Consider the following 72089-nt stretch of genomic DNA (forward strand, 5'->3'; position numbering starts at 1 on the left):
CCATGGCTACGGATGTGAGTGCTATGGGTCGGTAGTCATTTAAAGGAAAGGGAAATGGGGATACCTAGTCAGTCATCCAACTGAATATATTCAACTGAAATATGTCTTCTGCATAGGCAGATATCCTTTGTGTTCTTGGGCACAGGGACTATGGTGGTCTTCTTGAAACATGTTGGTATTACAGACTCAGTCAGGGACAGGTTGAAAATGTCAGTGACCACTTTCCAGTTGGTCAGCACATGCTCAGAGTACACGTCCTGGTAATCCGTCTGGCCCTACCGCCTTGTGAATGTTGACCTGTTTAAAGGTCTTACTCACATCGGCTACGGCGAGTGTGATCACACAGTCGTCCTGAAAAGTTGATGCTCTCTTGCATGTTTCAGTGTAACTTGCCTCGAAGCGAGCATAGAAGTAATTTAGCTTGTCTGGCAGGCTCGTGTCACTGGGCAGCTCGTGGCTGTGCTTCCCTTTGTAGTCTGTAATAGTTTGCAAGTCCTGCCACACCCGACGAGTGTCAGAGCCGGTGTACTATGATTCAGTCTTAGTCCTGTATTGATGCTTTGCCTGTTTGATGGTTCGTCGGAGGGCATAGCGGGATTTCTTATAAGCTTCCGGGTTAGAGTCCCGCTCCTTGAAAGTGTCAGCTCTATCCTTTAGCTCAGTGCGGATGTTGCCTGTAATCTATGGCCTCTGCTTGGGGTATGTACGTATGGTCACTGTGGGGATGACATCATCGACGTCTTTATTGATGAATTCAGTGACTGATGTGGTGTACTCCTCAATGCCATCGGAAGAATCGCTGAAAATATTCCAGTCTGTGCTAGCAAAACAGTCCTGCAGCTTAGCATCTGCTTCATCTGACCACTTTTTTATTGACAGAGTCACTGAGTACTTCCTGCTTTAGTTTTTGCTTGTAAGCAGGAATCAGGAGGATAGAATTATGGTTAGATTTGCCAAATGGAGGGCGAGGGAGAGCTTTGTGTGTGGAGTAAACATGGACAGTATATTCTTACTGTATACATTAATCATAATGGTAGATTGGCTTGCTATTTTGGTATGGTATTGTATCAGGGATCAAGGTGGGACCTAAGTGCAGACCGTGTGAAGTAACAATGTTTATTGTAAAAACAGGGTCAGGCAAACGACAGGTCAAGGCTGGTCAAGGTTGATAATCCAGTGTAGGAGCAAGGTACAGGACGGCAGGCAGGCTCAGGGTCAGGGACAGGCAAAGTGGTCAGGCGGGTACAGGGTCAGGAAAGGCAAGGGTCAAAAACCATGAGGATGAGAAAAAGAGAGTCTGGGAAAAGACAGGAGCTGACAGGACAATACTGGTAAGCTTGACAAACAAGACAAACTGGCACAGACAGACAGAAAACACAGGCATTAATACCCAGAGGATAAGTGGGGAAGATGGGCGACACCTGGAGGGCGTGACATATAGTGCCTATTCTCTTTGTCTGAATCATTTAAAAAATATATATAAATAAAGTAATATAACTACTTTTTCAGATTGCAAATGTGAAGAGGCTGTTGACCAGCAGTGGATATGTTACTGCGAGTGTAACAGTACAACTTTTAGACCGTCCCCTCGCCCATACCCGGGCGCGAACCAGGGACCCTCTGCACACATCAACAACAGTCACCCACGAAGAATCGTTACCCATCGCTCCACAAAAGCCACGGCCCTTGCAGAGCAAGGGGAACCACTACTTCAAGGTCTCAGAGCAAGTGACGTCACCGATTGAAACACTATTTAGCGCGCACCGCTAACTGAGCTAGCGTTTCACATCCGTTACACGAGCAATAGTGATACGTTCAAAGAGAGTTTGGATTCCAGGCTGAATTTCACATCTAGCTCTGTCTCCTTGACGATCCAGAGGTTGCAGCTGTCTGACTCTGCTGTGTACTACTGTGCTCTGAGGCCCAATGTGACAACAAGAGATTCAGACACTGTACAAAACCTCAGGTTAGAGTGTTCAGACAATTTCAAAAGCTGACGATACACAGAAAGAGGAGGAGACAAGGATTTCATCATCTCATTATTGTCTAGTTACATCAGAGGGGTATTACTCTTCTCCCATTGATCTCACAGTAACAGGCATGGAACCCTGACTGAGGAATGTACTGATTCTTGCTGCATTTTGTTATGGTATTATAATATTATTTTAATGATTTGTTCTCTGCCTTTGCTCTCATTCCGTTCTTTTATCAAACATATATTTCTCACTACAATACAACCAGTGTTAAGTTTATACTTTTTCTTCCCTCAATCATGATGCTTGATTATTTTCCACAAATGTGTATTACATTATTTTCCAGAATGCAGAGGAGAAGACTCAGTCATTCAGCCACCAGGAGATGTGATCGCTACTGAGGGAGAACAGGTCACACTGGGCTGTCAATTTGATGCAGATGATACTAGAAATCTCAACCTGTTCTGGTACAAGCATGAAGTAAATGGCTTCCCAAAGTAAATGCTGGGCCGTTTTCCTTTTGGAAGTAAAAATGCCACCGAGTTCAAGGATAGATTTGATGCCCATCTCGATGCAGACTCCAAGTCAGTCCCCTTGACGATCCAGAGGGTGCAGCTGTCTGACTCTGCTGTGTACTACTGTGCTCTGAAGCCCACTGTGACAACAGGATATACAGCCTCATTACCAAAACTATTTGTTTGTGTGATATAAGACTCTTAGAGAGCCTAGTGGAAGCTCCTCCTCAATGCTTCCTAAGGCAGAGTTAAAGAAGTGGTTTCAAAAGCTTTTGATACATACAAGTGTGTTTGCGCTCTCTCTACCTACCCATCTCACATTAGACATGGAATCTTGGCTGAAGAATATTCTGATTATTTCTGCATTTTGTTGGGGTATGATACATTTTCTGATTTGCTTACTGCCATTGCTTTAATTATCCCTTTATGTTGTGATAAATAGAGAATGTTGCTCACTCTATATTCTCCCAATGATTTAATGGGTATAAATCATCAAACACCCTTTCTTTTTCTACTTACATCATTTCTCTCCAGAATGCAGAGGAGACAGAGTGTTACAGCCAAAAGGAGTTGAGACTGCTACCGAAGGAGGACAAATAACACTTGTCTGTCATTATGAAACAGACGATTCAAGTCCATATCTATTCTGGTACAAACAGCAAGCAAACGACTACCTCAAGTATATGCTTATGCGGCACAAATTTGGAACCGGGGACAATGCTACTGAGTTCAAGGAGAGATTTCATGCTGATCTAGATGCCAACTCCAAATCAGTCCCCTTGATGATCCAGAGGTTACAGCTGTCTGACTCTGCTGTGTACTACTGTGCTCTGAGGCCCACTGTGACAACAGGATATACAACCCCTTTACAAAAACATACTGAGCTACACAATGACAATACACCTGTCTGTATAGTGTACAGCAGCACTTTGAAATTGGCACAGTAACTTTCACACTACCTCCTTGATACTACCAAGACTAGTGGTAAGCAGATGATGATAATCAGTGCAATGTTAATGATGATTGTAGAGTAAGTCATTTTTTTATGCCAATAAAGTTACCTCTTCCAATTCAGCTCTAAATATCATCTTAGTCTCATAGAGTAGAAGTAACATAGTACATGTAAATCCAGGACAATCAAATTAGCATGAAATGTTATGTTTGTTATGGTTACTTAAGACAGAAAGTTACTTAAGCCAAATCCTTAACCCTTTCAGATAATCACTCCCCTAATCCTAACCTTAACCCATTAACCTAACTCCTAACCCTAACCCCTAATCTAGCTAACACTAGCCAGCTAGCTAACGTTGGTGTTAGTCACCTAGTCACCTACTGTCGCTATCAGCCACAACACATTGGAATTCGTAACATATTGTTCAATTTGCAAATTAATAACATATTGTATGTTTTCAAATTGACATCCACAAATGAGTATATAGCATTTGAAATGTAACATATCATACTAAATGGACTGGTTCGGATTTACTTACAGGATAATACAAAATGCTCTGAGACCAGGTTGTTTTTGTAGACATAAGAGACATTAAAATGCCATTACAATATGTCATAGATTAGGAAATAGACTATTGTTTTATTTTTAGAGATGGCCTTGTAGTGTTACTTAGATGAATTTAGAAAAAGTAATATTCAGTATTGTGTACATAGTAATGGAAAAACCAGCATCAACCACAAGGGGGCCACAATACCAAGAAAGTGTTGCTTTCTACTTTAAAATGACTTGTTTACAGTATTTGAACATCCCCTCTGTGCTGTGCTGCATGGTCTAGGCCTGTGCTGCCACTAAGACAGGAATCAAGCGAGCACACCAGTTTCTATATTGTAACATCAGTGTGTCTTGCTCTTTGTATCCTGTGATAATTATGGGACATTGACTGTGATAGTTTGTTTAGGGTGTTGCAATTACAGATAGAACCTTACTCCTCTGAAATGTCAATCTTGGTTCTATCTGACACTTCTGAATTAGACATGTTCAGTTTTGAAGAAACCTGTTGCATTTGAATAAATAAATAATATGATACTATTTGACCAAGATAGAGTAGTAACACCTCATCAAATACATTAGGAAATGTATTATGATCATCAGGCAAATTACTATCATCACTGAACAACGATGTGACAACATCATTTACTTTAAGACTTCTGACAGTGTTGTTATTTTGCTTGCATGCCATTATTGCTGGCTAGATCACCTTAGATAGATCATACTTAGAGAGAGATGGCAAACATGTGTTCTGATTGGTCTGTCTTTCTTTGCTCAGACTTGTGATTGGATTGCAGATAGAACCTTATAGCACCAAGTTGAAATGGGTTAATGCAGATAGAACTTCCTAGGTTTAATTTTCTTTCACTTAAAATTAACTTATTCAAAAATCTGACTACACAGACCATGAAGAAAGATACATATTTAAATTATTGTGATGTGACTAACATATTTTCCACAAAAATGTTATATAGACCCTTAAAGTCCCAAGGCATTCTTCTCTGCATTCTTCCAGAATGCAGAGCAGCAGACAGTGTTACTCAGTCGAAGAGAGAAGTGACTGCTTATGCTCTCCTGCAACTATACAGTGAAGGCAGATCCTCTGCTGTGGTACAGACAGTACTCTGCATTAGGTCTCTAATTCCTTTATCTCGTAACAACTAACAATAATCCATGTAAGGTGAGAGGTGACCCACAAGACTTTAGACTGTCTGTTAATCTGAATGAAGAGATAACCCGTGTGGATCTGGGGATCTCCTCTGCTGAAGTGACAGAGTCTGCTCTGTACTATAGTACTACACCCTGATGGCCACAGTTACAGGAACCCCAGATTCACTGTACAAAATCCTTTCATATGGGATTCATACAATAAAATGGAGGGAATCTACCTCCTACACTACCCAGTGGAGGGAATGAGAAATGCAGTAGCACTGAAGAGAGGACAAATGAGAGGAGAGGGCAGGAGGGAAGTGGAGAGAAGAGGAGACATTGAGCATCTCTATATCAATTGTACTTTGGGGTGGAGCTTGTAGGTAAACTAAGCAGAAATTATCAACAATTAAACCTTGCAGATGAAGTTGCTTTGGAGTATTCAGCTTCCTTTGTACTATTAGTCAGTTTGACTTCCAACCCCAGCCATGTTGTTCATCTGGTCACTTATTATATTCTCAGTAATAGGTAAGTTATGGCTTTTAAAGTAGTGTAATGTTTTCTGTTTTGAAAATTACAACGATAAATTAAAAAATATATAAAAAAATGACTCAATTTTCATCTCTTCCCATTTGCAGGAGGCAGTTATGAGCAGACTATAGAGCCAAACCAACATGAAGTGTATGCAGAAGTGGGTAGTAATGTTCTTCTTTCCTGCAACTTCTCCTCAGCGTACAATCTACTATGGTATAAACAGTCTCCAGGATCAGCTCCCCAATACCTTCTGCTCATCCCACACTCCACTGGGACTGAATATAGAGCTGATTCTCTTGACTCTCGCTTTTCTGGTAAACTGAACAAAGAGAAGACCCGTGTGGATCTGAAGATCTCCTCTGCTGAAGTGACAGACTCTGCTATGTACTACTGTGCTCTGAGGCCCACAGTGACAGGAAACCCTGAAACACTGTACAAAAACCTAACATCGCCTGAGAGAGTATTTCAACTCTGTAGTTCTAGGTTTTGTTTGACAATAGTGACATCAAGTGGAGTCAACATGCACCCAATTTACTGTATCAAGAGGAGGAACATACTGTTACACATAACATGTAATGAGTGGAACTTATTCAACCAGAGTGTGAATGTTCCAAGAGAAGATAATTCTACAGAGAAGTCTCTGTCTCACATCCAGTAGCTACAATGCTGCTCTATTCATTCTTGTTCGGCTGGCATCATCTCTCCCACTGCAAGCATCTCCCAGAGTGTAAGCCATGGATGAGAGACTGGAGGGAGGGAGAGCAGAGCCCCAAGAACATCTGAAGGAGGAAGAAGGTTCGAGCCAATGGACAGAGGCTGGAAAAAAAGATGACAAAGAAGGCTCTAGCCAAATAAATTCTTACTCACACTCAGGTTTTATCATTAGGAATCAGAGACTGCACCAGTTCTGGTGGTTTGTTTTCCCCATCATCATTTCCATGTGTCTCCTTGTTGGCGCAGCCACAGGAGGAAGGAGGAAAACAACAAATGGATACAAATGGTGAGAAAAATTGGAAATCAGACTGAGAGGCCAGGAACCCAGATTTTAGTATTTAGAAAGCCTACATCAACAACTGAACAGTTCGGGAGTCAGGTTGAGCCTATGAGAAGGACAGAGTTTGAATGAGGGTTTTTATACTTCATGCAGAGAGGTAATGAGAAAGAACCTACTATGAGAAGGGAGACCACAGGACTGTTCTTTGGGGAAATAACTGAGAGGTTAGCCAGGGATCATGGGGCACACATATGTTGGGGTGGTCACAAGAAGGGAGCAAACTTACCTAATGTTGTAGAAGGAAGCAGACAGATCTCAGGAGACGTGAGTTAGTCTTCACGGTAAGAACTACCCACTCTCTGTGGTGTAATTATCCCAGCAGGCACCTGTGGAAAAAATTGTTAAGAAATGGACGCTTGAGCATCATTCCCATACTGACCGCCCTAATCCCGAAGTTAACCCCTGCCCTGTGTCTTTGTAGTAATGGAAAGGAAAAAAATGGGAGATACCAGAGCTTGTCGTGTATATATGGGTCAACTGAGAGAAGAGTATAGTGACAGGAGAAACTATGCTAAAGGGGATTTTAGTGTGATTATGATTTTTATGAATAATGACTAAATGATGTATACATTTAACATTGAACTATAACTAATAGAATTCTACCATGTCACTGTATGATTGTATGAAATTTATTAGAATCATAAATCTAAATCTGATGTGTGTAGTTTTAGTCAGAATTAGAACAATGACTTTTTGTTCCTTTTAGCTATGTAAGCAGGGTGCAAGTATGAAACAAATGATAAGAGGAGCTATCGACAGACAAGCTGTACTACGGTGTTCCTTACATACCTTAAAACCTCTTAGAGGTTAGGGTCATTTTTTTCAACTTTTTGATAAAAAGCGTGCAAAATTTCAACGCCCTGCTACTCATGCCAGGAATATAGTATATGCATATGATTAGTATGTGTGGATAGAAAATTTATAAAACTGGTTAAATCATGTCTGTGACTATAACAGAACGTGTGTAGCAGGCAAAACCCCAAGGAAAAACTGTTCACAAAAAATAAAAATATATATATCCCTCCGCCAGTTCCCTGTATTGTCTATGGCAAGGGAAATTAGATAGCGCCCAGTTTACAGTTCCGGTGGAAACACGGTGGAAAGTTATGAAAGAGAGAAAATCGTCCATGATTTCTTGACTTGCTGCTATTGAATACAGATCGCCCCGTCATCAATTTGATCGATTAAAAAACGTTTACAAATACCTAAAGTTGGATTACAAAAGTAGTTTGAAGTATTTTGGCAAAGTTTATAGGCAACTTTTTTCATTTAAAAAAATGACGTTGCGTTTTGGAAAGCTGTTTTTTTCTGGATCAGACGGGCTTTATAAATGGACATTTTGGGTATACATGGACGGAATTAATCGAAAAAAAGAACCAATTGTGATGTTTATGGGACATATTGGAGTGCCAACAAAGAAGCTCGTCAAAGGTAATGCATGTTTTATATCTTATTTCTGCGTTTTGTGTAGCGCCGGCTACTCTAATTCTTTTGTTTCCGTCTCGTTCAGGTATTTCGGGGGGGTGCATGCTATCAGATAATAGCTTCTCATGCTTTCGCCGAAAAGCATTTTAAAAATCTGACATGTTGGCTCGATTCACAACGAGTGTAGCTTTAATTGAGTACCCTGTATGTGTGATTTAATGAAAGTTTGAGTTTTATCTCGTACTATTTGAATTTGGCGCTACGCATTTCCGCAGGCTATTGGCCAGGAGAGACGCTAGCGTCTCTATAGCCGTAAGAGGTTAAGGGAACATTTTGACATTTGCCATATGGTTAGTGAGAAAGTCCACATTGCAAATGTACGGTCCCTTACTAGACGTTCGAAAATGTTTCTAAAATTCGAGGACGGCGTCGGGCCGTGCGGCAGGGCCGGATCTTCCAGGAAGTCATCAAACGAACTCTCTCGGACATCCGGTTTCCGTTTTATAAAATTTTCACATTTCGGTCATTTTTCCGAACTCCCGGTAAATCCCACAAGAGGGCGAATGGAATCATATTGCAAATGTACAAAACATCACCAATCACGACGTGGCCTTATCTCCTAAAACGGAAAAGATTTCGAAGACGAAACTTGGTGAGCATAGGTTTGGCATAATGGGCAGTTGGCCCCAAACAAGATGGTGTCTAGGCCTAAACATTTTTTGAGTTATGGCCATTTTTCTGGGATTAAAGGTTAAAAAAACTCTGCTTCACGTCAACGTAAATAAACCTACGGTGTCAATAAAAAAGAACCAGCCATTTATCTATCGTCATTTAAGAGAAATCGTACAATGTCAAATTGGTGATGTCAAAAATATATATTTTTTTTAAAGTTACAGATCCAGTTGCTGAGTGTTCATACGAATCTTTTTAAAGTGTGCTTCTAAGCTCTGCGAGATTTCTGTGATTTTCTGAAATAACACACACTTTCTAAACCCTCCTTAAATAAGTCAGTTCTTAACGTAAAGACTTAAAACTGAAAATTCTATAAGTGCCTACCCCAAGGAGGATATGTGTTCACGTTCAGCTTCCTGTGCCAACCGGAAGTGCCTTAAAATTGTGTCATAGGTGCTGTTTCGAAGGGTTAAAAAGGTCCGATCTTTTTAAAACTTTATATGTGTGATTAAGCAACCCTCATGAACACACACACACACACACACACACACACACACACACACACACACACACACACACACACACACACACACACACACACACACACACACACACACACACACACACACACACACACACACACACACACACACACACACACACACACACACACACACACACACACACACACACACACACACACACACACACACAGCAAGGATGGAGTGACAAAGTGCGGTGCTTAAAGACACACAGAGCCTGCAATGGCATTACCATAATCTCTAGGCTGTGCCGAGGTCAACGAGATGCCCCGCTTGACCGTAGCTTGCTAGGTCTAAGCACAGCGACCATGAGAAAAAGTAGGCCCAAAATGAAGCCTGGCCCTAAATGTCATTTGCTTTTGGGTGACAGTGAGAGAACCGTTAGGGTGAGAAGCACATTTTGACCTCAGGTACGTTCCTGAGGTCCTCCCGATCTGTGCAAGCCTAACCTTGACCATGTGGCATTAACCCTTAACAGTAAATCAGTGTTTTTTGATCTCACAGATTACAATGACTTCTCTCCCCATTGGAATACATTGCCTGCTCCTCTAAAGTCAACCTGAAGCCTATGTGGGTTATGAATGCCTTATGAATCTGTCTTCGATGACAGTCCATCAGGCCACTATGAGGTCTACCTGTGTCGATTCTAAGCTTCCTGAAGCAACCGGAAGTGGTTAAAATCACCCTAAAAGTGTTTTTCCATACCCAACTTGATGTTTGATAGAAATAGTGAATTCAAACCTGTGTAAATCAGTCAGTTCTTAACGTAAACACTTAAAACTCAGGATTCTGTAAAAGCATACCCCAATGAGGATATGTGTTTACTTTTAGCTTCCTGTGCCAACCGGAAGTGCCATAATTGGTGTCATTGGGGCTGTTTCGAAGGGTTAAAAAAGTCAGATTTTTCCAAAACTTCATATGTGTGATTAGGCAACCCCCATGAACAGTAAATCAGTCATGTCTCACATAAAATTTCCAAGAAAAACTCACACACACCCACACACACAGCTAGGACAGAGGGACACAGTGTGGTGCGTAGAGACAGACAGTGCCTGCAACAGTTACCTTTGTTTGAACTAAAAAATAACCGTCAGCCCTAGAGTTCTGAAACTTTAGAAACCTGTTCTAGACCTCAGGTCGATAGTGTGTGGTGAGTTATGTGGGTCTAGAAGGTTCTGATTGGATCCCTTTAAATGGAGCAGAGGGAGGCTATGGAACATGGAGTTTTCAAAATAGGAGCCACTTCCTGATTTTATTTTCCTCAGGGTTTCGCCGGCAATATCAGTGCTGTTATACTCACAGACAATATTTTGACAGTTTTGGAAACTTTAGAGTGTTTTCTATCCTAATCTGTCAATTATATGCATATTCTAGCATCTGGTCCTGAGAAATAGGCCGTTTACTTTGGGAACGTTATTTTTCCAAACATAGTGCCCCCTAGCTTCAAGAGGTTAACCTCTTTCATGATGTCAGTTCTGAATAGGAGGAGCTAAGAGGTGGAGTGATGATTCTCCTCTAACTGACTGGAACAGTGGCATGTCTTCAGTTCTGCCTCCTGATAACACACTGTTACACCCATTACCATATTTCCCCATCTCAGTGTTTCTCCTCTCTGCACTTGTTGGTGAGCATTAGTCGTACATTACATACTTTTAGTTTATTCAAGGTAACAGTCAAGTGTCATTTGAAAATAGCACTTTCTCAAAAAAATGTAAATGACTGATTATCTTTTCACTTGTAATGAACATGACACATAGTATGTAATAAATTCCCATGAACTGAAAATGTTTTTATAAACTTAACTTTATTACACTAGGCAGTTATGAAAATGACATAAAACCAATTTAAGAGACAGAACATGGCATGGAGGAAGCAGTGTTACACTGTCTTGTAACTACTCTGGCTCAGTAGACTATCTTCAATGGTATCGTCAATATCCCAGATCAGCACCGCAATTCGTCCTCTTCACTACAGTTACCTCAGACCCCTCTGTATTTAGAGCTAAACCTGAAGACCCTCGACTGTCTGTTAACCTGAATGAAGAGAGAACCCGTGTGGATCTGGGGATCTCTTCTGCTGAAGTGACAGACTCTGCTCTGTACTACAGTACTACGCCGTGACGGCCACAGTGACAGGGACCCCATATTCACTGTACAAAATCCTTTCATATGGGATTCATACAATAACATGCAAGGAATCTACCTCTTACACTACCCAGTGGAGGGAATCAGAGATGCAGTATCACTGAAGAGAGGACAAATGAGAGGAGAAGAGAGGGCAGGAGGGAAGTGGAGAGAAGAGGAGACACTGAGCATCTTTATAGCAACTGTACTTTGGGGAGGAGCTTGTATGTAAACTAAGCAGAAATTATCAACTGTAAACCTTGCAGATGAAGTTGGTTTGGAGTATTCAGCTTCTGTTGTGCTATTAGTTAGTTTGACTTCCAACCCCAGCCATGTTGTTCATCTGGTCAATTATTACATTCTCAGTAATAGGTAAGTTATGGCTTTCAAAGTAGTGTAATGTTTTCTGTTTTGAAAATTACAACGAAAAATAAAATAAAATATAAAAAATGATTAAAAATTATTCAATCTCTTCCCATTTACAGGTGGCAGTTATGAGCAGACTATCGAGCCAAACCAACATGAAGTGTATGCAGAAGTGGGTAGTAATGTTCTTCTTTCCTGCAACTTCTCCTCAGCAAACACTCTACTATGGTATAAACAGTCTCCAGGATCAGCTCCCCAATACCTTCTGCTCATCCTGCACTCCACTGGGAATGAATATAGAGATGATTATCTTGACTCTCGCTTCTCTGGTAAACTGAACAAAGAGAAGACCCGTGTTGATCTGGAGATCTCTTCTGTTGAAGTGACAGACTCTGCTATGTACTACTGTGCTCTGAATCCCACAGTGACAGGAAACCCAGAAACACTGTACAAAAACCTAACATCGTTTGAGAGAGTATCTCTGCTCTGTAGTTCCAGGTTTTATTTGACAGTAGTTCCATCAAGTGGAGTCAACATGCACCCATTCTATTGTTTCAAGATGAGAAACATACTGTTACACATAACATGTAATGAGTGTAACTGATTCACCCAGAGAGTGAATGTTCCAAGAGAAGATCATTTTACAGAGATGTCTCTGTCTAACACCCAGTCACTATGATGCTGCTCTATCCAGTCTTGTTTTTGTGCACTTATAGGTAAGAATTCACTCTCCAACTGAATGTGTACTAGTATTTATTACAATATGGTGTTATCAATATGAAGTGGTAAAACACTTTGAAACACCAAGTCTGGATATACTGTACGCTGTCTACATTGACTCAGTAATACATGTGTTTCTTTTTCACAGATACAAGTGTAGAAGACATAATTAGCCCAGACAGAGATGTAGTGGATTGGTACCTCCAGCACCCTTGATCCTCTCCACAGTTCCTCATACGGGACCACTCTGGGATCATAACTAACACTGATAGTACAAAATGGACCCTCACACATGAAAAAGAGGACAACCTTGTGGATCTGAAGATCTCCTCTGCTGAAGTGACAGACTCTGCTCTGCACTACGGTGCTCTGAAGCCCACAGTGACCGGAAACCTCAAACACTGTACAAAATCTGATCTTGACAATATGAACACAGAGAACCTGAGTCTGAGACCCCTAGAACCTGAGTCTGAATAGATCTGAGGAGGATGTGATGAGGAGGATTATTTAAGACACTGTTTGAAGAGGTAGGGTTTCAGATGTTTTCGGAAGATGGGCAGGGACTCTGCTGTCCTAGCTTTAGGGGGAAGCTGTTTCCACCATTGGTTTGCCAGTACAGAGAAGAGCTTGGACTGGGCTGAGCGGGAGCTTCCCTCCTGTATGGGTTGGATGGTCAAGAGACCTGAGGTTGTTTTGTTTGGGGTGTAGGGTTTTAGTATTACCTGAAGGTACACTGATAAACTGGACATGGTGGGCTGTCAGATTTATGAAAACATGTTTTGTTCCTCCTCTCAACACGATTTCATTACTTACAATCAATGCAACACGAAGCAAAATCAGATCTACTAGTTTGAATCATGTAGGGGGAGTGTGAACCAATAAAGTTAATTCATGACGAGTATTGAGGAACAATTCAAACCGGGTGAGAGACAAATCTTCCAGAATGAACGCTGGCGTGTTAGCAGAGAAGACAGTACCTATAATCATTTTGTGCTCGAGTCTGAAACATATTGGCATGGCAGCTAAAGGTCTAAGACGATGATGCTAGCTAGCTTCTATGAACAGTAAAACAGGACTAGGTCAAGATAAACATTTTGCAAGAAGTTAGTTGGCGAAACACCATGATATTTACCCATTGTTCAAGAACTTTGAATTTACCAAGCCAAGAACTAATTAACAGAGCAGTATGTTCACAGGTTTGCACCTATACTTGAAATAACTGGGGACATGGGCAGGGAAACCTGTTAGGTGAGATGGAAGGCGTGTATGGTGACACTTTGGAATTGACTGTTGGATATGCCAACTGCCAGAATAGCTAGTGAAGTTTTTCAATGGGATCTATCTATAGGGGGAGCCTGGGCAACTGAAATGTCTGACCTTTTTCAACAGTCTGACTGTGAACATCTGTACAAAAAACAAATTAACTGAGATAAAGATATACATTTTTTTTAAACTGTTGATGCAATATGAAAAACATGGGTGGAGATTAATCATAAACCCAAATTGAGAACATTTTGTTTAATTAAGTGTGAATTTATGTGTGAGCGATATATCATGTATAACCTATCTAAAAGCAAGAGATCACTATGTGCACAGACAGGTAAGATCAGGGATATTGTCTCTGCGTATTGAAACAAGTCAGCATTGTGGTGAAATGGAAGAGGAAAGACTATGTAACTATTGTGATCTTGAAGAAGTAGAGAATGAAACTCATTTTATCCTCTACTGCCCTTTCTACCACGAAATACGCTTGCGCTTATTTCAGAAAGCACCCCAGATATACCATGGCATTTCGTGGCTGAGTGATGAGGAGAAATGTAAATGTTTTTTTGTCCATTGTATTTATTTCTCTGTATATGGTATGTATGTATGGATGTATGTATGTACAGTTTGTATGTATATTATTTTACTGCTCTAGGTGTAACGGCTCTCTTCTATCTCCTCCTCTGACGAAGAGGTAGAACAAGGATCGGACCAAAATGTAGCGTGGTGATGATTCATGATATATTTTAATGAAGGAAAACCTATACATGCAGAAACTACAAAACTAACGAAATGAAATAATGAAAACGGAAACAGCCTATCTGGTGAAATACAAAACACTAAGACAGGAACAATCACCCACAAACACACAAACCCAGGCTACCTAAATATGGTTCCCAATCAGAGACAACGAGAATCACCTGACTCTGATTGAGAACCTCAAGCAGCCATAGACTATGCTAGACACCCCTACTCAGCCACAATCCCAATACCTACTAAAAAAAAACAATACCACAACACAACACAAAATAACCCCATGTCACACCCTGGCCTGACCAAATAATTATATAAACACAAAATACTAAGACCGGGGCGTGACACTAGGGATGTAATTATTGTTTGGATAACCTTATTTACTATTATGTATTGAATTACTTTGTATTTTTATTTATTATATGTATTTATTTATTATTATTATTATTATACAAAATAACAAAAATCACTCTTTATGTCATGCGCAATACAGAGAACACCGGAAGAAGAGTTATAATTTAATTGCCATAGTGAATTATTGTAATGTTTGTTTATGTGTCAATTAATCCCATAAGGGATGGGTTGCCAATTGGCGAATTGACACCAAAAAAAAAATCCTTAACTTGTTTGGGATAGGGGGCAGTATTTTGACGTCCGGATGAAAAGCGTGTCTAAAGTAAACTGCCTGTTACTCAGGCCCAATAGCTAGGATATGCATATAATTAGAGTTGAGTTGGATAGAAAACACTCTAAAGTTTCTAAAACTGTTAAAATTATGTCTGTGAGTATAACAGAACTGATATGGCAGGCGAAACCCTGAGGACAAAACATGAATTTGTCATCTGTAATGTTACTTAGGGATGCACAAAAACTGAGCCTGTGTATGTGTTTTCTAGTCTACATCTGTGTGATGTGATCAATCAGTATTTTCCAGTTCAGATTGCAAATGCTTTATTATATTTTACCAGCAACAGTTCCAACCTAGACAGTGCTTTTAATGGGGAAATATAAACATGAATAGCTATTTATGTTTAATTTCATTGTTATTCGTCTTTATTGCATTTGTTTTAGGCTGGCATAAGGGCAATGAAATGTACCGATTTTTACATATAGTTGCATGTATTTATAAGCTTCGGTCCCAGGAAAACACAGAATTTCTCATTTGGGTCGCAGGCTGAAAAAAGTTTAAGAATCCCTGATCTGGGTTCCTTGATCCTTTCACAGCATTATAAGGCTGCGTGGAGACAATGACTTATCAATGACCCAAGCCCTGCTCAGTTAATCCCTACCATTGTCTCGCTGAGTTATCATAATGATTCAGAAAATGCACATTATCCCAGGGGCATTGAAAGACACAATGTAAGTAATCTAACTGATGTCCCTCCAACTACCCTGAATGCCTTTGTTGATCCCATAGCTATTGTCTGCAGTAATCATGTGCCTATGAACTAGAGTTATACTGTTAGCACTGAGGCGGTGTGCCCTGGTAGGAAGCCCACTGTGTGCAGCTCAACCTACACTAACATAAATAACATGAGCATGTCTACTGCTGCTAAGCTTTCCAGTAAAGCAATGAAAACAATCAAGCAGAATAGAAAAGTGCTAAAAATAACCCACGTTATCATATGTAGCCAATAACTTATCACATGAAGTTAATAACTTGCTAGTAACAGATGATAATGTATGGTATATCAACAGAGAGGTATATTTTCTGGGTGATTTCAATATTGACTGGCTTTCATAAAGCTGCCCACTCAAGAAAAACTTCAAACTGTAACCAGTGCCTTCAACCTGGTCCAGGTTATCAGTCAACCTACCAGGGTAGTTACAAATAGCACAGGAATAAAATCATCAACATGTATTGATCACACCTTTACTAATGCTGTAGACATTTTCTTTAAAGCAGTATTCAAATCCATCGGATGTAGTGATCACAATATAGTAGCCATATCTAACCAAAGTTCCAAAGGCTGGCCCTAATATAGTGTATAAGAAGTCATACAAAAGGTTTTGTAGTGATTTGTATGTTGATTATGTAAATACAATTTGCTGGTCTGTGGTGTACAATGAGAAGCAACCAGATGCTGCACTTCATACATTTGTGAAATTACTTATACTAATAAGTATGCACATATTAAGAAAATGACTGTAAAAACTGTTCAATCCCCTTGTATTGATAAGGAATTGAAAAATTGTATGGTTGAGAGGAATGAGGCAAAAGGTATGGAAAATAAGTCTGGCGGCACAACCGATTTGCAAACATACTGCAAATTGAGAAATCATGTGACTAAACTGAATAAAAAGATGAAAATCTACTATGAAACTAAGATAAATGATGCAAAGAATGATAGCAAAAAGCTTTAGAGCACCTTATATTACATTTTGGGCAAAGAGACAAATTCAGCTCCATCATTCATTGAATCAGATGGCTCATTCATCACAAAACCCAGCTCATTTTGCCAACTATTTTACAGATAAAAAATTTAAAAAAGATTGTGGGGGCTGTTTTGTTCGACTTCAGTGCAGCTTTTGACATTATCGATTATAGTCTGCTGCTAGAAAAACAAATATGTTATGGCTTTACACACCCTGCTATATTGTAGATCAAGAATTACCTGTCTAACAGAGTAAATAGGGTGTTCTTTAACTTCTTAGGGCTAGGGGGCAGTATTCTGAAGTTTGGATGACTGAGGTGCCCAAAGTAAACTGCCTGTTACTCAGGCCCAGAAGCTAGGATATGCATATAATTGGTAATATTGCATAGAAAACACTCAAACATTTATCAAACTGTTAAAATACTGTTTGTGAGTACAACAGAACTGATATGACAGGCAAAACCCCAAGGATAATCCATACAGATATTTCTTTTGAGCTCACCACTCATTATAATGGCTGTCTATGGGAATATCAAAGGAATACCTCCCATATTGCAGTTCCTAGGGATTCCACTAGATGTCAACAGTCTTTCGAAAGAGTTTCGGGCTTGTGTTTTGAAAAATTAGCTAGAATTTGTAGTTTTTCTAGGTGGATCCCATTTTGGCTGTAGTGTTGTGGCGCGTGTCAGTGAGGGTGCGCACTTCGTTATTTTTCTCTGGTAATGAACATACTATTCTCTGTCTTAAATTTTATCGTTTATTTACAAATTAGGGTGCCTGAGGATTGATTAGAAATGTTGTTTGACTTGTTTGGACGAAGTTTATTGGTAACTTTTGGGATTCATTTGTATGCATTTTGAACGAGGGAAACCGATGGAGTACTGAATCAAGCGCGCCAACTAAACTGACTTTTTGGGGATATAAAGAAGGACTTTATCAAACAAATCGATCATTTGTGATGTAGCTGGGAACCTTGGAATTGCAAACAGAGGAAGATCTTCAAAGGTAAGTGATTTATTTTATTTCTGACTTTCTTGATGCCTCTGCTTGTTTGGAAAATGTTTGTAATGCTTTTGTATGCGGGGCGCTGTCCTCAGATAATCACATGGTATGCTTTTTGAAATCTGACAAAGGATTGGATTAACAAGAAATTAAGGACTGGACAATTAACAATTAACAATTAAGGACTGGATTAACAAGAAGTTAAGCTTTTATCTGATGCATAACACTTGTATTTTCATGAATGTTTAATATTACAAATTTTGTATTTTGAATTTCGCGCTCTCTTTCACCGGATGTTGGCTAGATTAGATGCTGGCCTCCCACCTACCCCAAAGAGGTTAATGGAAGCCTCTCCAACATCATCCAGGTAGAATAAGGAATTCCCCAGGGCAGCTGAATAGGCCCCTTACGTATTTAAATCTTTACTAACGACATGCCACTGGCTGAGTAAAGCTAGTGTGTCTATGTATGCGTATCACTCAACATTATGCATGTCAGCTACTGCAGCAACTGAAATGACTGCAACACTTAACAAAGTGCTGCAGTTAGTCTCAGAATGAGTGTTAAGGAATAAGTTAGGGCTAAATATTTCTAAAACTAAAAGCATTTTATTTGGGACAAATCATTCACTAAACCCTAAACCCTAAACCTCAAAAGGTTGCTGGATCAAATCCCCGAGCTGCCAAGGTAAAAATCTATCATTCTGCCCCTGAACAAGGCAGTTAACCCACTGTTCATAGGCTGCCATTGTAAATGAAATTGTTCTTAACTGACTTGCTTAGTTAAATATAAATGGTAAGAGACATTAAAATGCCATTACAATATCTCACGGATTAGAAAATAGATCATTGTTTAATTTTTAGAGTTGTTACTTAGATGAATTTAGAAGTGTTACTTAGATTCATTTAGAATTTATAGAAACAGTATTCAGTATTGTGTATAGGATAATGGAAAAGCCAGCACAAGGAGGCCACATTACCAAGTAAGTGTTGCTATCTACTCTAAAATGACTTGGTTACAGTATTTGAACATTCCGTCTATGCTGTGCTGCATGGTCACACCTGTTCTGCTACAAAGACAGAAACCAAGAGAGCACACCAGTTTCTATATTGTAATATCAGTTAGTCTTGCTCGTTGTATCCTATGATAAGTATAGGACATTGGCAGTGGGCCTCTGTTGTTCTTGCTGCACTTATCTGTGGTAGGATATGGCTCTCATTATCTTTTTCTCAACACCCTGATGTTACTGGAATCCTGACATTTTTCACAGAGTTATTCTTCTTTGTTTCCAGAGTGCAGAGGAGCAGACGGTGTAACTCAGTCAAAGAGAGAAGTGACTGCTTATGAAGGGGAAGACATGTCTCTCAACTGTGAATATAACACCAGTTTATCAGCTCCATCTCTATTCTGGTACATTCAATCCACAAATGATTACCCTGAATATGTTTTGTGGAAGGATGTCATTGGACCAGGGATAGGATAAAAACAAGGGTAGATTTGATACCCATCTAAATTCCATCACCAAATCAGTCCCCTTGACCATCCAGAAGGTACATTTGTCTGATGGCTGTGTACCACTGTGCTCTGAGGCCCACTGTGATAACAGGATACACAGCCCACCTACAAAAACTAGTGCATCTTTGGCATCAGGGGTGTAGAAAAAATGCAAGCCGTAGTTATGTGGTGGGTGTGATGTTAGCAGGGCTGTACACCTCACACAGTGACACACAGAAGAACATTTCAGATGAGAGTGAATGAATGCAAACATCAGTCTGAAGATGGAGGTATCAATCAGTGTATTGATCATTCTGATTATGACGACAGGTAAACAACACCTAAACATTTGAATTCCTTGCATCCTCATATTCAGATTATTACATTATGGTATTGGTATTAAAACAACTTTTGATGAAGTAAAGTCATTGTGAAAAAGTGAAATAAGCATGTGTTTTTAATCAGCTTTATTATGTATTTTCTCTCTGCAGGAATGGTATGTGGAGATAGTGTGACTCCTGAAAAGGAGGAGTACACCCCCACTGAGGGATCATCAGTGTCTCTGAGATGTACATATGAAACAAGCAGTGATCATGTTTACCTTTTCTGGTACAGGCATTATCCTAACCAGGCTCCTCAGTTTCTACTGTATAAAGGTGCCAGATCATTGAGCGGTGAACACATCCCTGATAAGAGATATACATCCACAACGTCCCGGGAATCAACTGAACTGGTGATAACAAGCCTAACTCTGGCAGACACAGCTATCTACTGCTGTGCTCTCTGGGATTATACCCAGAGATACAAAGTCTATAAGATGCTGTACAAAAACTTGCACACCAAAATTGCTTTGTTGCTGTGTGGAACATAATTAAACATCAAACACAATTTGATATCATAATGGTAGAGGTTTAGATCAGAGAAATGTGGTCACACCTGTGCTTCGTGCAGTCACCAGGTGGTCTAGTGATTCTCTGTCTTCATATTCAATGAACTGTGAGAAAGATGTATTCTTCACTCTTCAATCAGTTGTCTTCAATGCCACTTAGACAGGTATTTTGATATTGGTTGGAAAAGCACTTAGGCTGAGGTTGAGATCAGAGAATTGTGGTCACACCTGTGCAATATTATTATTTATTGTTGGCCCTCCTCACAATTCACACAGGCTTGGTGGTGTAGTATGCATCGATCCCAAAGAAGTTAAGATCACAGAATTGTGGTCACACCTGGTCTGTGTGCAATCTAGTGTTTCTCTGTCTTCCTATATAATGCACTATGAGAAAGATGTATTCCTAACTCTTCAATCAACAGTCTTCCATTCCACTTAGATAGTTTTATAGCGGTTGGAAAAGCACTTGGGAATATGACAGTGTAACAATGTTATTACTTATAGTTTCCACTCCTCACAATACACACTGCTTGGTTGTGTAGTATGAAAGTCAACCTGAAGGGGTCAACCTACAGTAAAAAAGTAACATGTCCCTGAAGTACAGGATGCCAAACAGACAGACACCTCCCCATGGTCTACTACCGCATGTAATACAGAACAACATGAAGCATCAACAGTAGGACAGAGGGTGTCAAAGCTCTGTGATAGATCAGCATTGTTCTGCTCCTTACCTTTTCCACTTCAAACTGACTGACTAGTCATGAGAAATTGGCTGATCCTTCATGTTCTGGCTGGATGCTGCTTTGGTAAAACATCACTCTGTTCATCTGTCTCTTTCTGTGCATTTGTTCATTTTATTTATATACATTATTAATATATGTTGTGAAGATATATTCATCTTTCTTTTCAGGGTGCAGAGCAGAAGAGAATGTAAGACAGCCAACAGAAGATGTAATGGTCATAGAAGGACAACCAACAACACTCACTTGTCTATTTTATACAACTAATTAATCACCATATCTCTTCTGGTACAAACAACTAGCAAATGGAAAGCCCATGTTTATGTTGAGAAAGGATAAGTTTGGAACTGGGGAAACTGTTACTGAGTTCAAGGACAGATTTGAAGCCCGTCTGAATGTTACAGCAAAGTCAGCCTCCTTGACGATCCAGAGGTTGCAGCTGTCTGACTCTGCTGTGTACTACTGTGCTCTGAGGCCCACTGTGACAACAGGATATTCAGTCCCCTTACAGAAACAATAGGTTTCACATGTTTCCATAGAAACATACAGTACCACTGAAAAGTTGGGGACAAAAGCACAATATGTATTTCAATATGCTTTGTGTACAGAAGTAGACCTGAATAAGATACTCTGTAGGCTACACAAGTGTTTTTACATTAATTATAATCAAATATGTGTATGTTTTCACAACAAACCAAGAAAATAAGTTGATCATACTCACTTCATGGAACATTCATGTAATTGAAAATTACTTTAGACTACTTTTAATTTTATGTGAGCTAGACATAAGCTTTTCACTTTGGCTAATGAACTGCAACGAGTGCTTATATCTAATACCGATGAGGTAATATTGATTCATACATTTCTTTACAATCTTACCTCTCTCTAAACAGGCTCCTCCTTCATGTCTGTCAGTTGATGGTGATATACAGGCTGAGATGGACATGGAAGAGAGAGAGAGGATACCTACCTCTTACTGTAACTCACAGTCTCTCTCAGTGTGATCTGTATAACCATGGTACTCTGTCTGATCATCTGTCTGGTTCTTGATGTATTCTGCTTCGGTATGATGGAACCTTTTCTCTCATTGGTTTATATAATTATCATCTATCTCATTTTCATTTTTAAATATTTTGTCGCGGTAGGGGATTTTGCTATAAGACCGTTAAGATACCTTCGTCGAGAGTGATACAAGTCTTCTCACTCAAGTTCTTATGTCACCCGGCTAACAGGTGACTCACAGGCCCGCCGGACTGGCCTGGTTATGTATCCTGCCATTTTATTCAGAGATTAGCCTTGTGTGATGCCGTTAGGCGTGTTTCGGGATCTTAGATAATATCAATCAGACTTAGAGTACCTCTGGGTTTTACTTCCGCTTTCCCCTTGTATGCTCTTATATCTAGACTCACGCAAGCTATACCTTAGTTACGATTTACAGTCTATGTCCGTCGACTAATACTACTTGAGTATCAATATAGAGGATACCTGTTGCAATAAAATGATTATTCTGTCCAAACCATCATATTGTCTTTAGTGTAGAAACTAGACTTGTTCCCCTAGAACGGGAGTGTCAGAGGCGTTCTCTCCCCTAGGGTTTTGGGTCTAGTTTCTACTTTTTATTCATTGTTTGCACGTCACACAGTTGTACCCGTTATTACAGTTTCCTCTTTGTCCTTAATCTATAACATCAACAATCATCAAAACACTTACTACTATTAATGCCTTATATATGTATTACAACAAGCGGTTACTTACCTTGGCGCTGGTTGACCTGGTTGGTCCCCAAAGAGTATGTTCTTCCACTCACAATTTCTCCAGAGGCTTATCCAATCACTTAGTATCTGTTTCTCCTACCTGATGTTTGTACTATGATTTACTGATTAGTGAAGAGAACGGTTCGAGACAAAACCCCCTTATAACACCACCGTTGCTACTCACCCACCTCGGTTAGGAGGTGGATTTATTCAGCATGAGGAGTGTGGAGGGTAGTTGTCTCAGGATGTCTTGTTCAGAAATCAGAAGTCAAGAGATACACTTGATTATGAAAGTCAGATATGTATCCATTTCTCCTTCTAGAAGTTGTACTATGATTTACTGATTAGTGAAGAGAACTGTTCGAGATCAAGCCCCTTACTAACACCACTGATGCTATTTATCCACTCCGGTTAGGAAGTGGATGTATTCAGCACAAGGAGCGTAGAGGGTATTTGTCTCAGTATGTCTCGTTCAGAAATCAGAAGTTAAGAGATACAATTGTTCTAGAGTATGAAAGTCAGATATTACCTTTTAGGTTGATGATAGTTGAAGTATCACACGCTGTCTGTCGGTGATAAGTCAAGTAGCACTATCATGCCCTCTCCTTATGGGACCAGGTCGGCTTTAGCGTTGAGTCATATTCTAACCTTGTGGCGAGCTATTTCTGTAAAGGGTTAGTTTGACATGTTACTATGAAACATTACTAATGACAGATGCATCCTCTATCCCCAACTCTTGCATCAGATTAACCTATTCAAATTCTACTGCTAGTCTAGTCTAGCTCTTCCTCGTTCTGTCGATGGCCCGCTCTCTCCCCCTTCTGGGGGCGGTGCCCGAATGCAAGGCATCTCCTCAGGCCAGCTATCCGGCCCCCACTCAAGAGGCGGAGCCGGTGATGACGGTGTGTGCTGATCCAGCGAAGGAGGTGTCCTCAGAGTACCTTTTTGTGTTACCCCATCACCTTCTCCAGGCCTTTGAGGACTCCTCCCCTTCATCCTTTTTCTTGCCTTTTTTTCATATTTACTTGTTTCATTAATGACAACTGACCTTAACATGAATCCATCCCAATTTAACATCACCCCTATTAACAATTTTAAATTAGCTTGATAAACATATCTCTGAAGCACATGCATACTATTCTTCATCACTGTTTTAGTCACTGAGCGTCCCATTTTTGCGAGCTCTATAAACTCTACATCTTGTCTCCATGGCTCCATGGGACTACACCAAAACATTTTCCCACTTGCTCTGTATCCAGGCAATTTACAAAAGCAAGTTGTACACAATGGTATCCTTCCTCGACCTCCCCCACCTGGGTTGCTAATTACTCCAGTGGTTAATCTCATACATTTACTACATGCGTCGAAGTGGTCTGGTTGGTCTATTCCCGTACTTCCACCCTGTATGATACATCTCTCTGGGTAATCCTGACAAAACCACTCCACCAGTTATAGGATCCCAAGGAACTAAGTCTCCATGATGGTGGAGGGTTAGTTCCATAGGTAACACTTCCTCTTCCATACTGTAACGGTTTTCTTGCGGTGAAGGAGAGGCGGACCAAAACGCAGCGTGGTTATTATTCATGGTTCTTTAATCAAGAAACTATGCATGAATAACAAAACAAGAAATGTGAAAAACCAAAACAGCCATATCTAGTGCAAACACAGATACAGGAACAATCACCCACAAACCCCAACACCAAACAGGCTACCTAAATATGGTTCCCAATCAGAGACAATGACTAACACCTGCCTCTGATTGAGAACCATATCAGGCCAAACACAGAAACAGACAAACTAGACACGCAACATAGAATGCCCACTCAGATCACACCCTGACCAAACAAAACATAGAAACATACTAAGCAAACTATGGTCAGTGGTCATCCATTTTTCTGTACTAACACATCTATCATAGGCCAGCTTCTGGCTTGTGTTAAACATGTCCAACAACATGATTCTGTTCTATTTCCTCTAAGACTTAATATCCCATGTAGTTGTCCCTCTAACGGGCCTCCACATGTTGCACAGTGATTCATGCCCTTCCCTGGGTTGGGCCAACACAACACTTGATTTGCATACATGTCTTCCCCACACCTGTCCCATCTATTACGACTGGGGTGGTTTTCTAAAAATATTGCCATATTAGTTCTCGTAAATCCTCCTCTCTTCTTCCCCTTCTTCCTCCTGTTTGGTGGGAGGAAATGGGTTAGTATTCTATTTTGCCTGTTTATCTGATACTTGCTCTGGCTTGCTCTGGTTTTATGCAGTTCAGGCATATCCAGGTGCTCTGGGATAAGACCACTCCATCCATCCCATAGTCTTTTAATGGCTGTGGTGCCAATGAACTTCAATTTCCACAGCTCACCAACAGCTTTCCCCCGGGATTGTCACATTCTTTCAAAATCGAACCCAGAAGCAGACCAGGACAAGGAGAGTAGGAAGAAGGTGAGTATTTATTTACAAGTGAATGTGAATGGGTAGATATATCCAGGTGGCGTAGCGGGCAGCGGTGGTGAGTTGATGGTAGTAAATAGGTGGATCCAATGGGGTAGCGGAATCCTCCGACGACCAGGCGGGAATGGGGTAAATGATCCGGGTGAGTAACTGAAGACAGAACAAACAGAGGTAAGTTTAAGGCAAGCAATACGTAAAAAAACAACAAAACAAATTCTATCCAACTTGAGGCTGATACTCTCGCACAACATACTGTTCATGGCTAACGATCCGGCAGGGAATGGATGTCAGGTCCGGGGTTATGAAGAGGAGAGATGATGATCAGGACCAGGGGCCTGTTGCACAAAAGTAGAATTAAGACATCCGGGATAAATGACTCAGCTGAGCTCAATGAAGCCAAAACATGTGCGTCCAGGCTTAATTGGTTGCACAAAGACCAAGCCAGGATGAGCAGACACGGATTCATTAAGCCAGGTGAAACCAATCCTGGATAGGTGCGCGCTCACGGCTCACTCAAATAGACCCGCCACAGATCACAGATTAACTGATTTACCATGGCAACTAGAGCCGCATACTTTTCCCCGTCGGAAGCACAAATCCTCATGGAGGCATACGAGGAGGTAAAAGATATAATTAAGAAGAAAGGCAACACCGCCACAGTGATAAAGCAAAGAGAAAAAGCGTGGCAAAGTATTGCAGACCGCCTGAATGCGTAAGTAGTGCACAATTACACACTCACCGCTCCGCTGAAACATCACAATTACAATTCAAATATTTAATTCACATCTCCAAAAATGCAGTTGTACTGTAATTATGAAACGGTTAAATTTTTTATTGAAATGCACTGCAGATATGAGTGAAATTGTGTAAAGTAACTCCATCACACTGTATAAAGCTATGATACATTTTTTGATATTTTTACTGAAAACAAGACAAAAATACCAAGTAATTTTTTGCAGTGTGACTCCATTAAATGTGTGTGTGTGTGTGTGTGTGTGTGTGTGTGTGTGTGTGTGTGTGTGTGTGTGTGTAGATTAAACATGAACGGGCCAAAACGGACATGGCAGCAGGTCAAAATCAAATACAAGAACATTCTGCAGAATGGTATGGTCCCTGACTAATATTTAACAAAGCACAAGCATATATTGTACCCAGAAGGTGCCTGCTCACACATTGTCTGTACTGTTTTAGCAGTGAAAAAGAATACCCACAGACAAGGCACGGGTGGTGGGTCACCAAAGGCTGACCTTACCCCAGCAGAGGACATGGCCTTGGAGCTAAATAAAGGCAGGCCCGTTTTAGAGGGGATCCCTGGGGGAAAGAGACGAGCATAGGTTCCTCCCAAGATGCCACCCGCTTCATTCAAGGTATGTCCTTCCATCTCTACATGGGATACAACCACATTCATATTGAATCAATTTGGACTGTCTGACTTTGGTTTACCTATTGCCTTGCAGTGTCTGGCAGCACTGTGTTCCTGTTAGAGCCACCAGCACAAGCACCAGACGATGCTGATCCAGTGAGTACTCCATCAAAGGCATACTGTAGGCCTGGCATGTCTTGTCTACTAGCTTCAATATGAATCCGATTAAATGTGATAGGGTGAAGGCCCCAGTGCAGCAGCAACAGCACATGATGGAGACGATGATGAGGAGGAGACCATCTCTCTGGATTCCAGAAGGCATGAGGTATCATGTTAAGACTGTGAAAGTACTATTTACTCTACAATGGTGAGGAGTCCTCATCAAAATCAAAAAATCTAATTTCTTTTACAGGACCCAGATGCTATACAGTGGGAAAACCAGCCTGGCAACATAGTGCGTATTAATAAAAGGACACCACATCCTGCCAAATTCCAGCTGCGCTAATTGTATTGTGTTCACAGAGCTCACAAGCTATCAGAAAGTTGTATGGCAACCACCTCCGGCGCCAAATAGAACTGGCAGACATAGACATTCAGTACAAGAAGAAAAAGATGGAAAATCTTGCACTGGAGTTCGAAATAAAAAAGAGGACAATTAGGAAACTGGACCTTGAAATAAAAAAACTTGAGAGGGAGGTGAGATATGCCTTCAATGTACACTGTATGCTAACTGTAACACAAATGTATTAATCATTATTTTTCTTTCCTCCCCCAGCTCCAAGAAGATGACACAGCTCAAAATAAAAATTAGGTATATTCTCGTAAAGTCAAGTGAGCCATGACATATGAGCTCTTATTGTGAGCACACAGGACGGTGGCATCTTTCTAAGGTTTTTTTTATTTTCCCAGCAATCAGTACAACCAAGTCATCGTTATAAGGCATCGCCCTCTTTGCCCACCCCCAGCACCAGGTGTGGCCACTAGCCTATATGAAGGCCCAAAATTGTGTGTTCCTTTCTGCTCTGACAATGGCATGCCCATTCGTGCGAGATGTGGTGGATGAAGAAGCACTTGTGCTGAGGAGAGCCTTCAGGCGAGAAAGGGTCTTCAGGGACCGGTTGGACCCACTGGCCTTCCCTGATGACCATCTATATGAAAGATACAGGTTTTCTGCAGATGGCATCAGGTATCTATGCAGACTACTGGGTCCCAGGATTAAGCACCGCACTGCACGGAGCCATGCACTGAGTGTGGAGCAAATGGTTTGTGTGGCCTTGCGCTTTTTTGCTAGTGGAGCCTTCCTGTACTCAGTGGGGGATGCAGAACAGCTGAACAAGGCCACAATTTGCTGCACAATAAGGAGTGTGTGTCTGGCTATCAAAGCATTAGCAGATGTCTTCATCTCCTTCCCTGGCCACAGAAGACTCTGTGACATCAAAGAGGAGTTCTATAGGATTGCAGGTAAGAGGATCTACAAATTACAGGACAACTGTTAACACATAGTAGGATACTCATTACTTTGTGTGACAGGTTTCCCCAATGTCATTGGTGCAGTGGACTGCACACACATAAGGATAAAAGCCCCCTCAGGTGCCCATGAGGCCGATTTTGTGAATAGGAAATCCTTTCACAGCATTAATGTTCAGGTGAACATAACTTTTTGATATTGTCCATTGACGAACACTCTGCATTGCCAGTGATGTGCATTGATTGGTGTAATATTCCTCATCTTATGATTTCAGATGGTCTGCAATGCTGACTGTGTGATCAGCAATGTTGTGGCAAAATGGCCTGGCTCAGTCCATGACTCCAGAATCTTTCGGGCCTCTGAAATCTATCAGTGCCTATCACAAGGTAAGCCACACAACCCCTATTTATAACCATCATGGCTGTGTCAAGAATATCACTGTGTTTATGAGGTAGTAATGATGAGATTTTGTGTTGACAGGTGAATTCTCTGGTGTGTTGCTGGGAGACAGGGGTATGGCTGCCAGCCTTTTCTCCTGACACCTTTCACAGACCCCCAGGAAGCACAGCAGGCCTACAACCATGCCCATGCCAGGACCAGGGCCAGAGTTGAAATGACCTTTGGCCTCCTGAAGGCACGCTTTCACTGCCTTCACAAATTAAGGGTCAGCCCTGTTAGGGCATGTGATATTACTGTGGCTTGTGCTGTCCTCCACAATGTGGCCTGCCTGAGGAAGGAGAGGGCCCCCAGAGTGCCACCAGCCATGGACTGGGACAATCCGGCAATCTTCCCTGATGACGACAGTGGTCGGCTGCTGAGGGACCAATATGTGTTGAATTATTTTAGTTAGTATGTGTGCTTTCAATTTTGGTTAAATATGTCCTGCGGTGGCAGAGGAATTTGGGTTTTTTTGGGTTTGTTTTTTGACGAATTTGGCCTCTTATGATGTTTGTGCGGTATACTGTGTGTAATACAAGGCTGCAGGGAGGCTACTGCATCCATTCATTTGTCTGTTCAGTTGATGTGTATGGATTTGTCCTGCATTTATTTTAGTGTGCAGACATGCAGGGTGTGTTATATACAGACCTTTGAATGTGTATGTATCATTTTGTATAATATGCTTGGATTCTGTGCTTTCCATCTTGTAGAGTCACTGTGACTTCAGTTTCGAAAGGAGCTGATGGTTTACCTGCTTTGTTTTGTCCTTATTCAATAAAGGAACATAATGTTACACATTGTGTTTTTATATTCATATGGAATGTGTATTTGTTTATATGACAGAGTACTAGGGCCACACTGAAGAAAAAGGATAAAGTCATAAATTTATGAGGCTGGTTCTTTCTGCAGAAAAGCTACATATTGTTTTTACAGTTTTGATACTTATGACAATGTGATACTTAATATTCTGGCACATCAGCATGTCTTTGTTTATGAAACCATACTGAAGTACAATTTCACGAAATGCCCCACATCTGTCATTTTAACAACTGTCCTCCTTTAAAACAACTGGTTACAATATTATGACTTGTGTTTTTTTCCCTCTGTGGCCCTAATATTCTATCATTTTATATATAGCCTTATAGTCTATGGGAAACTGTAAATTATCTAATGATAGCAACATCATCTAAAAATCATTTTTTATCCAAAATCATTGAAATTAATGATCACAAACGTTTAAATAATAACAGTGGGTCTAGTTATATGTGATAACAATGTATAGTGAGCAGTGAAATAACTATTGGTTTCCATTTGTGGTGACTGCTGACTGACATTAGGGATGAGATTAAATAGATCCTGGAATTTAGCCTGGTCTGGAGCAGGCTAGCTCCACAGAATAAATCTCCATGGTAATTTATACCATAACATATCCTCCTGCCCCCTATCCATCTTTAGTGCAACCGGATTACGGATCAATTGAGCCAGGATCACCAAGATATCCTGGCTTAATCCCTTATCCTAGTTTTGTGCAACAGGCCCCTGGTGTCCAGATAGCTGATGGGATACAGGTGCGGGTAATCAGAACTCCCAACTGGCTACATTGCCCGGCAACCAGACAGGGTGCGTTCCAGGACGCCGGAAAAAACACTCCAGGACAGAACACAGGCAAAAAACAGACTCAGGAAATGGGATTCGTGACAGGGATGGGTGGTGCACATTTTAGTCTCTCTAAGGTTAACTAAAATGATCCCATCTGACAGTTCTACATCCTCCAGGGGTTCTTGTTTAAGCCTTAACCTTTCCCAATTCATGCCATGGAGGGTAATTACTCTCCTCCCAAAAAGTGGCCTCCTATCATTAGTATGTCCCCTATACTTTTTAGGTTGGCTTACCCTGGAGGTGGTTGATCCCTTTTCCTCTGTTACCCTGTGATGCTCCCCCCTGGTCGTCGCCTGGTGGGTGGGTGAAGAAATATCGGTAACATTAACACAACTAGTTGACAGAATCCATTCAGGGCTGGCCATTTGTCTTTAAGGGCCCCTGCCACGATGGCTATGATTGCCCATATTATTGGTCCTCCTGACCCCTCAGCCAGCCTAAATCTCAGCCTAGAGTTTTTTAGTTGGTTCCAGGTCTTAATCAATTGCCAACCTACCACTACCGCCACCATCCCTTCTAGTACGTAACTCCCATACTGGAATCCCGTTATGGCAGTACAGAGAGGTCGCGTCACATTAATTTAGGGGGTTTTGTACAGGGTCATTTCCAATTTCCCCTATCAAGCCTGTTACTGCCGCTAAACTTTACTTCATTATTATTACTTCATAATGCTTCCCCAGCATAGCCTTCATTTGTTGCAACACTACAATGGGTACCATAGTTAGCATAATTTTCTTTCCTTTACTTAAAACCTGTTGCGACTCTAGGGGCAGTATTTTCATTTTTGGGAAAAAAACGTTCCCGTTTTAAACGGGATATTTTGTCAGGACAAGATGCTAGAATATGCATATAATTGACAGCTTTGAATAGAAAACACTCTCACGTTTCCAAAACTGTAAAGATATTGTCTGTGAGTATAACAGAACTGATGTTGCAGGCGAAAGCCTGAGAAAAATCCAATCAGGAAGTGCCCCAGGTTTTGAAAGCGCTGCGTTCCAATGAGTCCCTATTCAGCTGTGAATGTGCCATCAACGAGCTTATGCTTTCTACGTATTCCCCAAGGTGTCTACAGCATTGTGACGTAGTTTTACGCATTTCTGTTGAAGAACAGCCGTAGGCGGCCACATTGCGTAAGTGGTCACATGGTGGCTCCGAGAGAGATTCTCGCTAAAATACAGAGGTAGCCATTACTCCAATCGGTCCTACTGAAAAACTAATTGTCCCGACGGATATATTATCGAATAGATATCAGAAAAACACCTTGAGGATTGATTATAAACAACGTTTGCCATGTTTCTGTCAATATTATGGCGCTAATTTGGAATATTTTTCGGCAGTTGTGGTGACCGCAATTTCCAGGCGATTTCTCAGCCAAACGTGAAGAACAAACGGAGCTATTTCGCCTACAAAAATAATATTTTGGGAAAAAATGAACTTTGGGTATCTACCTGGGAGGCTCGTGAGTGAAAACATCCGAAGTTCATCAAAGGTAAACGATTTAATTTGATTGCTTTTCTGATTTCCGTGACAAGGTTGCCTGCTGCTAGCAAGGCATAATGCTATGCTAGGCTATCGATAAACTTACACAAATGCTTGTCTAGCTTTGGCTGTAAAGCATATTTTGAAAATCTGAGATGACAGGGTGATTAACAAAAGGCTAAGCTGTGTCTCAGTGTATTTCATTTGTGATTTTCATGAATAGGAATATTTTCTAGGGATATTTATGTCCGTTGCGTTAACCTAATTAGTGTCAGGCGATGATTACGCTCCAGTATGCGGGATGGGGAGTCAGTAGAGGTTTTAATCCAAATCTTATACAGGCACAGATTACTGTTAGTAACATAGCTAGGCCTGTAACTACCCCATGGCTCTGTCTATTCTTATAGGCCAATATACACCATATTATTACTTGTATAATTTCGCAAAGGCAGTTATTTACCATTAGGCCGGTTTCAGGGTTCAGCTGGTCATCAGTCTCGTTGTCACTCGTGGAGTAGTTTGAGGCCATTTTATTGAATTTAAATCGAGCTAGTCTGCTTAACTCTGTAGTGGTCGTCTAGCCGATGGTTCTAGTTGTCTTTAGTGGTCGAGTCTCAGCTATTCAGCCACAATGGCTTTTTATCAACCAAGGGTCTTTATTTATATCCCCCTTCTACTCCCTCATTTTCACAGTATCTCACTTTCAGCCAGACACCTTACTTGTTTGTAGTTTTTAATCATTCTATTTATATAGCATGTTCATCTCGGTTTTGCAGCGACCTCTGCTTCTGTCGCACCATTATAGTTTCCTGGCTGACAGGGTCATCTGTGGGTGATGGCACAGGTGGATGTCTATGGACACGCTCATACACCATACTCCAGATCACTAAGCCTTTTAACAATTTCCACATTCTTTTTATTATGGTTCTCATTACCCATAAGATGCACTTTAATATTTTAAGGACTGCCCAGGCTATTCCTTTCCAGAACTTATTCAGTACTTTATCTACTGGCAGTCCCATTTTCTTAGCCCATCCTATTGCTAACATCAGGGCCAGAAATATTAGGATGGCTATGGTTATCCATAGTCCCATCCAAAATATGGCTTTAACTGTATCCCACCACTTAGTTACTTTTGCTATTTCTTTTCCTATCACTTCCGTAACTGCTGTAACTGGGTTAAGTACTACTTCATTCCACATTGTCTCCACTAGTTTGGTCCAACTTGAGGTTTCCATCTAAATACCAGTAGACGTTGTCCGCAACACCCTTCTCTTCCAAGAGGTTACAGTAGTTGTTTTGACTAGCCTCAAAGAGTAATTTTAGCACCCTTGCAGTCAACTCACAACATTTTTGGCTGGATGAGTTACTTGGTATTCTACTGCAGTCCCAGTCTGAGGTTCTATACATCAACCAGGTGCTATTTACTTCCATTTTTTTTATCGGCTGGCCACATTAAGTGTATTACCCAGTCTTTAAATACTTATCCCATCCAGGTTCTGGCTGCTGGATTCAGCATGTATCTTGCCCAAGGGAGTAATTGATATGCTGTCCTGGGTAGTTGGTCTCTAGTTCCCCCTATGTCCCCTGGATTGTAATGGTACTTTAGGCCACCATAACAGGCCAACTGTACAAAGGAGTAGGATCTAAGGGTCTTTTTCCCCATCCCATTGCTTTGGGATCATAGGATTTTGAGATTCTTAACCCTGCATGATTTATACTCACCAGGGTCATGTTGGTGGTCGCTGTCTCGTTCAGTTCCAGTTCCCCATGTCGCATGGTGTCCTGACTAGTATTCCACTTTTGTAGCATAAGGCCATAGAACCAGAAAAGCGCATTTCTCCTGTAACAAATTGGGCTCAGGCTGTATCCAAAGTGATGCACGGGAGTTAGTTCATCTTCGGGCATTAGGCCTGGACATATGCTCTGCGTATTTCCTCCTAGGACAATTATTTCTTTCTCTAACTCCGGAATCTTGATATTGATATTTGCTATGCACCGCGAAAGTAGGAGCTACTCCTAGATTCCCGGGGGAGGGATAATGACCTCCAGACCACTTATGCATAAAGGGTACTTTTTCCTTTAAATATCCATGCGCACTTAGGCAATGATACCTAGCCCAGGCTTCTGTTTTATTACTGGGCGGCTTTGGCCAGATGGTGTTATAATCTTTAACTGTTTTTGGCCTTTTGCGGTGGAAGGCGTTATTTAGTTCTTGCCCCCAGTTCCATTCTGGTTTGGATCCACACATTCTTTGGGCCAGGCGCAAACTAGCTTGGTACATTTCATTCTCTTGAGTCAGGTTTGTCCCTAAGCTTCTAAGGTCTATGACTGTCCAGGGTGTATCCCTTGGTACGGTCATAGGAGTAGTTGTTCTGTTATGTATTGTGTAACAGGTCCAACCTGTGGCTGTGCAATACCAAGGCTTGCCATTTTCATCCTTGGCATGGGGTACTTGTTTCCCCTGTTCCCCGTATTCTAGTCTATGGAACCTATCCTGGGGTCCTGAGACATATCTATAGTACCTATATGTCCTATTCCTTTGGTGGGGTAACAATATACCATGGGTATAATTTCCAAATATCCTTCTATCCCATGCAGACGAATTTCCCGTGTGTAAGTATAGTACTATATCTTTCAGCCAGGTTTCTTCTTTATTACCCGTGGACTTCGTTCATTTAGATGTTTATCCTTTGAAGTGCTTCTACATACTTTAATTAAGCTTTGCTCTGCTATTTTTTTAGACACAGCACATCCTGTTCTCTCGGCTGGGTCATATTTTCAGACAAATTGTCACTTCGGAGGGTTGTGGTTATCTGAGTTGAACCTGTGACCGTGGTTAAGATATTTCTTTTTCGGGTCAAGTTCGGGGCTCTAGTGTTCTGTGGCCAGGTTGTGGTGTTGTGGCACACTATATCCTCCCATGTACTGGCCAACGTGTCTTGATCCAATATGAATTTTATCTCAGTTAGGTTACCACTTAGCATACCTTTCCACTTTTCTCCTTTATAAGAATTTGTGTATTGGCCATCCCTACATGTCTGATTTACTAATTGGGGCCCTCTGGTAAGGTTTACTGCCCATCCATACAGGGTCCCATTTTTTCTCATTTCCACAAAATAGCAACCGGTTCTGTCATATTTGCCTCCGCATTATTCCAATAGGTGTAGTTAAACCTTTGTCTCAATTTTTCCGTCGGGAACCCAGGGCATATAGTATTGCTTTGACCTGTGTCACAGCTTATTGGTTCCCCCTTATGTTTTATCAAAGCTCCAAATACCATTAAGGAGGATTCACATTCTTGTTGAAACACCTCTAAGAATTGTATATCTTCTTGTTCCTCTTGTAAGTGTCCTACATTTAGTACCAGTCCTAAAAATATAGCTAATGGTGCTAGTACTATAGAGGAAAGGGCACTTACCCACCAGCACCAGCCGATTTTACATTCTCGGTGCTTGGTCCTATATTCCCCCAGTCTCATGTTTCCTGTGGAAACAGGGGAGGCTGGGGGTTAGAACATATATTTATTCTTTCTTTCTTTTTATCAGGGTGTCTGTTTTCCATCTTGGTGACCTGCTCTGTCCTGTGCTCTGTTGTCTACTTGTGCCCTCTCCAGGGCCTGGTTTATTTCCCTGGGGGCCAGAGCGGGTTCTTCTAAAGATATTTCTGAATTTCTCCCTAAACCCTCCTGACTGAGTTACATCTCTTTTTTGCTCACCCTTACCCTCTCCAGGGGACGTGACTCTGTCTATCATATGGCAGGACCAGACACAATCCACTTTGGATAGGGCATCCTGAGCAATATCCAATTGCCATCCCATTTTTACCGGCCACCTTTTCCTACCATCCCCTAATTCTGGGGCCTTAGTCATGTCACCTTCCAAACAGGTAACTCCATGAAACATCTGTTCCTTTCTCATACAACGCCCATAGTGACACTCACGCAGTATGTTAGCTTTACTTTCCAAAGGAAATAATACAATTTCAAAGTAGTTATACACTTTGAATAGAGACTGGTGTTTCTTAATCATTTTATAATAAATTTCCACCTGTTCCAACAATTTCTAGTGAAGTTGATCAGTCTTCACGGGAAATTCTTAGGATTCAGGGCTATTTTCCTAATACCGTTATTGGAGGGGCCGTCCTATTGCACTTCCCCAACAGCTATCTCACCGGCATCACATCCCACTGTGTTAATGTACCTTTGTGGGCCCGGAGACTGCAGTGGTGTGTTTCCAGATCACTCCGCTTGTCCCGGAACTCCTTACTCCTTGTTTAGACAATTCCTCATGCCTGTTATGGATTGTGGTCCAGATCCCATGATCTCTTCTCCTCACCTGGAGCCCAGACCTAGTCCCAACTCATCTGAGCCAATCTGGTCTGGTGGGGGTGGACGCCATACCTTTTTAACTGGGCTAGGTCAACTGCCTTATTCCCTTCAACTAATACAGTATTGGCACTAATTATTTTAAGCACTTTCCTTTTTTTACCAAATTTCTTAGGAATTATCTGTCCCATATTTTTCCCATACTTAATCCTGATCCAGTCTCCCACCTGTAATACACAAGGTAGAGGGGGAGAACTGGGGCTAGCTATGTCTATGGTCGTTGCCACACCGGGCAGTCCCATTAGTTCTCTAGGGCTAGGGATAGTGTCTGTGGGAGTTTGGTTAAGCTCAATACAGGCTTGTGCCAGTTTCTCTCCCCAGTCTTTTCCATCTTTCCAAAGTCCTAAAGTGGATTTCAATTTTCCAATTGTCCTCTCCGCTGCACCATTGGCCTGCGGAGTATAAGGAGGGGAGAATATGTGCCTGACCCCTTTGGTCACACACCACTCATCCACCTTCTTATTCTTATATTGAGATCCATTGTCTGTCCTAATGGATTCAAAAGGTCCTAAGGCAAGGGGTAACATGTTAAGCAGTTGTAATACAGGCACAGTGTTTGAGGATTTTGATGTTAGGACAACTGAATAACCTGTGGCCACGCAAACAACGACTATCGCGTATCTATGCCCGACTGAGGTAGCAACCTTCATTGGGCCCATAGTGTCCAACGCAATTTGTTTCCATGGTATTGAATGTTTATTGTGTTGCCCTGCCTGCCTACCAATGTTACTTGCTTTTTGTTCCTGGCATGTAGTACATTGTTGACAAAGGTCAGTAACTTCCATTTTAACATAGGGAATACCTTCTTGTCTAAGCCTTTTCATAAAGATCCTAGGGCCTAAATGTCCCCAATCTATATGTAAAGCCTTAAGTTTATCTTTCTCGTGGTGAATCAGTACGACTCTTCGAACTTGGACTAATTCATCCACTTCCTGGTTGCCTAATTCGTTGAAGTTTCCCTGAGCTGTTTTACTGTCCTTGGTATGAGCTTTTTGGTGAGTTACTAAAACTTCGGCCTTGTCCATTAACTCATGGATTTTACGCCATTCTCCATCATAGAGGAGAGTTTTATTTTTTGCTCCTCTGTAGTCGTTATTTTGCCATATACTGTAGTTTTTCTGATGTCAGTGAAACAATAATAGCTATCCGCGACTTCCTCAATACTTTTAAGGTTAGAAGTGGTGCAGTGTAGCAAAGCTTCTAACACTGCCATCACCTCTGCCTTTTGTGCCGTTCCCTCCATTCGGCCTCTTTTTCTAATGAGGCTGTCTCCTGTTGCTTTATTTTTTACAATAAAACCCCAAACAGTGGAACCTGATTTCTCACTGCCATCGATAAAAACCACGATGTCTCTTGGTTTCTCTTTATTCTGCCCCTTCCTCTGTCTTTTGGCCGGAGGAGGTTCATCGATATTTTCCTGATTTGACACAAATTTAACCCCTTTTGTTGCTACTACGTTACGCCACTTATCCCATATTGTGGTGGTAACTTCCTGCATTTTCTTGGTTTGATTTTGTGCCCACATTTTGTTAAGTTGGTTATCTTTTATGGTAATGTTCTGACCTTGGGCCAGGGCCATTATTTTACTCCAATATGTTTCCAGGAGGGCCATTTTGGCTCCTTCCGTGTCGTATTTTTGTATGGGGCCTTTAAGGGGTTTGTTAAAACACTTAATAGTCCTTTCAGATCCTTCATTAGAGATTAGTAGGTTACTGTCTCTATCTAGTGCGTCCCCTGTAATTTTGAATACGATCCACAGACCCTTGGTGGGGTCTCTGGGTTAATTTTCTTTGGCTACATCAGCCATGGCTTTGAGCTGGTCCCATGCTGCTTTCATTTTTATGGTCCAGATGAATTGTTCTCTGCCGAATTGGCTATGGCTTAGAGCCTTTTGATCCTCTCTTCGGATTATTCCCTGATAGCAATGTTTTGCTATTCTGCTATATCCAGGGAGGTGATTTCTTATGTAACAGTTTCCCTAGTGCTTTTTGCATTTGGTTTACTGTTTGTGGTTTCACCATCTCTAATATTTTGGTTACATAGGGTTTGTTTGCTGAGATGTAGTCTCCTATGGTAAAATCTAGGAAGCTTACTTCCCGCTTCTCAAATTGGCTTTTGGTCATGTTTAGTTTCATTCCTGCCTTATCCAATTGGTGTAAGGCCCGTATAACAGTTTTAGTATTTTCTACTGTGTCATCATGAGTGATATGAACATCATCTATGTCAATTTCACAGTCTATTCCTTATAGGATCTTTCCCATGCATTCCTGGAAGACATTTGGGCTATTTAAATATCCATGTGGGATAGAGCAGAATTGGTAGGACTGAGTCTTGTCAGGTGTAAAGGCTGTCCTGGCTTTACTTTCTTCTGCCAAAGGTACAGCATAGAATCCATTCGCCAGATCTAGGCATGTCTTATACTTGCCAATTTTCATTTCTGTTAATGCCATGTTAAGGTCTATGTATGACCCCTTGTGACTGGTGATAAGTCTGTTTAAGGCCTTAAAATTAAACACCAGTCTTACTGTTTTATCTGGTTTGGGTACACATTGCATAGGTGTATTAGTAACTGGGTTGGTTATCTTTTCAATCTTTCCTTGTTGTTCCAGCTCTGCCAAGCTAATTAAGGCCTCTTTTAGCTCGTGTCTGGCTATTTTGTATTGCTTCACTGGCTCATGTACTCCTCCAATTACTTTGTGTGCGAACTCTGGTTCCAGGGTTCCACAATAATTTTTAAACTGATGTATTTTTATTTTACATAGCTTTTCCATTATTTGCTTCCATGTAATGTCCCATTCCCCTACTCCTGTGTCGGTGTCTAACTGACCTAATAAATTTGCACATGGATCACGGATGAGCCCACACTCTTTCACTGGTGCTCTTAGACTGACAATCCTTCAACTTCCTCTTTTAACAACTGCTGTCTTAATGGCTGATGGATCCGCATCTGCTTTTTTTGTCTAAATAACAAGACACAATCAGTCCCCTTGACTATCCAGGTTGCAGCTATCTGACTCTGCTTTGTCCTACTTTACTCTGAGTCCCACTGTGACAACAGGATTATACAGCCCACTTACAAAAACTCTGTATGTTCACGTGGGTGTGTGTGTACAGTACTGTGACGACCCTCCCACTGTGCCAAATTCTGTCTCTTTACTCTTGTTTACCTTAATAGGATTTCCGTGGGCAGAGCCGGGAGGGTCATCAGGGGAATGGGACACAACTGGCCCCGGGTGTGCCTGGGGGATAAATACACCTTTCCCCATTCATTGAGGAGACTCTCTCCATGCAAACACGCTGTTGGATTTTGGTTGCGGCATTTTTTGTGGCAGTTTTTTGTGGCAGTTTTTGTGGCAGTTTTGTTTGTTTGCTTTGGCACCTTTCAACACCCCTCATTATCACATGCATGCAACCACTCACTTACACTACTGACTACACACACCATTGTTACTTGTTTATAGTTAACTTTAGTTAATAAATATGTTATTGTTATTCCTTGATCTCCACGTTGTCTCCCTTTTTTGTTACGGGCTATGAGCCGGTTCGTGACAAGTACTTTGTGTTGTGTGCCTTTTGTTTAAGTCAAGGGGAGGTGTTACATAATTGAAGTAGAGGAAAGGAAATGGCTTTTAAAGCAGACAGTGAGAAACCAGGGGAGTCATTCTGTCATAACTATACTTGAGTTCACTGTTTTCATTGTGTTAAATAATACTTACCAGCATGTTACTGGGATCAATATTAAAATTAACACTAGTGGGTGAGTTTGATGCTATTTGTCATATCCAATCACTGTGAATGAAGACTGGAGTCATATTACTGTGAAGGCAATTTTGTCAATTTTGAATACACTTGACAGAATAATGATTTGAATTGTATCATAATTTCCTGATAATAATTCCTGTTTTCATGAATGTTTTACAGGTGGCAGTCATGGGAATGATATTACTCCAACATCAGATAAGGTGTTTGGGTTGGAGGGTGATGTCATGAATCTGTCCTGTAACCACTCCTCTGCTAGTACTCTCCAGTGATATCAACAGTACCCTGGATCATCTCCCATCTTCCTCCTCCTCACTGGAGTGTTCTCAAACCCCTCTGTAGTGAAAGCTAAACCTGAAGACCCTCGACTGTCTGTTAAACTGAACGATGAGAGAACCCGTGTGGATCTGGAGATCTCCTCTGCTAAAGAGAAAGACTGCTATTTACTACTGTGCACTGACGCCCACAGTGAAAGGAAACCAACAAACTCTTTATAGAAACCTAACCCGACACATTCTATACGTACTAGACATGATCTACAGGAGATGGTGCATCTCAAGGTTTTTCTTTTTGATAGAAAACCTGGTGGGTGTGTTTAAAAACCTATGTAAAGAGGAGGAGCAACAGTGTATATGCCTACTTATCAATTCAGAGTCATAGCAGTGTTTTGGCTTTGCTGTTTTCTAAATAACACATTCTTGTCTGATCTGTAATATAGAACATGATGCTCCAAATGGCCTTAGATAGCCCTTTTGTCCAACCCCCCACACATGCGGTGACCTCACCTGGCTTAACTGGTGCCTCTAGAGACAAAACCTCTCTCATTGTCACTCAATGCCTAGGTTTATCTCTGCTGTACTCACATCCTACCATACCCTTGTCTGTACATTTTTCCTTGAATATTTTCCTACAAAACCAGAAATCTGCTCCTTTTACTCTGTTCCGAACGCACTAGACGACCAGTTCTTATAGCCTTTAGCCGTACCCTTATCCTACTCCTCCTCTGTTCCTCTGGTTATGTAGAGGTTAACCCAGGCATTGCAGCCCCAAGCACCACTCCCATTCCCCAGGCGCTCTCATTTGTAGACTTCTGTAAACATAAAAACCTAGGTTTCATGCATGTTAACATCAGAAGCCTCCTCAAGTTTGTTTTAATCACTGCTTTAGCACACTCCGCCAACCTGGATGCCCTAGCCGTGTCTGAATCCTGGCTTAGGAAGACCACCAAAAATCCTGAATTTCCATCCCCAAATATAACATCTTTCGACAAGATAGAACTGCCAAGAGTTGCAATCTACTGAAGAGAGAGAACTCTGCAGGCTGTCATGCTTTCAGGTCTGTGCCCAAACAATTCAAGCTTTTACTTTTAAAAATCCACCATTCCAGAAACAAGTCTCTCACCGTTGCCGCTTGTTATAGACCCCCCTCAGCCCCCAGCTGTGCCCTGGACACCATATGTGAATTGATTGCCCCCGTTTTGGGACCAAAGCCCCATATACTACCCACTACTGTGACCTGTATGCTCTCGTTGGCTGGCCCTTGCTACATATTCGTCACCAAACCCACTGGCTCCAGGTCATCTATAAGTCTTTGCTAGGTAAAGCCCTGCCTTATCTCAGCTCACTGGTCACCATAGCAACACCCACCCATAGCACGCGCTCCAGCAGATATATTTCACTGGTCATCCCCAAAGCCAACACTTCCTTTGGCCGCCTTTCCTTCCAGTTCTCTGCTGCCAATGACTGGAACGAATTGCAAAAGTCACTAAAGCAGGAGACTTACATCTCCCCCTCTAACTTTAAGCATCAGCTGTCAGAGCAGCTTACCGATCACTGTACCCGTCCACAGCCGATATGTAAATAGCACACCCAACTACCTCATCCCCATACTGTTATTTATCTTCTTTCTCTTTTGCGCCCCAGTATGTGTACTTGCACATCATCATCTGCACGTCTATTTGCTTTATCTTGACCAGGTTGCAGTTGTAAATGAGAACTTGTTCTCAACTGGCCTACCTGGTTAAATAAAGGTAAAATTAAAAATAAAATTTTTTTTTAGGACAGGGCTGTGGCTTACTACTCACTGTAAGTAATAAAAAGAAGCTACACAACTATTTTACTTTGTGTACCGACAGGTTAGTAAATTACTGTATTCCTGTATTTTCTATTAAGCATTTTTTTTAGGCTAATGTATAGTTTATCAGTATTATTGGATTTTAGAATAAATACCAAGATCTTTCCTTAATTCAAATTAATCTACCTTATAATTTATCCATCACCTCATCACATTTGCAGGTGACAGTTTTGAGGAGATCATCAAGCCAACATGAAGTGTATGGAGAGGAGGGCAGTTATGTTCAGCTTTCCTGCAAAAACTCCTCAGCATACAGTGTACTGTGGTATAAACAGTATCCTGGTTCATCTCCCCAAGTCCTCTTCTTCATCTTCCATGTCTCTAGGACTGTAGTGAGAGCTAAACATCCATACTCTCACCTCACTGTTAAACTGAACAAAGAGAAAACCTGGGTGGATCTGGAGATCTCCTCTGTAGAAGTGAGAGACTCTGCTCTGAACTACTATACTATGACTTCCACAGTGACACATACTGTAACTCACTGACTCAGCACTGAACAGAATACAGACCTGTCAGTTAGTTATAGATTTGCATGCATTGGATGTATTTTGTTTGACCACAACACCACCAAGTGGAGCATTTAATACATACATTATTCGTCAATTGCAGTTTAATGTACACATAAAACGTCTTTGTTTCAACATTATGAACAGGAGGAGCTAGAGTATAAAACTCAGGATTAGATTATGAATGTCACTTTAATAATATTTACATATCCTCCATTACTCAACTCATATGTATATACTTTATTCTATAGTCTCTATTGTATCTTAGTCTATACCACTCTGACATTGCTCATCCATATATTTATATATTCTTAATTCCATTCCTTTATTTTGATTTGTGTGTATTAGGTATTTGTTGTGAAATTGTTGGACATTACTTGTTAGATATTGCTGCACTGTTGGAACTAGAAGTACAAGCACTTCGCCTCACCCGCAATAACGTCTGCTAAACATGCTTATGTGACCAATAAAATATTATTTGATTTGATTTGAATCCTCAAGATAAGACATGATACTACCATGAAGATCAAAGCCAGTTGAAGATTTGCTTTTCATCAGCAGCTGGTGCTTCTACACATCTCGCCATCTACAATGTTGTTCTGTTCACTGTTACTCTTCTTTGACTTTATAGGTAAGTAATTACATTTTCTATTAAACTGAGTGTGATTATGTTGAGAGGTATTTATTTTTCAAATCAAAGAATATAATGATAATGCATGAAATGAGGATGCATGTTTTTTTTAAAAATGTGAATAGTTTTTATCTTTATACTGCATTTGTAATTAATTCAATCTTCCATGTGTGTTTAAAGTATTAAATATAATATATGTTTTATGTTTTACAGGTCTCAGTTGTGAACAGGTATTAACACCCTACACTGATGTAGAAGTGTCTTCAGAAAGGGACAGAGTTACTCTCTCTTGTAACTACACCTCTGGTAACACTTCTATGGTATCGACAACATCCCAAATCAGCACCACAGTTACTCATTATGGAGTATGTGGATATTACACCAGGGTTAACTCTAAATTATGACTAAAGGCCAAACGTGAATCTGGAGATCTCCTCTGCTGAAGTAACATACTCTGCTCTCTACTACTGTGATCTGAGAACCAAAGTGACAGGAAACCCAGAGACATGTACAAAAACATAGAACATCAGATTACGGGGAGAAAGTTATCAGGCAGAAGAATGAATATGTCCTAAACACTAAACCACTCTTTTCTACCCATAACTCTAACCCTAAATTAATGTCAAGATCAGTTACTAATTTCAAGCTGTTTTCTTCATATTGAAGTATAACATGAATGGAGTAGCACTGCATCAAATACCCTAGTTTCATACTCCTAATTATCCTTACACCTCTGAACACTAGTCACTTCCAATGTCAGTCAGGAGAACTAGTATTTTATCTCTGAACACTCAAAGCAAATCTATTTCTAATAATGATACAATAGTTCCATCTAGTGTTCAACATTCTGCCCAACAAGGTGAAAACTTGACAATGACAATGCTTGTACTGGTGAGAGTCAATAGGTGTCAGTAAAGAATCATCAATTTGCTCCTGTTCTTTTCAATGATGCATGCAGCATGTCCACACTACAGGTGTCTGTGTTGTAGAATAATTTCCCCCATTAAACAGAATATACATTTATTGTGTTTTAACCCATTCTTGTCACAATTGCATGTTATTTTTTGTGCTTCTTGTATTCACAATGTGCAATGATTTTACACACTGAACAAAAACAGAAACACAAGCTTTTTCCAGTTCATATAAGGAAATAAGTCAGTTGAAATACATTCATAAGGCCCTCATCTATGGATTTCACATGACTGGGAATACAGATATGCATCTGTTGGTCACAGATACCTTAAAAAGAAAGTAGGATCAGAAAACCAGTCAGTATCTGGTGTGACAGGGATTATGATCATGGTTGCATTCAGGGTAAGTCATTGGTTTCAATCATAAATCCAATCATCAGTTGACTTGACTACTGTTTTACAAAAATATATATTTTTGATGTCGGTGCCCCCACGGAAATCTAATTAGCATAATAAAAAAATCCCCATAAAAATCTGTCAGTTTAAGCTAGTGATATCTGTTTTTTTGCATTTGATGCATCTGCGATGCATTGGATGTGTCTGCAGTGAAAGGTGACAGAGCTAGAACGATGTTTGTCAGACCATGAGACATCCCAATAATCGGTCATCTCACGAAATCATCTGTTGCGTCCGAACGGCCTACAAACTAGTATGACCCCTCTATGGAAAGATGAGACTCTGGAGAACACAATGGTGTTGCCCGTTGTAATCTTTGACCCACACAAGCGTCTTGGGACAGCCTATCTGCCGACTTCTGTCTGTAGCATCAGAACAGTTTGGGCTACACACTAATATAACCCCTCCGTAGAAAGGTGAGAACTCATAAATTAATGTGAGACTCACGAAAAACGTATATGTTAGTTGTTTTGGTCTAGGATGACCACAGGCCTCAAGACTTGTCTGAAGGTCCCACGGTACCAGTTGATAAAATAAATAAAAGCATATATGGAGACTTTTTAGTGCCAAAAAAAACAACAACAAAGTGTTTCCAGATCTTTCTTATTTCTCTCAGATATCGTACAGACAATTCAGAAAAAAACGTCCTTTTGGTTTATTTGACGGACTACTGTATATTTTGTTCCATGTAGTGAATCTGTTATTCAATACATTTGTATGGGCTAAATATTGCTTTCTATGACTTTCTATAAACAATCCCATGTCGCTAACGTCAACCCCACTCCCCAGATAATACAGGGCTTAGACTGTAGAGGGTATTAATGCATAGTAAGGATAACAATTTGTGGCATTGGGCAGCATAGCGAAGGTCTATGTTGAACTGATCCATAGGCTACTGTGGACTGTGCCTTTCTTTCTGATTTTGTTCCAAATCCTCAGTGGATATAAGACTGTATTATATTTGTCAGATGACCTCAATTTGGCCTGAACAGAAAATATATTTCTTCAAACCCCTTAACAACTGCCAAATTATTATTTTTATGTAAACAAGATATTTAATGGTTCCAAATATATAAAATTGAACTAGGAATCCCTCTTGCTGTTCAACTAAATAATTGAATATACAATAAGCTTCTCCCCTACTGCAAAGCCCCTACAGTGGATGGAACATAAAGTCTATAACAGTCTATAACAGTCTATTCTTACATGAAGCATAATGGCACATTGGCTTAGGAATACTTTACTTATCCTGGCTGCATGCTATTTTGGTACAGTATAGTGCTTCTCCTTTCTACACTCTCATTCTATGAACCTAAGCATATAATGTATTATAAAACCCCAAAATATATACTGTATTTTTCAGATTGCAAGGTGAGGCTGTTGACCAGCAGAGTGGACATGTTACTGCCCTTGAAGGAGGACTGGTAACACTCAGCTGTAACTACACTACCAGTAGTACATCTCCTGATCTCTTCGGGTACATCCAGTTAACTAGGAACTCTCCTCAGTATGTCCTGAGAAGAGATCGTTATTCAGAAGGTAGCAATAGTGATGAGTTCCAGGGGGGTTGATTCCAGGCTGAATTTCACATCTAGCTCTGTAGAGTGTTTGCCTCAGGATTCTCAATGTTTGACAATGCCCAAAAAGAGGAGGAGAGAAGGATTTTATGGTGTCATCATGGCCTAGCTACATCAGAGTGGATTTACTCTTCTCCTGTTGGTCTCACAGTAGCAGACATGGGACCCTGGCTGAGTAATTTACTGATTCTTGCTGCATGTTGTTATGGTATTATAATATTATTTTTCTAATTTGTTTACTGCCTTTACTCCAATCCCTTTCTTTTTTAAAACATATTTTACAGTACAATACTACCACTATTAGATTCATACATTTTTATTCACTCAATCATGTTGCTTGATTATTTTCCTCCTAATACAAATGTGTATTACATTATATTCCAGAATGCAGAGGAGAAGATTCAGTCATTCAGCCACCAGGAGATGTGATCGCTACTGAGGGAGAACAGGTCACACTGGGCTGTCAATTTGATGCAGTTAATATAAAGAATGTCAACCTGTTCTGGTACAAGCATGAATTAAATGGATTCCCAGAGTTCATGCTGGGACGTTTTCCTTTTGGAAGTAAAAATGCCACTGAGTTCAAGGATAGATTTGATGCCCATCTCGATGTAGACTCCAAGTCAGTCCCCTTGACGATCCAGAGGGTGCAGCTGTCTGACTCTGCTGTGTACTACTGTGCTCTGAGGCCCACTGTGATAACAGGATATACAGCCTCATTACAAAAACTATTTGATAGTGTGATGTAAGACTCTTAGAGAGCCTAGTGGAAGCCCCTCCTCAATGCTTCCTAAGGCAGAGTTAAAGAAGTAGTTTCAAAAGCTTTTGACACATACAAGTGTGTTTGCTCTCTCCTTACCTACACATCTCACAGTAGACATGGAATCTTGGTTGAAGAATATTCTGATTCTTTCTGCATTTTGTTGGGGTATGATGACATTTTTTTTTATTTGCTTACTGCCATTGCTTTAATTATCCCTTTATGTTGTGATAAATAGAGAAAGTTGCTCACTCTATATTCTCCCAATGATTTAATGGGTATAAATAATAAAATACCCTTTCTTTTTTCAACTTATATAATTTCTCTCCAGAATGCAGAGGAGACAGAGTGTTACAGCCAAAAGGAGTTGTGACGGCTACTGAAGGAGGACAAATAACACTTGCCTGTCATTATGAAACAGACGATTCAAGTCCATATCTATTCTGGTACAAACAGCGAGCAAACGACTTCCCCAAGTATATGCTTATGCGGTTCAAATTTGGAACTGGGGACAATGCTACTGAGTTCAAGGAGAGATTTCATGCCGATCTAGATGCCAACTCCAAATCAGTCCCCTTGACGATCCAGAGGGTGCAGCTGTCTGACTCTGCTGTGTACTACTGTGCTCTGAGGCCCACTGTGACAACAGGATATATAACCCCTTTACAAAAACATACTGAGCTACACAATGATAATAAACTTGTCTGTACAGTATACAACACCACTTTGAAATTGACACAGTAACCTTCTCACTATCTCCTTGATATTACCAAGACTAGTAGGAGCAGATGATGATAATTATAGGTTTTATGTCAATAAAGCTACCTCTTCCAATTCAGCTTTAAATGTCAGCCTAGTCTCATAGACTAGACTTAACATAGTAATTGTAAATCCGTGGCTTTCAAATTATAATGAAATATATGTTTGCTATGGTTACATAAGACAGAAAGTTACTTAATGCAAATCCTTACCCCTTTTTGCTAAACCTTTCCCTAATCCTCTTGGAACCACCCATCCCGGATCCGGGATAATTGTCATCAACTACACTAAATAGCATAGCGCAGCGGTCAAATAATCTTACTAGAAAATATTCATATTCATGAAATCACAAGTGAAATATAGCGAAACACAGCTTAGCCTTTTGTTAATCACCCTGTCGTCTCAGGGTGACAATACATGCGTTTGTGTAAGTTTATCGATATACTAACAAAACATTATGTACACCTAGCAGCAGGTAACTTGGTCACGAAAATCAGAAAAGCAATCAAATTAATCGTTTACCTTTGATGATCTTCGGATGTTTTCACTCACGAGACTCTCAGTTAGACAGCAAATGTTAATTTTGTTCCATAAAGATATTTTTTATATCCAAATACCTAGTAGTTAGTTTGATGCGTTATGCCCAGGAATCCACCGGAAATAGCGGTCACGACAACGCAGACAAAAATTCCAAATTATATCCATAATATCGACAGAAACATGGCAAACGTTTTTTTTATAATCAATCCTCAAGGTGTTTTTCAAATATCTTTTCGATGATATATCAACCGGGACAGTTGGCTTTTCACTTGGACTGGGAGGAAAAATGGCTACCTCTCTGTTTTGCGCAAAAATCACACTGAGAGCCAAAAACTGACCACTTACGCAATGTGGACGTTTACGTTCATTCTTCAAAATAAAGGCCTGAAACTACGTCTAAAGGCTGTAGACACCGTAGGGAAGCCACAGAAAAAGGAATCTGGTTGATATCCCTTTCAATGGGCAATAGGGATGCAAAGAAAGACAGGGGTTTCAAAATAAGAGTCACTTCCTGATTGGATTTTTCTCAGGCTTTCGCCTGCAATATCAGTTCTGTTATACTCACAGACAATATTTTTTACAGTTTTGGAAACTTTGTTGTGTGTTTTCTATCCTAAGCTGTCAATTATATGCATATTCTATTATCTGGTCCTGAGAAATAGGCAGTTTACTAGCTTCAAGAGGTTTTAACAATCTAACCTAACTCTTAACCCTAACCCCGAGCCGAGCTAATGTTTTCCAGCTAACTAACGTTAGTGTCAGCCACCTAGTCACTTAGCTAACATCAGCCACGACAAATTGGAATTTGTAACATATCATGCATTTTGCAAATTCATAACATATCGTATGTTTTGCAAATTCTTAACATATTATATGTTTTGAAAAAATAGTAGCATATCATACAAATTGTATTTATTAAAATGTTCTTCAAAATGTATGATAGACATCCACAAATTAGTACATAGCATTTTAAATGTAGCATATCATTCTAAATGGAGTCGTTTACTTACAGGACATTATGAAATGCTCTGAGACCTGGTGTAAAGGTAGATGTAAGAGACAATAAAATGCCATTACAATATCTCATGGATTAGAAAATAGACCATTGTTTAATTTATAGAGTTGGCCTAGTAGTGTTAGTTAGATGAATTTAGAAAAAGCTGCATCATATCCAGTATTAGGTACAGCGTAATGGAAAAGTCAGCATCAACCACAAGTTGGCCACATTACCAAGAAAATGTTGCTTTCTACTTTAAAATGACTTGTTTACAGTATTTGGACATCCACTCTATGCTGTGCTGCATGGTCTAGGTCTGTGCTGCTACAAAGACAGGAATCAAGAGAGCACACCAGTTTCTATATAGTAACATAATTTTGACTTGCTCTTTCTATCCTATGATAATTATGGGACATTGGCTTTGGAACTCTGTTCTTCTTGCTGGACTTATCTTTGATAGGATACCGATCTCATTACCTTTTTCTCAATACCTGATGTTACTGGAATCCTGACATGTTGTGACCATGTGACTTACAGATTCTATCAGAACTGTTTTATAATGAATTCTTCTTTCACAACCTATTAATGTTATCACCTTAAAGGTAACTAAAGTGCAGAGTATCAAAATCCTATTTGTAAGTCAGTTTCTTTAGTGTGTTGCAATTACAGATAAAACCTTACGTCTCTGAAATGTCAATCTTGGTTCTATCTGACACTTCTGAATTAAACAGTTTTTAAGAAAAGTGTAGCTATTTGAATACATAAATAATAGAAGAACACTACTTTACCAGGCAGCCTAGTGGTTAGAGCGTTGGTCTAGTAACCGAAAGGTTGAAATATGGATACCCCGAGCTGACAAGATTAAAATCTGTCGTTCTGCCCCTGTACAAGGCAGTTAACCCACTGTTCCTAGGCCCTCATTGAAAGTAAGAATTTGTTCTTAACTGACGTGCCTAGTTAAATAAAGGTTAAATAAAAAAATTCAAAAAATAAGAGTAGTAACACCTCATCATATATGTTAGGAAATATATTACCATCATCAGACAAATTACTATCATCTCTGAACAACGATGTGACAACAAGCAGACCACCATAGTCCCTGTGCACAAGGAAGCGAAGGTAACCTGCCTAAATGATTTCCGCCCCGTAGCACTCACATCGGTAGCCATGAAGTGCTTTGAAAGGCTGGTCATGGTTCACATCAACAGCATCCTCCCGGATACCATAGACCCACTCCAATTCGCATACCGCCCCAACAGATACAAAATGACCCAATCGCAATCCACACTTCCCTTTCCCACCTTGACAAAAGGAACACCTATGTGAGAATGTTGTTCATTGACTACAGCTCAGCATTCAACACCATAGTGCCCACAAAGCTCAGCACTAAGCTAAGGACCCTGGGACTATACACCTCATCTGGATCCTGGACTTCACCAACAATGATGAGACAGCCTATAGGAGGAGGTCAGAGACCGGGCAGTGTGGTGCCAGGACAACAACCTCTCCCTCAATGTGAGCAAGACAAAGGAGCTGATTGTGTTTTGTACACTGCTGCTGCTACTCGCTGTTTATTATCTATGCATAGTCACTTCACCCCTACCTACATGTACTAATTACCTCGACTAACCTGTTCCTCTGCACATTGACTCGGTACCGGTACCCCCTGTATATAGCCTCGTTATTGTTGTTTTATTGTTTTACTTTTTATTATTTTTACTTTAATTTATTTGGTAAAGACTTCTGACATTGTTGTTCTTTTACTTGCATGCCATTATTGCTGGCTAGATCAGCTTAGAGGCCATACCTAGAGAGAGATGGCAAAGGCGTGTTCTGATTGGTCCGTCTGTATTTGGTCCGTCTGTATTTGCTTGTGATTGGATTGCAGATAGAACCTTATACCGTCAAGTTGAAATGGGTTTATGCAGATAGAACTTCCCAGTTTATATGATTTTTCACTTAAAAATGTACTTTTCAAAAGTCTAACTACACAGACCATGAAGAACCATCCAAAGATCAATTAGACGTGATGTGACTAATATTCTATATAGATAGAACCTTAGATCTCCTCTGCTGAAGTGAGACTCTGCTGTACTCTGTACTACTGCGCCCTGCAGCCCAGAGTGACAGGAAACCCAGAAACACTGTATACAAACCTTTCATATGTGATTCATACAACATGCAAAGAGAGATGCAGTATCACAAAAGAGAGGACAAATGAGAGGAAAGGAGAGATTGAGATTCACAAAAGCAACTGTGCTTAGGGGTGGAGCTTGTAGGTAAACTAAGCAGAAATGATCAACTGAATACCTTGCAAGTGAAGTCAGGTTCTGTTGTGCTAAAAGTCAGTTTGACTTCCAACCCCAGCCATGTTGTTTATCTGGTCATTTATTATGTTCTCAGTAATAGGTAAGTTATGGCTTTCAAAGTAGTGTCATGTTTTCTGTTTAGAAAACTACAAAAATACATGTTTATTTCAATTTTAAAAATGACTTAATGTTCATCTCTTCCCATTTGCAGGAGACACCTATGAGCAGACTATAGAGCCAAACCAACATGAAGTGTATGCAGAAGTGGGTAGTAATGTTCTTCTTTCCTGCAACTACTCCTCAGCAAACACTCTACTATGGTATAAACAGTCTCCAGGATCAGCTCCCCAATACCTTCTGCTCATCCCACACTACAGTGGGATTGGACAGGGAGCTGATTCTCTTGACTCTCGCTTCTCTGGTAAACTGAACAAAGAGAAGACCCGTGTGGATCTGGAGATCTCCTCTGTTGAAGAGACAGACTCTGCTATGTACTACTGTGCTCTGAGGCCCACAGTGACAGGAAACCCAGAAACACTGTACAAAAACCTAACATCGCCTGAGAGAGCATTTCTGCTCTGTCCCAAATTTCAGTTGACAATAGTACCATCAAGAATGAGTCAACATGCACCCATTCTATTGTGTCAAGAGGAGGAGCTTAGTGTTACACATAACATGTAATGAGTGTAACTGATTCAACCAGAGAGTGAATGTTCCAAGAGAAGATCATTAGAGAAGTCTCTGACTAAAACCCAGTGACTATGATGCTGCTCTATTCAGTCTTGTTTTTGTGCACTTGTAGGTAAGAATACATTCTCCATTAACTGAATGTGTACTAGCAGAATATACACTGTCCAGTATTCATTACAATATGGTATTATCATAATCAAGTGTTAATACACTTTGAAACACCAAGTGTGGATATACTGTACGCTGTCTACATTGACTCAGTAATCCATGTTTTTCTTTTTTACAGGTACAAGTGTTGAAGACATAATTGCTCTAGACAGAGATGTAGTGGATGTTATGGAGGCTAGTAGTGTTAAACTCTCCTGTAGATACATCAGCTCATTAACCAACAGTCTGTTATGGTACCTCCAGCACCCTGGATCCTCTCCACAGTTCCTCATACTGGACAACTCTGGGATCATAACCAACACTGAAAGTACAAAATGGACCCTCATACATGAAGAAGAGGACAACCGTGTGGATCTGGAGATCTCCTCTGCTGAAGTGACAGACTCTACTCTGTACTACTCTGCTCGGAAGCCCACAGTGAAATAAAACCCAGACACACTGTACAAAACTCTAAACTGAAAACACTGACATCCCCTAAGATAAACATTTTCATTAATAGGTTACCTTCAGTAGACAAAAAATATAAATGGAAATGAACAGTGAAATATTTTCGATATACAATAATAAAATGTTGAAACAAATAAGAAAGTGACAGAAACTCATTCGGTGATCTGAATATGTTGCAGATGTATACTGTAGATTCTAGATATGAGGATGAAAAAAAAAGTGAATGAATGAATTGCCTCATGTTTAACAAAATAATTATTTTATAGATATGCCCTTCTAGCAATGTTTTCCCCTATGACATCACAGTAGACAGGTCAGGTCCTTCTGCCAACTCTGTTGACTTAAAATCAAGAAAATATATGGAGATAAATAACACAGTTGTATCTAATTTAAAGGGGGAGACTAAGGTAATCACATTTCAGTGCTGCTCTGCATTTTGAGGATGTGACAGTGGAATCAAGCAGCAACAAGAAGTCTGGCGTTACTTCTGCTCACCTGACAACTCGGGGTGGGGCTTCAAATGTTTGAGAAGAGATGGTCCATTCAGAACTAGAAGGAGGAGGATGTTTTTTTAATACACAAATCTTGCTGTGCTGTGTGTTATCATTTTAACTTCCAGATTCAGTCACAATGTCAATCGCAACATTTATTATGCTTTTAGTAGTTGCACGAAAGTAATCTACTATTATTGGTGTTATGTTGAATCTAAACTAAGAGTTGATGTGTTGAAAATAGATCTTATAATAATAATAAGTAATAATAGAAGAATAACATATTTTGCATCTCTTGCAGGTGACAGTAATGGTCAGACCATTGAGCCAATCCGAGAGGAGGTGTATGCTCCAGCAGGTAGTAATATTACACTTTCATGCACCTACTCATCTGCAGTCTCTCTTCACTGGTATCTCCAGAACCCTGGATCAGCTCCTCAGTATATCCTGCTTATCCAGCATGGTGTCGGGTCTCCATCACGGGCTCCAGGTTTGGATCCTCGACTGTCAGTCAAACTGAATGAAACCTGGTGGTTGTGTCTAAAAACCTATGTATAGAGGAGGCGCAATATTGTATATGCCTACTTATTATTTCAGAGTCACAGCAGAGTTTTGGCTTTGCTGTTTTCTAAATAACACATTAATTTCAGTTCTGTAACATAGTCCATGATGCTGCTCTGTTATATTCTACTGATTTCAGCCCTTGTAGGTTATAATTTAGAGGATGATATTACTCCAACCAGTCCTGAGGAGTATTATTTAGAGGGAAGCAGAGTTATTATCTCCTGTAACTATACAGTAAAATCAGATGTGGTACAGACAGTACTCTGGATCAGATCAGGTCTCCAATTCCTCCTCTACACTACAGTCACCTCAAAGCCCTCTATAATAAGAGCTAAACATGGTTACCCTCAACTTTCTGTTAATCTGAATAAAGAGAGAACCTGTGTGGATCTGGAGATCTCCTCTGCTGAAGTGAGACTCTGCTCTGTACTTCTGCGCCCTGAAGCTCCACTGACAAGAAATCCAGAAACACTGTACGAAAACCTGACAGGTCATGATAAACCACTTATGCATATTTTAGGGAAGGGGTGGGGATTCCTAGTTAAGTTTTAAAAAAGTATTTTCATTTAAAAACTGTGTTGGACTTCACTCCATCATGTAAGCTCAGCTACGATACAATTCTCTACTGAGTTATTTTACTTTCTGCTCTGACAGGTTAGTAAATGACTGTATTCCTCTTATTCTTTTAACTAGGCTAATTCATAGTTTTTCCATGCTATTGGATTTTAGAGTAAATAGCAAGATCTTTCCTCATTTCAAATACATCTACCTTGTGATTTATCCAACACCTCTTCACATTTGCAGGTGACAGTTTTCAACAGATCATCCAGCCAAACCAACATGAAGTGTATGGAGAGGAGGGTGGTAATGTTCAACTTTCCTGCAACTACTCCTCAGCATACAGTGTACTGTGGTATAAACAGTATCCAGGATCAGTTCCCCAATACCTTCTGCTCATCCACCATGCCTCTAGGACTGTAGTGAGAGCTAAACCTCCATACCCTCGCATCCCTGTTAAACTGAACAAAGAAAAGAACTGTACAGATCAAGAGATCTCCTCTGTTGAAGTTGAGAGACTGCTCTGTACCACAGTGACACATACTGTAGCTCACTGACTCAGCACTGAACAGAATACAGACCTGTCAGTTAGCTATAGATTTGCATGCATTGGATGTATTTTGTTTGACCACAACACCACCAAGTGGAGCATTTAATACATACATTATTTGCAAAATGCAATTAAATGTACACATAAAACGTCTTTGTTTCAACATTATGAACAGGAGGAGCTAGAGTATAAAACTCAGGATTGGATTATGAACAATATCACTTTAATAATGTTTGCATATCATCCATTACTCAACTCATATGTATATACTTTATTCTATTCTACCGTATCTTAGTCTATGCCGCTCTGACATTGCTCGTCCATACATTTACATATTCTTAATTCCATTCCTTTCCTTTCCAGTTGTTGTGAAATTGTTAGGCATTACTTGTTAGATATTGCTGCACTGTCAGAACTAGAAGCACAAGCACTTTGCTACACCCACAACAACATCTCCTAAACATATGCATGTGACCAATAACATTTTTTTGATTAGATCATGAATCCTCAAGATAAGACATGATACTATCATGAAGAACATAGACAGTTGATGCTGTTGTGCTTTTCATCAGCAGCTGGTGCTTATTCTACACATCCTGCCATCTACAATGTTGTTCTGTTCACTATTACTCTTCTTTGACTGATAGGTAAGTAATGACATTTTCATTTAAACTGATTTTGATTATGTTAAGGTGTATTTATTTTTCAAATCGAAGATTATCATAATAATGCATGAAATGAGGATGTGTGGTTTTTTTAAAACTTTGAATAGTTTTTATCTTCATACTGCATTTGTAATTAATTCAATCGTCCATGTGGGTTTCAATGATTATATATTACATATGTTTTCTGTTTCAGTTGTAAACAGGTACTAATACCCTACACTGATGTAGAAGTGGCTTCAGAAATGGACAGTTACTCTCTCTTGTAATTACTCCTCTGGTGACACTCTTCTATGGAATCTACAATATCCCAAATCAGCACCACAGTTACTGGTTATGGGGTATGTGGATATTACTCCAGGGTTCACTCTAAATCATGACAAAAATGCCAAACGTGGATCTGGAGATCTCCTCTGCTGAAGTAACATACTCTGCTCTCTACTACTGTGCTCTGAGAACCAAAGTGATAGGAAACCCAGAGACATGTACAAAAACATAGAACATCTGATTACAGGGAGAAAGTTATCAACAGGCAGAAGAATGAATATGTCCTCAACTCTAACCACCTCTGTTCTACCCATAACTCTAACCCTAACTTCATGTCAAGATCAGTTATTAATTTCTAACTTGTTTCTTCATATTGAAGTATAACATGAATGGAGTAGCACTGCATCAAATACCTTAGTTTTATACTCCTAATTATCCTTACACCTTTGAAGACTCTAGTCACTTCCATGAGAGTCAGAAGAACAAGTCTTCAATCTCTGAACACTCAAAAGCAAATCTATGTCTAATAATGATACAATAGTTCCATCTAGTGTTCAACATTCTGTCCAACAAGGTGTAACCTTGACATTGCTTGTAATTTCAAGGGTAAGTTACTGGTGAGAGTCAATAGGTGTCAGTAAAGAATCATCAATTTGCTCCTATTCTTTTCAATGATGCATGCAGCATGTCCACACTACAGGTGTCTGTGTTGTAGAATAATTTCCCCCATTAAACAGAATATACATTTATTGTGTTTTAACCCATTCTTGTCACAATTGCATGTTATTTTTTGTGCTTCTTGTATTCACAATGTGCAATGATTTTACACACTGAACAAAAATATACACACAAGCTTTTCTCAAATTATGTCAATTAGAGAAGCTTCTAAAGCCATACATCATTTTCTGTGAAATAATCTGTCTGTCTGTAAACAATTGTTGAAAAATTACTTGATACACAAAGTAGAAGTCAGTTCATATAAGGAAATGAGTCAGTTGAAATACATTCATAAGGCCCTCATCTATGGATTTCACATGACTGGGAATACAGATATGCATCTGTTGGTCACAGATACCTTAAAAAGAAAGTAGGATCAGAAAACCAGTCAGTATCTGGTGTGAACAACTGCCAGAGTCGCCCTGCTGTCTGGCGCTGCAAGAGTCGCCCTGCTGTCCGGCGCTGCCAGAGTCGCCCTGCTGTCCGGCGCTGCCAGAGTCGCCCTGCTGTCCGGGGCCCGTTGCAAGGGTCCCCGCTCCAGAGGCGCCACCTAAGTGGGCCAAGCTGGAGCTGGAGTGGGTCCACAACCCGCACCAGAGCCGCCGCCGTAAAGAAGGCCCACCCGGACCCTCCCCTTTAGAGGCCAGAGTCCTATTTTGGTTAGGCCAGCACTGTGTTTTGCTTTGGGGGTTCTGTCACACCCTGGCCATAGAGGCTTTTATTCTCTATTTTTGTTAGGCCATGTTATTTTGTTTTGTGTTCAGTTTAAATCAAAATAACATGAACACTTAATACGCTGCGCTTTGGTCCACACCTTGATCAGGGATGTTCTCTTGACAAGTGTGTGAATTGGAACATTTTCCTGTCCTGGTAAGCATTTAAAATGTAATGAGTACTTTTGGGTTTCAGTGAAAATATATGGATTAAAAAGTACATTAATTTCTTTAGGAATGTAGTGAAGTAAAAGATGTCAAAAATATACATCTTACCGTACAGATGCGTTAAAGAATTTATACTTAAACGCTTTACACCACTGCATGGTGATGTCATTGCCCAACATTTACGTTAATATGCACCTCGGAGACAGGGATTAGGATCATGGTTGCATCCAGGGTAAGTCATTGGCTTCAATCATAAAACCAATCATCTGTTGACTTGACTACTGTTTAAAAAAATATATATATATATATTTGATGTCAGTGCCCCCATGGAAATCTAATGAGCATAATAAAAAAATCCCCACAAAAATCTGTCAGTTTAAGCTAGTGATATCTGTTTTTTTTGCATTGGATGCATCTGTGGTGCATTGGATGTGTCTGCAGTGAAAGGTGACAGAGCTAGAACGATGTTTGTCAGACCATGAGACATCCCAATAATTGGTCTTCTCACAAAATAATCTGTAGCGTCCGAACGGCCTACAAACTAGTATGGCACAATGGTGTTGTCCGTTTTAATCTTTGACCCATACAAGCGTCTTGGGACAGCCTATTTGCCAACTTCGGTTTGTAGCATCAGAACAGTTTGGGGTACACACTAATATAACCACTCCGTGGAAATGTGAGACTCACGAAAACGTATGTTGGTTGTTTGGTCTAGGATGCCCAAAGGCCTCAAGACTCATCTGAAGGTTCCACGGTACCAGTTGAAAAAATAAATAGAAGTGTATATATGGAGACTGTTTAATGCCAAAAAAACACATGTAAAAAACAAAAAACTGTTTCCTGATCTTTCTTATTTCTCTGAGATATCGGACAGACACTTCAGAAAATGTAGTGTAGTGAATCTGTTATTCATCTGTTATTCATTCAATTAATTTGTATGGACTAATTGCAGTAAGACCAAAGAAAACATTTAATCAAAATGTTTTGTCTTATACTTTGTAATACTTCAAGGGGTCTTAAAATTCAAAATCAATTGTATTTTATTTGCCGGATGAACTCAATGTGGCCTGAACACAAAATATATTTCTTCAAACCCCAAACTGCCAGATTATAATTTTAAAGGAGATTACATTATGTAAACAAGATATTTAATGGTTCCAAATATATCAAATTTAACTAGGAATCCCTCTTGCTGTTTAACTAAATAATTGAATATACAATAAGCTTCTCCCCTACTGCAAAGCCCCTACAGTGGATGGAACATAAAGTCTATAACAGTCTATAACAGTCTATTCTTACATGAAGCATAATGGCACATTGGCTTAGGAATACTTTACTTATCCTGGCTGCATGCTATTTTGGTACAGTATAGTGCTTCTCCTTTCTACACACTCATTCTATGAACCTAAGCATATAATGTATTATAAAACCCCAAAATATATACTGTATTTTTCAGATTGCAAAGGTGAGGCTGTTGACCAGCAGAGTGGACATGTTACTGCCCTTGAAGGAGGACTGGTAACACTCAGCTGTAATTACACTACCAGTAGTACATCTCCTGATCTCTTCTGGTACATCCAGTTAACTAGGAACTCTCCTCAGTATGTCCCGAGAAGAGATCGTTATTCAGAAGGGAGCAATAGTGATGAGTTCCAGGGGGGGTTTGATTCCAGGCTGAATTTCACATCTAGCTCTGTAGAGTGTTTGCCTCAGGATTCTCAATGTTTGACAATGCCCACAAAGAGGAGGAGAAAAGGATTTCATGGTGTCATCATGGCCTAGCTACATCAGTGGTTTATTCTTCTCCCATTGATCTCACAGTAGCAGACATGGGACCCTGGCTGAGTAATTTAGTGATTCTTGCTGCATGTTGTTATGGTATTATAATATAATTTTTCATTCTCGAATCCATTTTTCAGTATAATACTATTTTTATTCACTCAAATATTTTGCTTGATTATTTTCTCCCTAACACAAATGTGTATTACATTATTTTCCAGAATGCAGAGGAGAAGACTCAGTCATTCAGCCACCAGAAGACGTGATCGCTACTGAGGGAGAACAGGTCACACTGGACTGTCAATTTGATGCCGTTAATATGAACGATATCTACCTGTTCTGGTACAAGCTTGAAGTGAATGACTTCCCAGAGTTCATGTTGGGCCGTTTTCCTTTTGGAAGTAAAAATGCCACTGAGTTCAAGGATAGATTTGATGCCCATCTCGATGCAGACTCCAAGTCAGTCCCCTTGACGATCCAGAGGGTGCAGCTGTCTGACTCTGCTGTGTACTACTGTGCTCTGAAGCCCACTGTGACAACAGGATATACAGCCTCATTACAAAAACTATTTGATAGTGTGATGTAAGACTCTTAGAGAGCCTAGTGGAAGCTCCTCCTCAATGCTTCCTAAGGCAGAGTTATAGAAGTGGTTTCAAAATCTTTTGACACATACAAGTGTGTTTGCTCTCTCCTTACCTACACATCTCACAGTAAACATGGAATCATGGCTGAAGAAATTTCTGGTTCTTTCTGCATTTTGTTGGGGTATGATAACTATTTTTTGATTCGCTTGCTGCCATTGCCTTAATTATCCCTTTATGTTGCCATGAAAAACAGAGAAAGTTGCTCACTCTATATGTTCCCAATTATTTAATGGGTATAAATCATCAAACACCCTTTCTTTTTCTACTTACATCATTTCTCTCCAGAATGCAGAGGAGACAGAGTGTTACAGACAAAAGGAGTTGAGACGGCTACCGAAGGAGGACAATTAACACTTGTCTGTCATTACGAAACAGACGATCCAAGTCCATATCTATTCTGGTACAAACAGGGAGCAAACGACTACCCCAAGTATATGCTTATGCGGTTCAAATTTGGAACTGGGGACAATGCTGCTGACTTCAAGGAGAGATTTCATGCTGATCTTGATTCCAACTCCAAATCAGTTCCCTTGACGATCCAGAGATTGCAGCTGTCTGACTCAGCTAGGTACTACTGTGCTCTGAAGCCCACTGTGACAACAGGATACACAACCCCTTTACAAAAACATACTGAGCTACACATTGACAATACACCTGTCTGTACAGTATTGAACACCTCTTTAAAATTGACACAGTAACCTTCTCATTATCTCCTCGATACTCCCATGACTAGTGGTAGCAGATGTTGATAATCAAATTTTTTATGTCAATAAAGCTACCTCTTCCAATTCAGCTTTAAATGTCAGCCTAGTCTCATAGACTAGACTTAACATAGTACATGTAAATCCGGGACACTCAAATTAGCATGAAACGTTTTATTTGGTATGGTTACAGAAGACATAAAGTTACTTAAAACAAATCCTTAACCCTTTTTGCTAAACCTTGCCTAATCCTAACCTTAACAATCTAACCTAACTCTTAACCCTAACCCCTAGTCTAGCTAATGGTATCCACTAACGTTAGTGTAAGCCACCTAGTCACCTAGCTAACATCAGCAACAACAAATTAGAGTTTGTAACAAATCATACATTTTGCAAATTCATAACATATTGTACGTTTTGCAAAATCGTAGCATATTATACAAATTGTAATTATTAACATTTTCTTCAAAATGGATGATAGACATCCACAAATTAGTACATAGCATTTGAATTGTAAAATATCATACTAAATTGAGTCATTCAGATTTACTTACAGGACATTATGAAATGCTCTGAGACCTGGTTGTAAATGTAGATGTAAGAGACATTAAAATGCCATTACAATATCTCATGGATTAGAAAATAGACCATTGTTTAATTTTAGAGTTGGCCTAGTAGTGTTAGATGAATTTAGAAAAAGCAACATTATATCCAGTATTGTGTATAGAGTAATGGAAAAGCCAGCATCAACCACAAATTGGCCAAATTACCAAGAAATTGTTGCTTTCTACTTTAAAATGACTTGTTTACAGTATTTGAACATCCCCTCTGTGCTGTGCTGCATGGTCTAGGCCTGTGCTGCTACAAAAACATGAATCAAGGGGGTCGAACAGGTCCCCATTAACATCGGCGGGGCTATAGTGGAGCGGGTCTAGAGTTTCAAGTTCCTTGGTGTTCACATCACCAAAAAAACAATCATGGTCCAAACACACCAAGACAGTCGGTAAGAGCGCACAATTGGCCCAGCGTCGTCTAGGTTAGGGGAGGGTTTGGCCGGCAGGGATGTTCTTCTCCCATCGTGCTCTAGCGACTCCTGTGGTGGGCCGGGTGCAATCCACACTGACACGTTTGCCAGGTGTATAGTGTTTCCTCTGACACATTGGTGCAACTGGCTTCCGGATTAAGTAAGTAACGTGTCAAGAAGCAGTGTGGCTTGGCTGGGTTGTGTTTCGGTCGGACGCACGGCTCTAGAACCTTCGCCTCTCCCGAGTCTTTATGGGAGTTGCAGTGATGAGACAAGACTGTAACTACCAATTGGATACCACAAAATAGGGGGACAAAATTAAATTAAGTTCTACATCGAGAGCATCCTGACCGGTTGCATCACCGCCTGGTATGGCAACTGCTCTTCATGGCACTACAGAGGGTAGTGCGTACGGCCTAGTACATCACTGGGGCCAAACTTCCTGCCATCCAGGACCTACATACCAGGCGGTGTCAGAGGGAAGCCCAAAAAATTGTCCATGACTCCAGTTACCCAAGTCATAGACTTTTTTCTCTGCTACCGCACGGCAAGCAGTAGAGGGGCGCCAAGTCTAGGACCAAAAGGCTCCTTAACAGCTTCTGCCCCAAAGCCATAATACTCCTGAACAATTAGTCAAATGGCCACCGAATAATTTACATGGACACCACCCCCCCATTTGTTTTGTACACTGCTGCTACTCGCTGTTTATTATCAATGCATTGTCACTTCACCCCTACCTACATGTACTAATTACCTCGACTAACCTGTTCCTCTGCACATTGACTCGGTACCGGGACCCCCTGTATATAGCCTCGTTATTGTTGTTTAATTGTTTTACTTTTTAATTATTTTTTTACGTTAGTTTATATGGTAAAGACTTCTGACAGTTTTGTTCTTTTACTTGCATGCCATTATTGCTGGCTAGATCAGCTTAGAGACCTTAACTAGAGAGAGATGGCAAAGGCGTGTTCTGATTGGTCCTTCTGTATTTGCTCAGGCTTGTGATTGGATTGCAGATATAACCTTATAATGTTGAAATGGGCTTATGCAGATAGAACTTCTCAGGTTTTATATTTTTTCACTTAAAATATACTTTTTCAAAAATCTAACTACACAGACCATGAAGAACCATGCAAAGATCAATTAGATGTTATGTGACTAATATTCTATATAGATAGAACCTTAAAGTTCCAAGGCATTGTTTTTTGTTTCCGGAGTGCAGAGGAGCAGGCAGATTTACTCAGTTGAAGAGAGAAGTGTGTTAATACAGGATATGTCTCTCTCAGCTGTAGATACAGTAGATTCAAGTGGAGATTTAATGCCCATATGAATTCTGTCACCAAATCAGTCCCCTTGATGATCCAGAGGGTACAGTTGTCTGACTCTGCAGTGTACTACTGTGCTCTGAAGCCCACTGTGACAACAGGATATACAGTACAACCACCTTACAAAAACGTTTTGATAGTGTGATATAAGACTCTTAGAGAGCCTGGTGTAAACTCGTCGTCAATGCTTCCTAAGGCAAAGTTAATCTGACCCTTTTTTCAAATTTTCGCCTAAAATGACATCCAAATCTAACTGCCTGTAGCTCAGGACCTGAAGCAAGGATATGCATATTCTTGATACCATTTGAATGGAAACACTTTGAAGTTTGTGGAAATGTGAAATGTAGGAGAATATAACACATTAGATCTGGTAAAAGATAATACAAGGGAAAAAAAATGTGTTTATTAAATGTTTTTTTGCCATCATCTTTGAAATGCAAGAGAAAGGCCATATTGTATTATTCCAGCCCAGGCACAGTTTAGCTTTTGGCCACTAGATGGGAGCAGTGTATGCGCAAAGTTTTAGACTGATGCAATTAACCATTGCATATCTGTTCAAAACATTGTATCAAGACTGTCAAAATGTGCCTAATTGGTTAATTAATACATTTCCAAGTTCATTACTGTGGACTCTCCTCAAACAATAGCATGGTATTCTTTCACTGTAATAGCTACTGTAAATTGGACAGTGCAGTTAGATTAACAAGAATTTACACTTTCTGCCCATATCAGATATGTCTATCTATTGGGAAATTGTTTTGTTACTTACAACCTCATGCTAATCAAAATAATTGTTACCTCAACCGTTCCGCGGTGGGGACACAGATCCCGTAAAGGTTCTGTTGCGACTCTAGGGGCAGTATTTTCATTTTTGGACAAAAAAACGTTCCTGTTTTAAACGGGATATTTTGTCAGGACAAGATGCTAGAATATGCATATAATTGACAGCTTTGGATAGAAAACACTCGAACGTTTCCAAAACTGTTAAGATATTGTCTGTGAGTATAACAGAACTGATGTTGCAGGTGAAAGCCTGAGAAAAATCCAATCCGGAAGTGCCCCATATTTTGAAAGCGCTGCGTGCCAATGAGTCCCCATTGAGCTGTGAACGTGCTATGAACCAGCTTACGCTTTCTACGTATTCCCCAAGGTGTCTACAGCATTGTGACATAGTTTTACGCTTTTATGTTGAAGAATACCCGTAGGGGGCTACATTGCGCAAGTGGTCACATGATGCTCCCGGAGAAATCTCATGTAAAGTACAGGAGGTAGCCATTATTCCAATCGCTTCTACTGAGAAACCAATTGTCCCGGTGGATATATTATCGAATAGATATTTGAAAAACACCTTGAGCATTGATTCTAAACAACGTTTGCCATGTTTCTGTCGATATTATGGAGCTAATTTGGAATATATTTCGGTGTTGTCGTGACCGCAATTTCCGGTCGATTTCTCAGCCAAACGTGAAGAACAAACGGAGCTATTTCGCCTACAAAAAGAATCTTTTGGGAAAAAATGAACTTTGGCTATCTACCTGGGAGTCTCGTGAGTGAAAACATCCGAAGTTCATCAAAGGTAAACGATTTAATTTGATTGCTTTTCTGATTTTCGTGACAAGGTTGCCTGCTGCTAGCAAGGCATAATGCTATGCTAGGCTATCGATAAACGTATACAAATGCTTGTCTAGCTTTGGCTCTAAAGCATATTTTGAAAATCTGAGATGACAGGGTGATTAACAAAAGGCTAAGACGTGTTCCAATATATTTCACTTGTGATTTTCATGAATATGAAGATTTTCTAGGAAGATTTATGTCCGTTGCGTTATGCTAATTAGTGTCAGATGATGACAATGGTCCCGTTCGACAATGGTCCCGTTCACGGGATGGGGTGTCACTAGAGGTTAATGCAACCGTTTGCTTCTGATTTTAAAAAACTTTACGGAATAAGCAAACCATGCAATAATCAGAGACGGCGCTCAGACAAATAGTCACAATAGCCGCCATGTTGGCGTCAACATAAAGAAGAAATCACATGATAAATATTCCCTTACCTTTGATGATCTTCATCAGAAAGCACTCCAGGAATCCCAGGTCCACAATACATGTTTTGTTCGATAATGTCCGTTATTTATGTCCGAATACCTCCTTTTGTTAGTGCGTTTGGTATACATATCCAAACGCTCATTCTGGTCAGCGTTACGTCGGACACAAATGTCAAAAAGTTATATTACAGGTCGAAAGATACACGTTTTGTTCGATAATGTCCGTTATTTATGTCCGAATACCTCCTTTTGTTAGTGCGTTTGGTATACATATCCAAACGCTCATTCTGGTCAGCCTTACGTCGGACACAAACTTCAAAAAGTTATATTACAGGTCGAAGAAACATTTCAAACTAAGGACAGAATCAATCATTAGGATGTTTTTAACATATAGCTTCAATAAAGTTCCAACCGGAGTATTCCTTTGTGTCTTGATGAGCAATGGAACGCAAGTGGATACCATGAGGAAAGCGCATGATCAGAAAATGGCTGACTGGCAGTCACCTGATAGATTCTGCTCTCATTCAGTCCCACAACACAGTGGAAGTCTCATTCAAATTTCTATATATGGTTGACATCTAGTGGAAGCCCTAGGAAGTGCAACATCATTAATATATCAAGGGGATTTCAATGGGAACTGTGGCGAATACATACCAAGCTCAGATTTCTCACTTCCTGTTTTGATTTCTCCTCAGGATGTTGCCTACCATATGAGTTATGTTATACTCACAGACATCATTCAAACAGTTTTAGAAACTTTAGAGTGTTTTCTATCCAATACTAATAATAATATGCATATATTAGCAACTGAGTCTGAGGAGCAGGCCATTTACTTATTCATCCAAGCTACTCAATACTGTCCCCCAGCTATAAGAAGTTAAGGAGAAGTTTATCTAAAGTTAATTGTATAATAGTCGTATCTTTATCAATGTTTATTATGAGTATTTCTGTAAATTGATGTGGCTCTCTGCACAATCACCGCATGTTTTAGAACTACTGAACGTAACGTGCCAATGTAAACTCCGATTTTCTTTAAAGAGGATCTTGAGTCCCAATTGGGAACCAGCCCTCCCACCGTCAGCTGGAATGTGGCGCATGGAACGCAAAAAATATTCTTAAAAATATTTAACCTCCACACATTAACAAGTCCAATAGCTCAAATGAAAGATAAACAACTTGTTTATCTAGCCAGCAAGTCAGATTTCTAAAATGTTTTACGGCGAAAACATAGCACATATTTATGTCAAACCACCACCGAAGACACACCGAAGACCAAGCTAATTTCCATAGCCAAATTCAACAAAATATGCAATCACCAAACGCAGGATTAAAATAAAAATAATTTCACTAACCTTTTGAAATCTTCATCAGATGACAGTAATATAACATGTTACACAGTACATTTATGTTTTTTCAATAATATGCTATATATATCCATAAATCTGTTTACAATGACGGCATGTTCAAAAAAATGCTACTCAAATGTCCGGAGAAATGACGATAGCTCCGCCATATGCCGTCAGCTAACATGGAATACACAACATAAACTTAGACTAAATATGCATGTTCTACATATATATAGAAAGATACACTTCTTCTAAATGCAATCGCTGTGTTACTTTTATTTTTAACGTTACAGATTTCGTTCACTAGGCTATAATATGAGTCGGCGCTCAGGAATTAGCATTTTGGCTCCTCTACTTCGGAGTCCACAGAAACCCATAATAAACACATAAATATTCCCTTACCTTTGCTGTTCTTCCATCAGTAGACCTGGAAGGGTTTATACTTACCAAAAACAGCTTTAGTTTGGAAGTCTGTGTCTTTCGGTGATCAAACACGACACATTTCAGTTGAAATGCAGCCAAAAAGTCAAGTGGGTGCGCACCAAAACGTCAAAATCACATATTATATGTCGACTAAACTTGTCAAACTATGTTCAGAACACAGCGTTAGCATGTTATCTAGCTTCACAGCAATTCTCAGGACGATCAGAAACACACACGTCGTTTAATCAATCTTGGAACAAAGACATCACCCGAGCAGAGCGCGCATGAGAGTAACCTGTTTTCTCGCGTGACCGAAAGGTTTCGGCCCGCCAAAACCCTCGTGAGCGCGCGATTCTCACAATGAGAAGCCCCATTGAAAGCAGACATCGCGCTGAAGAGATAGAAACTGTTCCCAGGACTGTAAGTGCTTGGGAAGGGTGGGGGCGATGACGTCAAAGTTGGGCCAACTTTTATGATGACAAGAGAGAGTTTGGGAGAATGAGTGCCCTGAGAGTTCTGCTTTACATAGAGACATAATTTAAACGGTTTTAGAAGCTTTAGAGTGTTTTCTATTCAATAATAATTTTTATATGCATATATTAGCAATTTTTGACAGATTTTTTTCTGTTTACTATGGGCACGCAATCACCCCAAAGGGGGCAGTAATCAGCCCTATCTTTAACTTAAGGAGAAGTTTATCTAAAGTTAATTGTATAATAGTCGTATCTTTATCAATGTTTATTATGAGTATTTCTGTAAATTGATGTGGCTCTCTGCACAATCACCGCATGTTTTAGAACTACTGAACGTAACGTGCCAATGTAAACTCCGATTTTCTTTAAATAAATATGAACTTTATCAAACAAAACATACATGTATTGTGTAACATGAAGTCCTATGAGTGTCATCTGATGAAGATCATCAAAGGTTAGTGATTCATTTTATCTCTATTTCTGCTTTTTGTGACTCCTCTCTTTGGCTGGAAAAATGGCTGTGTTTTTCTGTGGCTTGGTGGTGACCTAACATAATCGTTTGTGGTGCTTTCGCTGTAAATCCTTTTTCAAATCAGACACTGTGGCTGGATTAACGAGAATTTTATCTTTAAAATGGTGTAAAATACTTGTATGCTTGAGGAATTTTAATTATGGGATTTTTGTTGTTTTGAACTTGGCGCCCTGCACTTTCACTGGCTGTTGAGAGGTGGGACCCACACGTCCCGAACATTCACAGAGAGGTTAACATGCTGAAAGCATATTATATGACCGGCGCCGACAGAGATGGCCGCCTCGCTTCGCATTCCTAGGAAACTATGCAGGTTTTTGTTTTTTTACGTGTTATTTCTTACATTAGTACCCCAGGTCATCTTAGGTTTCATTACATACAGTCGAGAAGAACTACTGAATATAAGATCAGCGTCAACTCACCATCAGTACGACCAAGAATATGTTTTTCGACGCGGATCCTGTGTTCTGCCTTACAAACAGGACGGAATGGATCCCACCCAAAAAACGACTCCGAAAAAGAGGGAAACGAGGCGGTCTTCTGGTCAGACTCCGGAGACGGGCACACCGTGCACCACTCCCTAGCATTCTTCTTGCCAATGTCCAGTCTCTTGACAACAAGGTTGATGAAATCCGAGCAAGGGTAGCATTCCAGAGGGACATCAGAGACTGTAACGTTCTTTGCTTCACGGAAACATGGCTCACTGGAGAGACGCTATCCGAGGCAGTGCAGCCAACGGGTTTCTCCACGCATCGCGGCGACAGAAACAAACATCTTTCTGGTAAGAAGAGGGGCGGAGGCGTATGCCTTATGGCTAACGAGACATGGTGTGATGAAAGAAACATACAGGAACTCAAATCCTTCTGTTCACCTGATTTAGAATTCCTCACAATCAAATGTAGACCGCATTATCTACCAAGAGAATTCTCTTCGATTATAATCACAGCCGTATATATCCCCCCCCAAGCAGACACATCGATGGCTCTGAACAAACTTTATTTAACTCTTTGCAAACTGGAAACCATTTATCCGGAGGCTGCATTCATTGTAGCTGGGGATTTTAACAAGGCTAATCTGAAAACAAGACTCCCTAAATTTTATCAGCATATCGATTGCGCAAACAGGAGTGGAAAAACCTTGGATCATTGTTACTCTAACTTCTGCGACGCATATAAGGCCCTGCTCCGACCCCCTTTCGGAAAAGCTGACCACGACTCCATTTTGTTGATCCCTGCCTACAGACAGAAACTAAAACAAGAGGCTCCCACGCTGAGGTCTGTCCAACGCTGGTCTGACCAAGCTGACTCCACACTCCAAGACGGCTTCCATCACGTGGACTGGGATATGTTTCGTATTGCGTCAGATAACAATATTGACGAATACGCTGATTCGGTGTGCGAGTTCATTAGAACATGCGTTGAAGATGTCGTTCCCATAGCAACGATTAAAACATTCCCTAACCAGAAACCGTGGATTGTTGGCAGCATTCGCGTGAAACTGAAAGCGCGAACCACTGCTTTTAATCAGGGCAAGGTGTCTGGTAACATGACCGAATACAAACAGTGCAGCTATTCCCTCCGCAAGGCTATCAAACAAGCTAAGTGTCAGTACAGAGACAAAGTAGAATCTCAATTCAACGGCTCAGACACAAGAGGCATGTGGCAGGGTCTACAGTCAATCACGGACTACAGGAAGAAATCCAGCCCAGTCACGGACCAGGATGTCTTGCTCCCAGGCAGACTAAATAACTTTTTGCCCGCTTTGAGGACAATACAGTGCCACTGACACGGCCTGCAACGAAAACATGCGGTCTCTCCTTCACTGCAGCCGAGGTGAGTAAGACATTTAAACGTGTTAACCCTCGCAAGGCTGCAGGCCCAGACGGCATCCCCAGCCGCGCCCTCAGAGCATGCGCAGACCAGCTGGCCGGTGTGTTTACGGACATATTCAATCAATCCCTATACCAGTCTACTGTTCCCACATGCTTCAAGAGGGCCACCATTGTTCCTGTTCCCAAGAAAGCTAAGGTAACTGAGCTAAACGACTACCGCCCCGTAGCACTCACTTCCGTCATCATGAAGTGCTTTGAGAGACTAGTCAAGGACCATATCACCTCCACCCTACCTGACACCCTAGACCCACTCCAATTTGCTTACCGCCCAAATAGATCCACAGACGATGCAATCTCAACCACACTGCACACTGCCCTAACCCATCTGGACAAGAGGAATACCTATGTGAGAATGCTGTTCATCGACTACAGCTCGGCATTCAACACCATAGTACCCTCCAAGCTCGTCATCAAGCTCGAGACCCTGGGTCTCGACCCCGCCCTGTGCAACTGGGTACTGGACTTCCTGACGGGCCGCCCCCAGGTGGTGAGGGTAGGCAACAACATCTCCTCCCCGCTGTTCCTCAACACTGGGGCCCCACAAGGGTGCGTTCTGAGCCCTCTCCTGTACTCCCTGTTCACCCACGACTGCGTGGCCACGCACGCCTCCAACTCAATCATCAAGTTTGCGGACGACACAACAGTGGTAGGCTTGATTACCAACAACGACGAGACGGCCTACAGGGAGGAGGTGAGGGCCCTCGGAGTGTGGTGTCAGGAAAATAACCTCACACTCAACGTCAACAAAACTAAGGAGATGATTGTGGACTTCAGGAAACAGCAGAGGGAACACCCCCCTATCCACATCGATGGAACAGTAGTGGAGAGGGTAGCAAGTTTTAAGTTCCTCGGCATACTCATCACAGACAAACTGAATTGGTCCACTCACACAGACAGCATCGTGAAGAAGGCGCAGCAGCGCCTCTTCAACCTCAGGAGGCTGAAGAAATTCGGCTTGTCACCAAAAGCACTCACAAACTTCTACAGATGCACAATCGAGAGCATCCTGGCGGGCTGTATCACCGCCTGGTACGGCAAAAAGTCCGCCCTACACCGTAAGGCTCTCCAGAGGGTAGTGAGGTCTGCACAACGCATCACCGGGGGCAAACTACCTGCCCTCCAGGACACCTACACCACCCGATGTTACAGGAAGGCCATAAAGATCATCAAGGACATCAACCACCCGAGCCACTGCCTGTTCACCCCGCTATCATCCAGAAGGCGAGGTCAGTACAGGTGCATCAAAGCTGGGACCGAGAGACTGAAAAACAGCTTCTATCTCAAGGCCATCAGACTGTTAAACAGCCACCACTAACATTGAGTGGCTGCTGCCAACACACTGACACTGACACTGACTCAACTCCAGCCATTTTAATAACGGGAATTGATGGGAAATGATGTAAATATATCACTAGCCACTTTAAACAATGCTACCTTATATAATGTTACTTACCCTACATTATTCATCTCATATGCATACGTATATACTGTACTCTATATCATCGACTGCATCCTTATGTAATACATGTATCACTAGCCACTTTAACTATGCCACTTTGTTTACATACTCATCTCATATGTATATACTGTACTCGATACCATCTACTGTATCTTGCCTATGCTTCTCTGTACCATCACTCATTCATATATCCTTATGTACATATTCTTTATCCCCTTACACTGTGTATAAGACAGTAGTTTTGGAATTGTTAGTTAGATTACTTGTTGGTTATTACTGCATTGTCGGAACTAGAAGCACAAGCATTTCGCTACACTCGCATTAACATCTGCTAACCATGTGTATGTGACAAATAAAATTTGATTTAATTTGATTTGATACGTGACTCTCCAGACAGCTCCTCAAGTAAGCTGGTCCAGCCCGCTGTCTCCAGTGTGGCTGCGGTGGTGTTAAAGCCTGGCTGGGACCTAGAGGAGGAGGATGAGGAGGACGGGTTGGAGTCCTGCCATACGTTACAGCAGTGTGAACGCTTATGTAATTCGGAGATGCTGAAAAAGTTACCCTCTCAATGATGATCTTATCCTATCGTTAAATAGTTTTCTCAATGTGTTTCAGGATGTTCCAAGTCGCACGTCCATCTTGGAACATGATGTGGATGTTGGGAACGCTGCTGCTAAACATCAGCATCTGTACCGGGTTAACTCTAAGAAAAGGGAGGTAAATGAAAAGTGAGGTAGCTTATTTATTACAGAATGACATGGCAAAACCCAGTAACAGCTCCTGGAGTTCCCCGTGTATTCTTGTTCCTAAGCCTGACGGTACGTCCCGCTTATGTACGGACTATTGTCACGTAAATGTAGTTACAAAGTCTGAATCTTTTCCTCTGTCTCGCTTAGATAACTGCATTGATAGAATTGGCTCTGCTGCTTACGTTAGTAAGTTAGATTTGGTAAAAGGTTATTGGCAGGTGCCTCTGACCTCTCGAGCTTCTGACATTGCGGATTTAGTTACGCCTGATAACTTCG

Source organism: Oncorhynchus tshawytscha, linkage group LG10, assembly GCF_018296145.1.
Source record: "Oncorhynchus tshawytscha isolate Ot180627B linkage group LG10, Otsh_v2.0, whole genome shotgun sequence".
Lineage (NCBI taxonomy): Eukaryota > Metazoa > Chordata > Actinopteri > Salmoniformes > Salmonidae > Oncorhynchus > Oncorhynchus tshawytscha.